Source organism: Bufo bufo, chromosome 3 (genome assembly GCF_905171765.1).
Source record: "Bufo bufo chromosome 3, aBufBuf1.1, whole genome shotgun sequence".
Taxonomy (NCBI): Eukaryota; Metazoa; Chordata; class Amphibia; order Anura; family Bufonidae; genus Bufo; species Bufo bufo.
The window spans coordinates 636,816,469-636,887,518 of NC_053391.1; the positions used below are offsets into that span (position 1 = coordinate 636,816,469).

Here is a 71,050-nt window from a genome sequence, read left to right on the forward strand (position 1 = left end):
ATCTGCCTAGGGAAGTAAGGAGCGGGGCCTCACTACACTGTACTCTCTGGCAAAGACTACACATTGGTGACCGTTCCTGTCAGGCTGCTCAGCCATGATGGCATATCATAGGCAAGATCACATCATTACTATCTATTGTACAGCAGTGCAGTGAGGCCCGCACCCTCACTCCCCTAGACAGCTCTGCGAGCAGAGGCAACCAGTCCTACCCACATTCTAGGACAGGCTGCTGGCAGCCATTTTATATAATTCCCAGAGAATCCCTTTAAAAAAGACCTAAACCTTTGCTGAATCCACAAAGGGGCAGCAACATTTCCTAGAGCACTCTGCACCCTGAGGTTTTATCGGCTCTGTTCTTCCAGTGCATAGAGCAGGGGTCAGCAACCTCCGGCACTCCAGCTCTTGTGAAACTACAACTCCCAGCATGCTCTATTCACCTCTATGGGAGTTCTGAGAACAGGCAAGCAAGTGTGCATGCTGGGAGTCGTAGTTTCACCACACTTGGGGTGCCGAAGGTTGCTGATCCCTGGCAGAGTATGGATTCCATATATACTTTTCTTCGGATCCATTCTCCACACCCTGTATAGCGATGAAGCCAGAAGGTGCAGAGCACTGCCTGGGTACCTCTGTGTATTTTATTATTCCAGGCTGTGATAGGATATGAGAAAAAAAAAATTCTGCATTCTGTATACAATCAGCATATGACAGACGGAAGCTGACAGGGCATTACCGGGCCAAGCGGACATCAAGCTGCAGGGCCGTCCTGGTACTAATACAGAACAGAAGAGGAATGCTCTTTTGCGTGCAGAGACCAGCATTGAAAACATATGCCGACAGGACTGCGCTTACTGAATATAAGGCCCCTTGCAGACGAGCGTGTCCAGATTAGGTCCGGATGCGTCCCGATGCATTGCGGCAAACCTGCCCGAGTAGGTACGCAATTGCAGTCAGTTTTGACTGTGATTGCGTTCCGATGTTCAGTTTTTATCGCGCGGGTGCAATGCATTTTGCACACGCGTGATAAAAAACTGAATGTGGTACCCAGACCCGAACTTCTTCACAGAAGTTCAGGTTTGGGTTCAAGGTTGTGTAGATTGTATTATTTTCCCTAGACCACGTGGCATCACAGGCCTGCGAAGAGACTACTGCTACGGCCTAATCATGCCAGGGGTCAGCCCCCCACCAATCTGGTACTGATGACCGATCCTGAGGATGGGGCATCAGTATAAAGCACTCAGAAAACCCCTTTAAGCAATAAGGGGAAGGTGTGTGTGTGTGTGTGTGTGTTTATTCTCATAACTCCCCTACCCTTTAACGTGCTATTTGCAATACGTTGCATATGTATACCACTTGATGTAGGATTTCACTGTGATAGTTATGCTATATTTTTAACCCCTTGTGCTAAGATGTTCCCTTCACATGCATCCAGATACCAGACAGACACGTCACGATTAAATAAATACGGATTTATGATGTATGCATGCCGACATACACGCTGCAAAGTCCATACAAAAATAAATTACTCTGTAAAATGTAGAAAATAAGTCTTTAGTCCACAGGTTCCAGGCTATGCCATGGCAGAGGGGGTCTTGACTTTCGGCGACAACGCCTGTTTGAAGCGTCGCTTTAGGTCTTGCATGTTTGGGGACTTTGGTCGGGGGATAATGGAGCCTCGTCTTTTCTCTCCGTTGCTGCTGGACTGATGCTTGCTGATCTCTTTGCAGAGATGCTGGAACACATCACAAACGTCCTGACAGTTTTCGCTGGTGGAAATTTCCACAAAAGAGCAGCCCAGTTCACTGGCGAGCTGGATCCCGGCCTCCGAGCGCACTTGCCTCATGTGGAGGAGGTCCCCTTTATTGGCCACTAGGATGATGGGAGTCTTAGTGTCGGAATGGACTTTTCGGATGTGCTGATGAAGGTGACGTATGTACTCGAAGCTCCTGTACTCTGTGATGGAGTAGACTAATAGGAAGCCTTCTGATGACTGCACGCACCGCAACATATCTGCCACCTGCGACACGTCATCGTCCACCTGCGCAAAAACACAAAAGCGAAACGCTTAGACCTTATATAACTATATATTACACGACACCCGAATAAAGAAAAATGTGTGAAACCGGAGGGTAATATTGCAAGTTGTTCTATTATTCCTTGTAGAAGTTATGAATAAATTACTAGTAGTGTACAATAAAGGTCCAGATGAGTGTTACCACTTAGAGGTGTGTCCCTGCACAGCCTGACATTATTCCATCAGTGATGCCTGGTCAGGGACAAGCCCCCAAGTGGCAACTCCCATCTGAACCTTCATTGCAAACAGCTGGCAATTCATTCATTACTTCTAGCAGGAATAATAAAAGGAATGGCACATCATAGAGCCATAAGAATAGAGGCTCCAGTGATTACATGTAGGATGCAAGTAACTACTAAAACAGACATGTCAGTAGAGGTCACAGCTTGTCTTCAAGGGGGGAGGGGGGTCCACGTTATTCACAAAGCACCCCAGAGTCTGGAGTTGTGCTAAATAAATGCACTCACCCACTTCACCCCCTCAGCTTCCAGTACCGCTGCTCTGCTACTCCATGCTGGACTTTGTTTACTTGGCTGCAGCGGTGACATGCCAGTATACCCCATGGGACTACTGCAGCCAATCACCAGCCTGAGAGATGTAGAGCACAAGACTCGATTGAAGTGAATGGTTCTGCATATGGTCCACAAAAAAAAAAAAAACACATGTAACGGACACGGAAAGAAAATACATTCGTGTGCAAGAGGCCTTAGGCTGAGTTCACACTTCAGTTACTTGGTCAGTTATTTCCATCAGTTACTGTGAGACTGTACCAGTAGTGAAGCCTACTCAGAGATAAGGTATAATAGAAAGATCTAACTGATGGAAATAACTGACCAAATATATAAAGTGTGAACTCAGCCTTAGGGCTCGTTTACACAACCGTATGGCTTTTTCAGTGTTTTGCGGGCCGTTTTTTGTTTCAGTAGTTCTTTCGGTTCCGTTTCGTTTTTCCATATGGCATATACAGTAATTACATCGAAAAAAATTGGACTGGGCATAAAATTTTCAATAGATGGTTCCGCAAAAACGGAACGGATACGTGAGACATACGGAGTATATGTGTTCAGTTTTTTTTGCGGACCCATTGACTTCAATGGAGCCACGGAACATGATTTGCGGGCAATAATAGGACATGTTCTATTTTTGAACGGAAAAACAGAAATATGTAAATGGTATGCATACGGGGTACATTCCGTATTTTTAAATGAATGGTTCTGTATACGGAACGCAAAAAACATCCCGTATACGGAACGCAAAAAACGTTTGTGTGAATGAGCCCTTAGATTCAGTAGGAACATGCCCCCTATCACCAAGGAAAATGCTAACACCCGAATGGCAAGTCGTTCATACATTTCCAGGAGGAATAACAGAGGAATGGCACAATGCAGAGTCGTAAAAAAAAAAAAAAAGAAAAAGATGCTCCAAAGTTGTTATTTCATGAGGAAAGTATCTATAAGGTTCTAGTCCTGATTATAGCCTGAAATAACTGATAGAGCACATACTGCTTTGTAGCCAGACCCACGTCAAATCTGAATGGATTATAAAATAATATATGAATGCTATAAAATGCAATTACCAATATAATATGCACATATAATGTGACAGATCTATAATTACAGGAGAAGGTTGCCATCACGAGTCACTTCTCCTGATACTCCTCGAGTCAGAAGGATCAGTGACTCACTTTGGTGGAACCGATGTCATTTTCCAGCACAATACAGACATTAGGGGGGCAGGAGATGAAAGGAATAAAATTATTGCATGTGAAGGTGTCAACACAACATAGGAAAGGAGCTTCTGAAGACTAGGGGACGGAGGATTAGACTCCTGGGTCTGTCCAGCGGGTGGAAGACTACAACTCCCATCCGGCCCAGACAGCCAAACAGACACAGAGTGGAGGCTGCTGTTTTAGAGGATATTATGGGGTCTTTACCGTGACATAACCCGGAGTGTCCTGGATCTGCACAGACATGTGCTCTCCTTCTACGCTCACGAGCCTGGAGTACAGGTTTCCTGATTGAGAAAACAGAAATACTGAGTATTAATGTATTAATGATCAAGTCACATCTGAGCTGAACTGATGGTAAAGAAGATCTGTCATGGGAGCAAACCTTAAGGCTACATTCACACGTCCGTGGTGTGTTGCGGACCCGCAAATTGCGGGTCCGCAACACACCAGCCCGGCGCCCCCATAGAAATGCCTATTCTTGTCCGCAAGCTGCGGACAAGAATAGGACATGCTCTATCTTTTTGCGGAGCTGCGGACCCAAAATCGGGGCAGCGCTCCGCAATTGCGGCTGCAGACAGCACACTGCGTGCTGTCCGCATCCATTCCGTCCCCATAGAGAATGAATGGGTCCGCACCCATTCCGCAAAATTGCGGAAAGGATGCGGACCCATTTTGCGGACGTGTGAATGGAGGCTAAAGGGGCTGTGCCAAGTTTAGACGTTTAAACTAACTGATCGCTGGGGGGTAGGGGGGCTAGGCCCCCCGCTAATCCGGATCTGATGGAGCGGCAGGTCAGGCATGCACCCTGCCGCTTCAGTCATTCTCCATGCGAGTGTCGGAGATAGCCGAGCACTGTACTCCGACGCTCCCATAGAGAATGAATGGAGGGGCGAGGCGTATGTCTGATCTGTCACTCCATCAGATCGGGAGAATAGATCCCTGTTCTCAAGATCGGTGAGGGTCCCAGTGGTCGGATCCACAACAATTAGTTAGTTTGTGGATAACTTCTAAACTTGGCACAACCCCTTTCATTTTTTTCTAAGGGGTTGTACGACTTGGGCAGAAACTTGCAGAATGGGGGAATTGTGACAAGACATCAAAAGGAGCATAATTCACTAGTTTTTGGCCCTGGATATTAAACAGCCCTAGCATACAGTGTGGGATATCAGGGACCAAAGTGCAAAGGTTCCTTTACACAAGGAGATTATCGTGTAAATTATCGTTAAATCGAGCGAAACTGCTCGACTGTAAAAGCAATGAACCATAGAGCGACAACCGACAAATCGGTAGATTTCTCGCTGGCGCGATCATTTGTGTGGGCACAGAAATCATTGGACGTTAACGATCTCTTACGTGTAATCACTGCACGGCACTCATATTTCGATTTGTGGAAATGCAACAGTCTGATTTACAAACAATGGAATATGCGATCGAAATTACGATTTTGTGAACGATAATCAGCGCATCTAAAGGGTCATTGTTAAATACAACAAGAAACGACTTGTTCGTCGCTCAATCGTACTGATCACCGCCTCGTGTAAAGGAACCTTAAAGTATCAGGAACCAAAAATATTCATTGGGAAAGTTTGTTTTGACTCCCAAAAAAATTGCTTTAGCATGTACCTACCCCCCTGGGGCAGTGATGGCTAACCTCTGGCACTCCAGCCTGTGGTGAAACGACGACTCCCAGCATGCTCCATTCATTTCTATGGAGTTCTGAGAACAGCCAAGCAAGTGTGCATCTTGGGAGTTGTAGTTCTACCATAGCTGGAGTGCCGGAGGTTAGCCATCACAGCCCGGGGTCACATTATCACTAGACTCAGCATGTACCTAACCCCCTGGGGTACATTATGGATAGGGTTAACTCACCAGTATTAGATTCATAGTCTCCAATAAATCGTTTTGTGAGGAATCGGACAATCATTGCTGGAAGAAAAAAATAAAATAAAAAACGGTTAGGAAAGTGCTTCAGGAATGAACAGACCCAAGCCAGAAATTTAAGTGACTAAAACAAAAAGGGATCAGAGCGGGGTGCTAATCCGATAGATCAGACAGTGCCAAAATCAAGTAGTGAAAATAAAGCATATATCCCTTAGGCCTCTTGCACACAAACGTTTTTTTTACACCGTTTCTGTTCCATTTTTTGCGTTCCGTATACGGAACCATTCATTTCAATGGATCCGCAAAAAAACGGAAGGTGCTCCATATGCCTTCCGTTTAAAGATAGAACATAGTACTGTTCTATCAGGGGCCAGCTGTTCCGGTCCGCAAAAAACGGAATGCACACAGACGTTATCCGTATTTTTTGCGGACCGCAAAATACTGAAAAATCCATACGGTCGTGTGCAAGAGGCCCTACACTTCAAGTGCCCATAGATGTGCCTATAACTGAGGATCCGGGAGAGACCAGCAATAGGAAGAGTACGATAAAATTCATACTAAAGCAAGTCGTTTTTAGCGGTTTGACTATAAGTAGTATCATGAGCATCAAACAAGCCAAATAGTAGCACCCCTAGGAGCACTGGCTACCTGGCACTGAAAGGGTGTCCTGCCCTGATTTGTGGCATCTATGGGGACACTGTATTTGACTCATTAAAAACCTATTCCAGAACTGTTTCAAAATTAAAAGAAGTCACTAAAGTTGAGATTTTCCCAGACGGGAGACAATACATGTTTATTTTTTATTAGGTTTGATACAATGTATTGCAAGGCAATCATATGTATCTTATCATGTATGTGGTTCAAGGCCCCCAAAAGAGTAAAAACAGCCAAAATCAGCTGATTTCGGTAAGATTTGTGTGTATGGGGGGGTTGCTCACTCTTCCCTAACAGGCGTGAGTGTCAGGGGAAATGAGTTGTCGGGCAGCCTTGTCCCCGCGCATCCTCAGCCAAGTCTCTGTTTAAGGCCCCCATAAGAATAAAAACTGTTAAAACCAGACGATTTCGACATGTGTAGGGGAGAAGAAGGGGGGCTCTTCACTCTTCCCTGACATGATGTTGGGATAAGAAGGATTGGAAATGTTTCAGTCTCTGATCACGGGGGATATACAACTTGTCTGGCAGCCTTTCCCCCCTCTACTCCCCTGAGAACACATGCATCCTCAGCCAAGCCGTAGTTTACGTCCTTCATAAGAGTGAAAACAACGGATATTGCCAAGACTTATGTGTATGAGGAGGGGGTCTATTTACTCTTCCCTGACTCGATGTGGGTGGTAGGAAGAATTTGGGAAGGTTTCAACCTCTGATCACAGAGGAAATAAGAATTATATGGCAGCCTCCCCCCCCCCCCCCCCCTTCTTCCCTATTGAGAACACATGCAGTTTAAGACACCCATAAGAGTAAAAACAACTTGTGTATGGGGGCTCCTCGCTGTTCTCTGACAGGATGTAACATAGTTTATAAGGCCGAAAAAAGACATTTGTCCATCCAGTTCGGCCTGTCATCCTGCAAGTTGATCCAGAGGAAGGCAAAAAAAAAAACTGAGGTAGAAGCCAATTTCCCCCACTTTAGGGGAATAAAAAATTCCTTCCGCAACTCCAATCAGGAATGTGTGTGAAGAAGAAGGATTTGGGAAGATTTCAACTAGAGATGAACAAATTTCTTTTGGTGGTAAAAGAATTGCGTTATGGATTCTGTTACCACGGACCATAACGCCATTCTATGACGGAATGCATAACGGAATGCCTTTAGAGAAGTCTATGGGCTGCAAAACGGATCCAACCCCTTTCCGTTATGCATTCCATCATAGAATTGCGTTATGGTCCGTGGTAACAGAATCCATAACGCAATTCTGCTTTTACCACCAAACGAAGCGTGAACAAAATATGAAATTCGCTCATCTCTAGTTTCAACCTCTGGTCCCAGGGGATATAAAAGTCGTCCGGCAGCCTTTCCCCCTCTACTCCAGAGAACACATGCATCCTCAGCCATGTAAGGGGCAGTTAGGAAGAATAGTGTTGGGTTAACAGCTATTGGAGCTTGATTTTTATTCCCCCCCCCCATCCCTCCTACCGCATACAGTACTCCAAAAAGTAATAATTAGCATTTTCTATATTATCTACAGATGTATCCAGGATTTATTCCCTTCTCAATCAGACGCCCTGAGACGTTGTAACAATGTGACCCGTAAGTGAAATTCTAGCAGAAAACTATAAAAAAAAATATATAAATAAATTGGAAGTGAAGAATGCCCATGTGTGAGGAGGGCACTTACCGGTCTTGCCCACACTGCTTGCCCCCATCACAGCCATTTTTATATCCCGGACAGTGAAATAATCCGCAGACTCCGGGATTGGCGCAAGTAAGAAGTTGCTGGACATGGTCGGTAGCCGCATGAGAGAGGCGGACGGTGAGGAGTGCAGTCACACGGAGCGGCTCAGCACAATGCGCCTCCTCAGCGCCGCTCGGCCACTTATATACCCGGCCCCGGTCACCGGCGGCGCGGCCAGGAAAGGCAATGAGGGCGGCTCCGAGGGGAATGGCGCTGGTTACGCAGAATGACGCTCCCGCTGTCATCCGCCGCCATCACTCAGCCCGGGGGACCCTCTGTCTGAGGGACAATGGAGCCGCCTGACCCTGCTCCAGCAGGGGGTGCACTGTGACAGGGGGAGGCTGCATCATGGAGAGGGGGAGCGGGCGAAGGGTGGGGGCACCCACATTCTGTGCAGGAACAGAGCGGGCTAAGGGTGGGGGCACCCATATTCTGCTGAGGAACAGAGCGGGCGAAGGGTGGGGGCACCCATATTCTGCTGAGGAACAGAGCGGGCGAAGGGTGGGGGCACCCATATTCTGCTGAGGAACAGAGCGGGCGAAGGGTGGGGGCACCCATATTCTGTGGAAGAACAGAGCGGACAAAGGGTGCCCCATATTCTGCTGAGGAACAGAGCGGGCGAAGGGTGGGGGCACCCATATTCGCCGGCCATGACGCCTGCCGCACTTGCAAGCGGGTGCCATGTACAGCGCTTGTAGCAATGGGGTTAATATATACAAAACGTATACCTTAAACTGATGCCATACAGTGGCATCCATTCACCATTGAAAAAAAAAAGAAAGTATATGTTTTATTTTTTATTTTATTTTTACCAGACTCTGCAGGATACAAGAACATGGTTTGCTGCGTTTTTGTATATATATTTTTTTCTAATGTATATGTCAGAGGTAAAAAAAAACGTGATGTGAACCTACTCTAAAGCGTATTTCTTGTGCAAACCTGCAACTTAAACCCCAAAAAAAAAAAAAACAGGTTTGGCATGGGTGGGGAAAGAGAATGGGCTCTAGGCGTAGAAAATAGTCTAAATCTAAAGCTAGGGAGCTGGCGTAGATTTAGAAGCCGCGGTGGATCCGCTGAAGTTACGTAGAGGCAGACAAAGGGTGAAAGCGAAAAGTGTATCTCGGTGTGCAGCCTTGAAAATTTACTGGGGTGCATTAATGGCTGTAGATCCTGAGACTTCAAACAGCATGAGAAAACATTCCACCAAACTTCAGCTCATACTTTTCTTTTTCTGTAATGTCCAAAAGCCTTTATAACCAAATAGTGATCCCTCAAGATACAATATTAATTGGTTCCAGGACGATCATTGTATGTTGAAATCATTGTAACTTGAGTAATCGGTTCCAAAGTCCCAAAATGTCATCCAAGATAAGAGAAAATAATGATTTAAGAAAAATAAGCAGATAACTAAGACAGATAAGACAGGTCCTTACATATAACAGTCAGGAATAGCTGATAACTAGCAGCTAATAAGCTATTTTACCAGAGAAGTGGTCTTGATTGGTTGGATCCGAGTCTGAGACATTGTATGCTGAGTCTGGTTTCAACTTATGATGGATCAGAAAAGACCATTGTATGTTAAGAATATTGTATCCTGATTCCTGAGGCCATTGTATCCTGAGCGATCACTGTATAGCTCTCATGGCAAGACATTTACCACTTGGGGGCAGCAGAGAGTACAAAGATGCAGGTTTTTTGAATGAGAGAATTTGCTAAATTTCCCATTATCCATTCAAGCGCTACACTGTAACAGATGAATGAATAGATTAGAATAAGGCCTTTTTCAGACGAACGTGTGATGGCTTTCCCTATGCTGCGGTCCGCAATGCACGGGCCCTAACCAGCCGCATGCGGATCGCGGACCCATTCACTTGAAGGGGGTCTGCGATCCATCCGTTCCGTAAAAAGATAGAACTTGTCCTATCTTTTTGCAGAACGAAAACCCACGAAAGCACTCCGTAGTGCTTCTGTTCCCACCGGATTTGTGGACCCATTCTAGTGAATGGGTCCACATCCGTGATGCGGAATGCTCACGGCCGGTGTCCCATGTATTGCGGACCCGCCGTATGTTCATGTGCAAGATGCCTTAGGATGAGGGCGACATCACACCAAGTAATTTTCACAGGTTTACATCATGCACTGAAACCAGTTTGTGCGGATTTTATTCATTGCAATAAATTAAATCCACAGAACTTTTTAAGCATTTCTGCCTTGAAGCCACAGCAATTATTATTTTTTTATTTGAGTGAAAGGGTTTGTTAAATCCTATTCACTAAAGCCTTATTCACACGTCCGTGTCCGTGCTTAAGGCCTCATGCACACGACTGTTTTTTTTCGCGGACCCATTGACTTTCAATGGGTCCGTGGAAAAATCGGAAAATGCACCGTTTTGCAGCCGCATCCGTGTTTCCTGGCCGTGAAAAAAATATGACCTGTCCTATTTTTTTCACGGCCAACGGTTCACGGACCCATTCAAGTCAATGGGTCCGTGAAAGAACACGGATGCACACAAGATTGGCATCCGTGTCCGTGGCCGTAAGTTAGTTTTTATACAGACGGATCCGAAGATCCGTCTGCATAAAAGCTTTTTCATAGCTGAGTTTTCACTTCGTGAAAACTCAGAACCGACAGTATATTCTAACACAGAGGCGTTCCCATGGTGATGGGGACGCTTCAGGTTAGAATATACTAACAGAACTGTGTACATGACTGCCCCCTGCTGCCTGGAAGGTGCTGCCAGGCAGCAGGGGGCAGCCCCCCCACCCTGTAGTTAACACATTGGTGGCCGGCCCCCCCCCCCCCTCCCTCCCCTGTAGTTAACTCATTGGTGGCCAGTGCGGCCGGCCCCCCCCTCCCCTGTAGTTAACTCATTGGTGGCCAGTGGGCCCCCCCTCCCCTGTAGTTAACTCATTGGTGGCGAGTGGGCCCCCCCTCCACTGTAGTTAACTCATTGGTTGCCAGTGCGGCCGGCCCCCCTCCCTCCCTCCCCTGTAGTTAACTCGTTGGTGGCCAGTGGGCCTTCTCCCCTCCCTCCCCCTCCTAATTAAAATCTTCCCCCTATCATTGGTGGCAGCGGAGTGTACCGATCGGAGTCCCAGTTTAATCGCTGGGGCTCCGATCGGTAACCATGGCAACCAGGACGCTACTGCAGTCCCGGTTGCCATGGTTACTTAGCAATTTGTAGAACCATTATACTTACCTGCGAGCTGCGATGTCTGCGTCCGGTCGGGAGCTCCTCCTACTGGTAAGTGACAGGTCCGGCCGGGAGCTCCTCCTACTGGTAAGTGACAGGTCCGGCCGGGAGCTCCTCCTACTGGTAAGTGACATGACCTGGCCACCAATGAGTTAGCTACAGGGGAGGGGGGGGGGGCGGCCGCACTGGCCACCAATGAGTTAACTACAGGGGAGGGAGGGCGGCCACACTGGCCACCAATGTGTTAACTACAGGGGGGGGGGCTGCCCCCTGCTGCCTGGCAGCACCTGCCAGGCAGCAGGGGACAGTCATGTATACAGTTCTTTTAGTATATTCTAACCTGAAGCGTCCCCATCACCATGGGAACGCCTCTGTGTTAGAATATACTGTCGGATTTGAGTTTCTGAATCCGACAGTATATTCTAACATAGAGGCGTTCCCATGGTGATGGGGACGCTTCAAGTTAAAATATACCATCGGATTGGAGAAAACTCCGATCCGATGGTATATTAACTCCTGACTTTACATTGAAAGTCAATGGGGGACGGATCCGTTTGAAAGTGCACCATATTGTGTCAACGTCAAACGGATCCGTCCCCATTGACTTGCATTGTAATTCAGGACGGATCCGTTTGGCTCCGCACGGCCAGGCGGACACCAAAACGACTTTTTTTTCATGTCCGTGGATCCTCCAAAAATCAAGGAAGACCCACGGACGAAAAAACGGTCACGGATCACGGAAAAACAGAACCCCGTTTTGCGGACCGCAAAAAAATACGGTCGTGTGCATGAGGCCTAAATCTGTGAGAAGGTGGTCAGAGATGCATCCGTGAAGCTGTCCATGAAGGATCCGTGTGTCTGTTTTTTGCTGTCCGTGTGCCATCCGTGTTTTACCGACACTGAACAGCTGAAAAATAATTTTCAAAGCATCTCTTCTAGGGATGAGCGAATAGACTTCGGACGAAACATCCAAAGTCGATTCGCATAAAACTTCATTCTAATACTGTACAGAGCAGGAGCTCCATACAGTATTAGAATGTATTGGCTCCGATGAGCCGAAGTGATTGCTTGGTACCTTGGAACCGAACCAGAGTTCGGGAAATGGTTTTTTACAGTACAAATTAATTTATGAAGTTATTGCGCAAAGTTTCACGAAGCAATAACTTCGGCTCATCGGAGCCAATACATTCTAATACTGTAAGGAGCTCCTGCTCTGTACTGTATTAGAATGAAGTTTTATGCAAATCGACTTTGGATGTTTCATCCGAAGTCGATTTGCTCATCCCTAATCTCTTCCTAATGATCCGTTAAACACAGATACAATCCGTGGCTTTCACGGACCCATAGACTATAATGGGCGTGATGGATCCGTGAACACGGACAAAATAGAGCATGCATCCGTGCTAAAAACACTGATCCACGGACCGTGCTAACACTGATGCCTGAATACACACATTAAAATGAATGGCTATGTGCGCTGTCCGTGGAGAACACATACAGCACACGTCTATGAAACACTGACGTGTGAATGAATGAGGCTTAACACTGTACTACTGTCCGTGCAAACTCCACACCTGAAATTCCAGAACATAATGTCTGACTCAGTATTGGTTCAGTATTTTTCATTAGTATTTGTAAAGCCTCATTCACACAACACTGTTGCACATACGTGTGCTGTAGGCGTTCTCCACGGATGCGTGCTCTATTTTGTCCGTGTTCATGGATCCATCACGCGCCCATTATAGTCCATGGGTTCTTGCACACAAACCTATTTTCTTTCCATGTCCATTGTGTTTTTTTGTTTTTTTTTGCAGAACCCTTCATTTCAATGGGTCCGCAAAAAAAAAAAAATAATAATAATGAAGTTACTCCCGATGCATTCCATTTACGTATGTCTGTTCCGCAAAAGGATAGAATATGTCCTATTATTGTCCACATTACGGACAAGGATAGGACTGTTCTATTAGGGGCCAGCAGTTCCTTTCAGCAAAATACATACAGTTGTGCGCATGAGCCCTTAGGAATAGATGCTTTGAAAACTATTTTTCAGCTGTGCAGCGTCAGCGAAAAACGGACGACACACCGATCGCACACGGAGGCATCACTGAACACCTTTTCATGGATTTAGGCCTCCTGCACACGACCGTTTTCTCAGAGTTTTCTCCAATCCGATGGTATATTTTACCTTGAAGCATCCCCATCACCATGGGAACGCCTCTATGTTAGAATATACTGTCGGATATGAGTTAGATCGTGAAACTCAAATCCGACAGTATATTCTAACACAGAGGCGTTCCCATGGTGATGGGGACGCTTCAGGTTAGAATATACTAAAAGAACTGTGTACATGACTGCCCCCTGCTGCCTGGCAGGTGCTGCCAGGCAGCAGGGGGCAGACCACCCCCCCCCTGTTTTTAACTCATTGGTGGCCAGTGTGGCCGGCCCCCCTCCCTCCCCTGTAGTTAACTCATTGGTGGCCAGTTGGCCCCCCTCCCTCCCCTGTAGTTAACTCTTTGTTGTCCAGTGCGGCCGCCCCCCCCTCCCTCCCCTGTAGTTAACTCGTTGGTGGCCAGTGGCCCCCCGCCTCCCTCCCCTGTAGTTAACTCGTTGGTGGCCAGTGGGCCCTCCCCCCTCCCTCCCCCTCCTAATTAAAATCTCCCCCCCCTATCATTGGTGGCAGCGGAGAGTACCGATCGGAGTCCCAGTTTAATCGCTGGGGCTCCGATCGGTAACCATGGCAACCAGGACGCTACTGCAGTCCCGGTTGCCATGGTTACTTAGCAATTTGTAGAAGCATCATACTTACCTGCGAGCTGCGATGTCTGTGTCCGGCCGGGAGCTCCTCCTACTGGTAAGTGACAGGTCTGTGCGGTGCATTGCTTAATAATCTGTCACTTACCAGTAGGAGGAGCTCCCGGCCGGACACAGACATCGCAGCTCGCAGGTAAGTATAATGCTTCTACAAATTGCTAAGTAACCATGGCAACCGGGACTGCAGTAGCGTCCTGGTTGCCATGGTTACCGATCGGAGCCCCATCGATTAAACTGGGACTCCGATCGGTACTCTCCGCTGCCACCAATGATAGGGGGGAGATTTTAATTGGGAGGGAGGGGGGAGGGCCCACTGGCCACCAACGAGTTAACTACAGGGGAGGGAGGGGGGGGCGGCCGCACTGGACAACAAAGAGTTAACTACAGGGGAGGGAGGGGGGCCCACTGGCCACCAACGAGTTAACTACAGGGGAGGGAGGGGGGGCCGGCCGCACTGGACAACAAAGAGTTAACTACAGGGGAGGGAGGGGGGCCCACTGGCCACCAACGAGTTAACTACAGGGGAGGGAGGGGGGCCGGCCGCACTGGACAACAAAGAGTTAACTACAGGGGAGGGAGGGGGGCCCACTGGCCACCAATATGTTAACTACAGGGGGGGGGCCTGCCCCCTGCTGCCTGACAGCACCTGCCAGGCAGCAGGGGGCAGTCATGTACACAGTTCTTTTAGTATATTCTAACCTGAAGCGTCCCCATCACCATGGGAATGCCTCTGTGTTAGAATATACTGTCGGATCTGAGTTTTCACGAAGTGAAAACTCAGCTCTGAAAATGCTTTTATGCAGACGGATCCCTCTGTATGAAAGTAACCTACAGTCACGGACACGGATGCCAATCTTGTGTGCATCCGTGTTCTTTCACGGACCCATAGACTTGAATGGGTCCGTGAACCGTTGGCCGTGAAAAAAATAGGACAGGTCATATTTTTTTCACGGCCAGGAAACACGGATCACGGATGCGGCTGCAAAACGGTGCATTTTCCGACTTTTCCATGGACCCATTGAAAGTCAATGGGTCCGCGAAAAAAAAAACGGAAAACGGCACAACGGCCACACACAACGGTCGTGTGCAGGAGGCCTTAGGCATGGATGTGTGAATGAGACTAAAGTAGTGTTGAGTGATCCGAAGTAGATTCATTCTAAGGCTACTTTCACACTCGTGTTTTGGGTGGATCAGTCATAGATCTGCAAAAACTGATCCGTTACAATAATACAACCGCATGCATCCGTCATGAACGGACCTGTTTGTATTATCTTTAACATAGCCAAGACTGATCCGTCATGAACTCCAATGAAAGTCAATGGGAGACGGATCCTTTTTCTATTGTGCCAGATTGCGTTTGAGAAAACAGATCTGTCTCCATTGACTTACATTGTGTGCCAGGACGGATCAGTTTGGCTCAGTTTCATCAAGTGGACAGCAAAACGATGCAAGCAAGCAGAGACTGAACGGAGGCAAACTGATGCATTCTGAGCGGATCCTTTTCCATTCAGAATGCATTAGGGCAAAACTGATCTGTTTTGGACCGCTTGTGAGAGCCCTGAACGGATCTCACAAACGGAAAGCCAAAACGTGAGTGTGAAAGTAGCCTAACACTTCATTAGGGCCCAGACGGACACAAAAGATGCGGACAGCACACTATGTGCTGTCCGCATCCGTGGTTCCGTTTTCTATTCATTTTCTATTATGGTTGAGGTCTTGTGCTCTCTTAAAATATTTAAAAAAAAACACTGAATTCATTCACCGAAGTCTCACGTAACTTCGGGTGAAATGAATTTTGCCTCCACAGAGAAGGTACATTTTAATGCTGTAAGGAGACAGGTCTTTATACAGCATTAAAATGAAGTGTTAGAACAAATTGACTTCGGATCTATGATCCAAAGCTCTATTCACTCAACACTATGTGTAAGCCAAAAACACAATCTGGTCCAAAAACATACTTACTCTTACCAGTAATTTCCTTTTCTTGAGTCCTCCACAACCTTCCTCCAACCAGACAGGGACAGGAAGAAGAAAAAAAATGTGACTCTTCTGTGTCCTATTGAATTGACAGCCTGTGAGAAGGACATACGTGCGCGCACATCCATCACCTAAAGTGCCCACCTGAGCAAACTTCTTTTTTTTATGAGAGCCGTCTTTCACTCTATCACCGCATTAAACCAGAGGAAAACACAATAGTAGGAGTTAGGTTAGACTAAGTACATACAGTCGGGTCCATAAATATCAGGACACCGACAATTCTAACATTTTTGGCTCTATGCACCACCACAATGGATTTGAGAGTTGACAGCAACAGATTCCAAATGCAAATAGCACACTTGAAATGAACTCTGGACCTTTTATCTGCTCCTTGCAATTGGGATAATGAGGGAATAACACACACCTGGCCATGGAACAGCTGAGAAGCCAATTGTCCCATTACTTTTGGTCCCATAACAAGTGGGAGGCACATATGCAAACTGTTGTAATTCCTACACCATTCACCTGATTTGGATGTAAATACCCTCAAATTAAAGCTGACAGTCTGCAGGTAAAGCACATCTTGTTCGTTTCATTTCAAATCCATTGTGGTGGTGTATAGAGCCAAAAATGTTAGAATTGTGTCCATGTCCCAATATTTATGGACCTGACTGTATATCCTGGCTGATAATACCCTTTGTCCATCTTTACTTATTTTACTGTGGAGCACTGAGAGGCTCTCATTTCTTCCCCCCAGTTCAAAACATGATTACTGGCAAGCACCAATTTATTAGAGGCCCCCCCCCCCCCCCCCCACTTTTTTTTTTTTTTTTAAATAGTCTCCTACCTTCAGACCTCACATCAGAGGGCAACATCTGCCTTGAACTACTCGCCCAGTCTGCCTCATCCCATGCACAGAGCGTCGCACTACATCAGAGGAGGCCTGCTGGTAGTATTCTAGCCACCTCTGCAAGGCTCCCTCCGAAGAGAGCGGAGGCTTCCATACCCCGGATTAACTCCATGAATGTTCGGTTTTACACATGGTCTTCTTACTGAGGCGCAACAGCTGAAGTTTTCCCTGAGTGTTTTACCAAACACTAATGTGTTAAATTAGGGAGTCTTCCCCCGCTGATCTGATATTGATGACCTATCCTGACAATAGGTCACAGATAGAGAGATAGATAGATAGATATATATATATATATATATACACACACACTATTAAAAAAAAAGATAAAAGGGGGGGGGGGGGGCCACAACCCCTTTATGCACATGACTGCAATACCACACTGCCCTCCCACCTGAGCCCAGGCATCAAGCCCTATAGTAGGTGACAGATTAGCTGGATTTGGGCAAAAGGAGGGAATAACCACATCCCGACTTCTGTGAAAAATCTGAGACCACCTTCGGCTGGAAAAAATGGAATTGGTCTGATGATAACTTTATCCTCCAAAAAAGTGGTATAAAGAGGGAAAGCAGAAAACGCTTGAATCTCAGAAACCCGTCTAGCAGATATTATTGCTAGAAGGAAGGCCATTTTAAAGGAGAGCATTTTAATAGAAATCTCATTTAATGGTTCAAACAGCTTCTGAGAGAAGGCCGAAAGAACAGTATTCAAATCCCAGGGAGGAGACAATGGTCTTAAGGAAGGATGTAACCTAGAGGCTGCTGACGACAAGAATCTTTTAATCCACAGATGATCAGCTAAAAAAAAATAACTTAGGGCAGCTACCTGAACCTTTCGTGTGGAAGCTTTAAGATTCCTATGCAGAATATAAAATCAGTGATACAGTCCTAACCTCAGTATCTGAGGAAAGGGATTTAGGGGTCATTATTTCAGAAGACTTAAAGGTAGGCAGACAATGTCATAGAGCAGCAGGAAATGCTAGCAGAATGCTTGGGTGTATAGGGAGAGGAATTACTAGTAGAAAGAGGGAGGTGCTCATGCCGCTCTACAGAGCACTAGTGAGACCTCATTTGGAGTATTGTGTGCAGTACTGGAGACCATATCTCCAGAAGGATATTAATACTTTGGAGAGAGTTCAGAGAAGAGCTACTAAACTGGTACAAGGATTGCAGGATAAAACTTACCAGGAAAGATTAAAGGACCTTAACGCAGGGCCGTCTTTAACAAGGGGCAAAAGGGGCAGCTGCCCCGGGCCCAGTTGCTCCTGGGGGACCCAAGGCAGCTGCCTCTTGAGCCCTGCTAGCCACTGCCCCGGGTGTCAGGCTGTCAGCTACACAGGGGGTGCTGCCATGCCATGCCTGCCGGTGTTCCGTGAAAAGTTGGTACCTGTAAGAAGTTGGTACCCTCGTCATTTCCGGTAGTGACGTAGAGGCATCGGAAGGCTCAGAAGGAGGTGTGTCGCCGAGCTCGCCACCTCAGTGGCTGAAAAGAAGGTGTGTTAGCGCCTGCGCAGAACTAACTATGGTACCAACATTTCACGGCAAGTGAATGTGAACGCGCCAACGGGGGGGCGGTAGGTTAGATTTATGGCCCACGCGCATGCGCTGGGAGCCTTAGCAGAGAGGGTAGGCAAAAATTATGGGCCAGTGCGCACGCGCGAGTTGGGTACCAAAATTTCACGGCCAGTGCAGGTTAGATTTATGGCCCATCGCGCATGCGCCGGGAGCCTCAGCAGAGTTGGGGTAGGCAAAAATTATGGGCCAGTGTGCACGCGCGGCGGACAGTGAGATCTATCATAACGAAAATGTTCTATTAAATCTCACTACCGCGGCGCTCAGGTCAGTCTCTCCCTGCTCCCAACACTCTCAGACATGTTTGCAGTATATGGGGGTGCCTGCGCACATTATATTGGGGGGGTCTGCGCAGTATATGGAGTGCTGTCTGCGCAGTATATGGGTGGCTGTCTGCGCAGTATATGGGGTACTGTCTGTGCATCATATTGGGGGTGTCTGCGCAGTATATTGGGGGGCTGTCTGCGCAGTATATGGGGTGCTGTCTCCACAGTATATTGGTGGTGTCTGCGCAGTATATTGGTGGTGTCTGCGCAGTATATTGGGGGGCTATCTGCGCAGTATATTGGGGGGCTGTCTGCATAGTATATTGGGGGTCTGTCTGCGTAGTATATTGGGGGGCTGTCTGCGTAGTATATTGGGGGGCTGTCTGCGCAGTATATTGGGGGGCTGTCTGCGCAGTATATGGGGTGCTGTCTGCGCAGTATATTGGTGTCTGCGCAGTATATGGGGTGCTGTCTCCGCAGTATATTGGGGGCTGTCTGCGCATTATATGGGGTGCTGTCTGCGCATTATATTGGTGGTGTCTGCGCAGTATATTGGTGGTGTCTGCGCAGTATATTGGGGGGCTGTCTGCACAGTATATGGGTGGCTGTCTGCGCAGTATATGGGTGTCTGCGCAGTACATTGGGGGGCTGTCTGCGCAGTATATGGGGTGCTGTCTGCGCAGTATATTGGTGGTGTCTGCGCAGTATATTGGGCCAGAGAGAGCAGCCAGCGAGAGGACAGCCAGAGAGAGAGAGAGGACAGCCAGAGAGAGAGGACAGCCAGAGAGAGAGAGATAGCCAGAGAGAGAGAGAGGATAGCCAGAGAGAGAGAGGACAGAGAGAGAGAGAGAGGACAGTCAGAGAGAAAGAGAGAGGACAGCCAGAGAGAGAGAGAGGACAGCCAGAGAGAGAGAGAGGACAGCCAGAGACAGAGGACAGCCAAAGAGAGAGACAGAGAGAGAGGACAGCCAGAGAGAGAGAGAGAGGACAGCCAGAGAGAGAGAGAGAGGACAGCCAGAGAGAGAGAGACAGCCAGAGAGAGAGAGAGACAGCCAGAGAGAGAGAGAGAGGACAGCCAGAGAGAGAGAGAGAGGACAGCCAGAGAGAGAGAGAGAGGACAGCCAGAGAGAGAGAGAGGACAGCCAGAGAGAGAGAGAGGACAGCCAGAGAGAGAGAGGACAGCCAGAGAGAGAGAGAGGACAGCCAGAGAGAGAGAGAGAGAGGACAGCCAGAGAGAGAGAGAGAGAGGACAGCCAGAGAGAGAGAGAGGACAGAGAGAGAGAGAGAGAGAGAGAGAGAGAGAGAGAGAGGACAGCCAGAGAGAGAGAGAGAGGACAGCCAGAGAGAGAGAGAGAGAGAACAGCCAAAGAGAGAGAGAGAGGACAGCCAAAGAGAGAGAGAGAGAGGACGGCCAAAGAGAGAGAGAGAAGACAGCCAGAGAGAGAGAGAGAAGACAGCCAGAGAGAGAGAGAGGACAGCCAGAGAGAGAGGACAGAGAGAGAGAGAGAGAGGACAGCGAGAGAGAGAGAGAGACAGAAACGGAGAGAGAGAGAGAGAGGACAGCCAGAAACGGAGAGAGAGAGGACAGCCAGAAACGGAGAGAGAGAGAGGACAGCCAGAAACTGAGAGAGAGAGAGAGAGGACAGCCAGAAATGGAGAGAGAGAGAGAGAGGACAGCCAGAAATAGAGAGAGAGAGAGAGAGAGAGAGAGAGAGAGAGGACAGCCAGAAACGGAGAGAGAGAGGACAACCAGAAATAAAGCCATGAAATGTGTGGTCCTAATGTTTTGCTCCCCCCTGATGTCCTCCTCTATCCACCCATTTTCCACCTCTGATCCCCCTTTACAAACCTTCTGTTTCTTTCCTCCTTACGCCCCCCCTCCCCCCTCTCACACTCTGTAGAAGATTTGTACCTTTTAGATAATAAAACTGTTACTCAAGAAAAGATTTTTTTAAGTGTTTTATAATTTTTTTGGTAACAATCCAGCAAGATCTTATAGCACAAGCTAAAGGTGATTTGATAGTGATCCTCTTTATCCTGAATGTCTCGATGTCTTTTCAGGGTGCACCACATTGACCAGTGATGAAAATCACATCCAGGGTTGAGGGGTTCTCTCTGTGCCTCTGCAGGATTGCTTTTTTTTTTTTTTTTCGGGGGGGGGGGGGGGGGGGGGGGGAGGGATAGGTTTTGGGTAAGGGATAGTTTTTTATTCTTTTTTTGGGGGGGGGGGGGGGGGAGGGGGGGTAAGGGATAGGTTTTGGGTAAGGGATAGTTTTTTTATTCTTTTTTTTGGGGGAGGGGGGTAAGGGATAGGTTTTTTTCTGCAGAGATGGTTGGCTGCAGATGAGGGGTAGTTGGTGATACCCCTTGGGAGTCTGTTGTTGTTGACTCCAGATGGCTGATTTGTTCTATGGCAGGTAGTGTTCTGGTGGGAAGCTGGTTCTTGGTCCTGATGTTTTTTTAGACCAGTCTACGCTCAGGGCATGACGCCAAAGGAACCCGACCAATACGGTGACAATAAGACAGCAGACAGCAGCGTAGATGGCATAGCTGACATGGCTCTGGAGGAAGGTGAGGATGATGTCTTTAGTGGAGGGACCATGTTCGATCCTCTCCTCCTCTTCCTCCTGGGTAGGTAGTTTTTGTGCCAGAGCTCGATTGAATTCAGCTTCTATTTCCTCGACTGCCTTGGATTTAGTCTGCGTCACTGAAAAACAGAAGAGAATACAATAAATAAGGTGATGAGGAGAACGTTGTCTTCTGCAGTGCTGAATGAAAGACTGAGAAGTTATCAGAAATAGTTCTTTACTGTAAGAGCAGAGGCAGGAGGGGCTTCTTATCGTATATATATATATTTATCCGAATGGTCTAGAAAAGAGAACATTCGAGAGAGAAAACTTAGTCTTACCATCGAGATAAAAGAATCTTCGGAGTATGATGTCATCATCCTCATCAATTATCTCACAGGCATAAGTTCCTTTATGGCTGACTCTGGTTGGCTTGATGTGTACATCCAGGTCATCCCCAATGTAGAAGTCTTTAAAGTTACTCAAATCCGTTTTTTTGATCTGAAAGTGAAAACATTGATGACATCGTATGAGACATGTGTCCTATGTGGAGTATAAATGGCAGTATAAATTTGCACTGTAATAGAATGGTATATGCGACTTACGTTTTTGGCGTACTTCCAAACAACCTTCGGATGATCAGGAAGGATAAAGGACGCCGTGCACCAGATTCTGGTCTCTTCCAGCTCTTCCACCTTGATGTCCTTAACTGAAATGGGAAACCACGGTCAATGACATGCAGCAATGAGCTAACAGGTTCATAAGAGGTTCCCAAACTAATGTTAGAAATTATCTTACGGGGACAGGTCACCGGGATATTGCAGTCCTCCTCAGCACAACGGCTGCATGAAAAGGTTCGGGCAGCTTTTTGAAGCCCTAGGGAAAGAAATAGAGAGAGGGGTCTAATGTCTGAGGTAAATGATGACCCCACCCATGTATGTAATAGAGGCCACTCCTCAAATTGTCTAATCTAATGACATTACTCACCGCATGGAGGTCTGCAATCCAACGGTGGATTACCTAATGGAAGAAATCAAATATGGTTAAGGATGGATGATGATATACCGTATTTTTCGCCCCATAAGACACACTTCCCCCCCCCCAAAAATGGGGGGGAAATGCCCCTGCGTCTTATGGGGCGAATGCTGACAGTTTAACATCGCTGGATGCGATGTGCGAGCGGGGGCCGGGGGAGGGACTGGGAGGAGGAGCTGGGGGCCGGGAATAGCGGCGGGGCAGTGCAGTCAGTGTACTATAGCCCCGCCCCTCCGGTATAGTAATATAAAATGTCTTATTCAATTAAAATTTATTACATATGCCCCCTCACTCCTAAATTCCTAATAGTACCTTACATCCTATTCCTAATAGGTTCTGTACAATGCCGGCAGGCAGGCCGGGCGGCAGCGTAACTTCCTGATGTCACGTGCCTGCGCCGCCTACTTTATGAATGAAGCAGGCGGCGCAGGCATGTGACGTCAGTGAGTGACGCGCCGGCCGGCCGCCCGGCCTGCCTGCTGGCATTGTACAGAACCTAATAGGAATAGGATGTAAGGTACTATTAGGAATTTAGGAGTGAGGGGGCATATGTAATAAATTTTAATTGAATAAGACATTTTATATTTGTATACTGGGGGGGCGGCGGCGGGGGGGGCTGATTCGTGGATGGCACAGTTAAGGGGTGGGGGGGGTCTGTGGATGGCACTGTTATGGGCTGGGGGGGTCTGTGGAAGGCACTGTTATGGGGTGGGGGGTCTGTGGATGGCACATATATAAAAGTGCCAGCCACAGATCCCCCCTGTAACAGTGCCATCCACAGATCCCCCCTGTAACAGTGCCAGCCACAGATCCCCCCTGTAACAGTGCCAGCCACAGATCCCCCCTGTAACAGTGCCAGCCACAGATCCCCCCTGTAACAGTGCCAGCCACAGATCCCCCCTGTAAAAGTGCCAGCCACAGATCCCCCCCTGTAACAGTGCCAGCCACAGATCCCCCCCTGTAACAGTGCCAGCCACAGATCCCCCCCTGTAACAGTGTCCGTCATCCACAGATCTCCCCCAGTAACAGTGTCCGTCATCCACAGATCCGCCCTGTAACAGTGTCCGTCATCCACAGATCCGCCCTGTAACAGTGTCCGTCATCCACAGATCCCCCCTGTAACAGTGTCCGTCATCTACAGATCCCCCCATAACAGTGTCCGTCATCCACAGATCCCCCCATAACAGTGTCCGTCATCCACAGATCCCCCCATAACAGTGTCCGTCATCAACAGATCCCCCCCATAACAGTGTCCGTCATCCACAGATCCCCCCATAACAGTGTCTGTCATCCACAGATCCCCCATAACAGTGTCCGTCATCCACAGATCCCCCCCATAACAGTGTCCTTCACAGATCCCCAGTAATAGTGCCATCCACAGACCACCATTAGTTCCAAACCCACCAAAAGCACACCTTTTGGTTAAAAATATATTTTTTTCTTATTTTCCTCCCCAAAAACCTAGGTGCGTCTTATGGGCCGGTGCATCTTATAGGGCGAAAAATACGGTATATAGAATATGTCTCCTGGCTCTTTATGAGGATCTTTAGCCACTTACTTGCGACACGATCTTTCACGCCTTTGACAAATTCAGCCATCTTTTTGTCAAACTGTTCTACCCAAGCTGGTGGAAAAAAAAATTGGGAAAACTTATATTTACTATTTATGACTCAAAAGAAATTGGGGAAATTCTTGAGATTTCAGGAACTTACATAGTTTTTCAATTTTCTTGACCTCTTTTTCAAAGGTCTTGAGATACTTTCTGATGTTCTGTATCTGGTTGAAGGCTGTAAGGAGAAGACACATGAGATTTAGGACATTGCCTACAGCGCTCTATGATGGAGATGGGGCTATCTGGATGGATAGAATGTAGAAGAGATTTCTTGCTCGGACAACTGTTAACCGCCTCCAGACCGCCTAACGCAGGATCGCGTTCCGGAGGCGGCAGCTGCAGGCAGAGTCACGCATATATGCGTCATATCGCGAGACGCGAGATTTCCTGTGAACGCGCGCACACAGGCGCGCGCGTTCACAGGATCGGAAGGTGAGCGAGTGGATCTACAGCCTGCCAGCGGCGATCGTTCGCTGGCAGGCTGTAGATGCGATTTTTTTAACCCCTAACAGGTATATTAGACGCTGTTTTGATAACAGCGTCTAATATACCTGCTACCTGGTCCTCTGGTGGTCCCTTTTGCTTGGATCGACCACCAGAGGACACAGGCAGCTCAGTAATAAGTAGCACCAAACACCACTACACTACACCCCCCCTGTCACTTATTAACCCCTGATCACCCCATATAGACTCCCTGATCACCCCCCTGTAAGGCTTCATTCAGACGTCCGTATGTTTTTTACGGATCCACGGATACATGGATCGGATCCGCAAAACACATACGGACGTCTGAATGGAGCCTTACAGGGGGGTGATCAATGACAGGGGGGTGATCACCCCATATAGACTCCCTGATCACCCCCCTGTCATTGATCACCCCCTTGTAAGGCTGGCTCCATTCAGAGGTCCGTATGTGTTTTGCGGATCCACGGATCGGATCCGCAAAACACATACGGACGTCTGAATGGAGCCTTACAAAGGGGTGATCAATGACAGGGGGGTGATCACCCCATATAGACTCCCTGATCACCCCCCTGTCATTGATCACTTCCCTGTAAGGCTCCATTCAGACGGCCATATGTTTTTTACGTATCCACGGATACATGGATCGGATCCGCAAAACACATACGGACGTCTGAATGGAGCCTTAAAGGGAGTTGATCACCCCATATAGACTCCCTGATCACCCCCCTGTCATTGATCACCCCCCTGTAAGGCTCCATTCAGACATCCATATGTTTTTTTTACGTATCCACGGATACATGGATCGGATCCGCAAAACACATACGGATGTCTGAATGGAGCCTTACAGGGGGGTGATCACCCCATATAGACTCCCTGATCACCCCCCTGTCATTGATCACCCCCTTGTAAGGCTGGCTCCATTCAGAGGTCCGTATGTGTTTTGCGGATCCATGGATCGGATCCGCAAAACACATACGGACGTCTGAATGGAGCCTTACAGGGGGGTGATCAATGACAGGGGGGTGATCACCCCATATAGACTACCTGATCACCCCCCTGTCATTGATCACTTCCCTGTAAGGCTCCATTCAGACGGCCATATGTTTTTTACGGATCCACGGATACATGGATCAGATCCGCAAAACACATACGGACGTCTGAATGGAGCTTTACAAGGGGGTGATCAATGACAGGGGGGTGATCAGGGAGTGTATATGGGGTGATCACCCCCCTGTCATTGATCACCCCCCTGAAAGGCTCCATTCAGATGTCCATATGTTTTTTACGGATACATGGATCGGATCCGCAAAACACATACGGACGTCTGAATGGAGCCTTACAGGGGGGTGATCAATGACAGGGGGGTGATCACCCCATATAGACTCCCTGATCACCCCCCTGTCATTGATCACCCCCCTGTAAGGCTCCATTCAGACGGCCATATGTTTTTTTACGTATCCACGGATCCATGGATCGGATCCGCAAAACACATACGGATGTCTGAATGGAGCCTTACAGGGGGGTGATCAATGACAGGGGGTTGATCACCCCATATAGACTCCCTGATCACCCCCCTGTCATTGATCACTTCCCTGTAAGGCTCCATTCAGACGGCCATTTGTTTTTTACGTATCCACGGATACATGGATCGGATCCGCAAAACACATACGGACGTCTGAATGGAGCTTTACAGGGGGGTGATCACCCCATATAGACTCCCTGATCACCCCCCCTGTCATTGATCACCCCCTTGTAAGGCTGGCTCCATTCAGAGGTCCGTATGTGTTTTGCGGATCCATGGATCGGATCCGCAAAACACATACGGACGTCTGAATGGAGCCTTACAGGGGGGTGATCAATGACAGGGGGGTGATCAGGGAGTGTATATGGGGTGATCACCCCCCTTTCATTGATCACCCCCCTGAAAGGCTCCATTCAGATGTCCATATGTTTTTTACGGATCCACGGATCGAATCCGCAAAACACATACGGACGTCTGAATGGAGCCTTACAGGGGGGGTGATCAATGACAGGGGGGTGATCAACCCATATAGACTCCCTGATCACCCCCCTGTCATTGATCACCCCCCTGTAAGGCTCCATTCAGACGTCCATATGTTTTTTACGGATCCACGGATACATGAATCGGATCCGCAAAACACATACGGACGTCTGAATGGAGCCTTACAGGGGGGTGATCAATGACAGGGGGATGATCACCCCATATAGACTCCCTGATCACCCCCCTGTCATTGATCACCCCCCTGTAAGGCTCCATTCAGACGTCCATATGTTTTTTAAGGATCCACGGATACATGGATCGGATTTGCAAAACATATACGGACGTCTGAATGGAGCCTTACAGGGGGGTGATCAATGACAGGGGGGTGATCAGGGAGTGTATATGGGGTGATCACCCCCCTGTCATTGATCACCCCCCTGAAAGGCTCCATTCAGACGTCCATATGTTTTTTACGGATCCACGGATACATGGATCGGATCCACAAAACACATACGGACGTCTAAATGGAGCCTTACAGGGGTGTGATCACCCCATATAGACTCCCTGATCACCCCCCTGTCATTAATCACCCCCTTGTAAGGCTGGCTCCATTCAGAGGTCCGTATGTGTTTTGCGGATCCACGGATCCATGGATCGGATACGCAAAACACATACAGACGTCTGAATGGAGCCTTACAGGGGGGTGATCAATGACAGGGGGTGATCAGGGAGTCTATATGGGGTGATCACCCCCCTGTCATTGATCACCCCCCTGTAAGGCTCCATTCAGACGTCCGTATGTGTTTTGCGGATCCGATCCATGTATCCGTGGATCCTTAAAAAACATATGGACGTCTGAATGGAGCCTTTCAGGGAGGTGATCAATGACAGGGGGATGATAAATGACAGGGGGGTGATCACCCCATATACACTCCCTGATCACCCCCCTGTCATTGATCACCCCCCTGTAAGGCTCCATTCAGACATTTTTTTGGCCCAAGTTAGCGGAAATTGTTTTTTTTTTTTTTTTCTTACAAAGTCTCATATTCCACTAACTTGTGTCAAAAAATAAAATCTCACATGAACTCACCATACCCCTCACGGAATCCAAATGCGTAAAATTTTTTAGACATTTATATTCCAGACTTCTTCTCACGCTTTAGGGCCCCTAAAATGCCAGGGCAGTATAAATACCCCACATGTGACCCCATTTCGGAAAGAAGACACCCCAAGGTATTCCGTGAGGGGCATATTGAGTCCATGAAAGATTGAAATTTTTGTCCTAAGTTAGCGGAAAGGGAGACTTGTGGCAAAAAAAAAAATTTCTATGAACTCGCCATGCCCCTCATTGAATACTTTGGGGTGTCTTCTTTACAAAATGGGGTCACATGTGGGGTATTTATACTGCCTTGGCATTTTAGGGGCCCTAAAGCGTGAGAAGAAGTGTGGGATCCAAATGTCTAAAAATGCCCTCCTAAAAGGAATTTGGGCCCCTTTGCGCATCTAGGCTGCAAAAAAGTGTCACACATCTGGTATTGCCGTACTCAGGAGAAGTTGGGCAATGTGTTTTGGGGTGTCATTTTACATATACCCATGCTGGGTGAGATAAATATCTTGGTCAAATGCTAACTTTGTATAAAAAAAATGGGAAAAGTTGTCTTTTGCCGAGATATTTCTCTCACCCAGCACGGGTATATGTAAAATGACACCCCAAAACACATTGCCCAACTTCTCCTGAGTACGGCTATACCAGATGTGTGACACTTTTTTGCAGCCTAGGTGGGCAAAGGGGCCCACATTCCAAAGAGCACCTTTAGGATTTCACAGGTCATTTTTTACACATTTTGATTTCAAACTACTTCCCACACATTAGGGCCCCTAAATTGCCAGGGCAGTATAAATACCCCACAAGTGACCCCATTTTGGAAAGAAGACACCCCAAGGTATTTCGTGATGGGCATAGTGAGTTCATGGAAGTTTTTATTTTTTGTCACAAGTTAGTGGAATATGAGACTTTGTAAGAAAAAAAAAAATCATAATTTTCCGCTAACTTGTGACAAAAAATAAAAAATTCTAGGAACTCGCCATGCCCCTCACGGAATACCTTGGGGTGTCTTCTTTCCAAAATGGGGTCACTTGTGGGGTAGTTATACTGCCCTGGCATTCTAGGGGCCCTAATGTGTGGTAAGTAGTTTGAAATCAAAATCTGTAAAAAATGGCCAGTGAAATCCGAAAGGTGCTCTTTGGAATGTGGGCCCCTTTGCCCACCTAGGCTGCAAAAAAGTGTCACACATGTGGTATCTCCGTACTCAGGAGAAGTTGGGCAATGTGTTTTGAGTTGTCATTTTACATATACCCATGCTGGGTGAGAGAAATATCTTGGCAAAAGACAACTTTTCCCATTTTTTTTATACAAAGTTGGCATTTGACCAAGATATTTATCTCACCCAGCATGGGTATATGTAAAATGACACCCCAAAACACATTGCCCAACTTCTCCTGAGTACGGAGATACCACATGTGTGACACTTTTTTGCAGCCTAGGTGGGCAAAGGGGCCCACATTCCAAAGAGCACCTTTCGGATTTCACCGGCCTTTTTTTACAGATTTTGATTTCAAACTACTTACCACACATTAGGGCCCCTAGAATGCCAGGGCAGTATAAGTACCCCACAAGTGACCCCATTTTGGAAAGAAGACACCCCAAGGTATTCGCTGATGGGCATAGTGAGTTCATAGAAGTTTTTATTTTTTGTCACAAGTTAGTGGAATATGAGACTTTGTAAGAAAAAAATAAATAAATAAATAAATAAAATAATCATTTTCCGCTAACTTGGGACAAAAAATAAAAAGTTCTATGAACTCACTATGCCCATCAGCGAATACCTTAGGGTGTCTACTTTCCGAAATGGGGTCATTTGTGGTTTTTTTCTACTGTCTGGGCATTGTAGAACCTCAGGAAACATGACAGGTGCTCAGAAAGTCAGAGCTGCTTCAAAAAGCGGAAATTCACTTTTTTGTACCATAGTTTGCAAACCAGGCATCCTCAAACTGCGGCCCTCCAGCTGTTGCAAGACTACAACTCCCAGCATGGCCGTACGGCCTACAGGTATCAGCCTACAGTAGGGCATTGTGGGAGTTGTAGTTTTACAACAGCTGGAGGGCCACAGTTTGAGGATGCCTGTTGTAAACGCTATAGCTTTTACCCAAACATATTTTTTTATCAAAGACATGTAGAACAATAAATTTAGAGAAAAATGTTTATATAGATGTCGTTTTAAAAAAAAAAAATTACAACTGAAAGTAAAAAATTTCATTTTTTTGCAAAAAAAAAATCGGTAAATTTCGATTAATAACAAAAAAAAGTAAAAATGTCAGCAGCAATGAAATACCACCAAATGAAAGCTCTATTAGTGAGAAGAAAAGGAGGTAAAATTCATCTGGGTGGTAAGTTGTATGACCGAGCAATAAACGGTGAAAGTAGAGTAGTGCAGAAGTGTAAAAAGTGGCCTGGTCATTAAGGGGGTTTAAGCACTGGGGGCTGAGGTGGTTAATGAGCTACAAGTAAAGCTTTAGTCGGCAGAGAAATAGCTCAATCCTGAGAGGACACATGTACTATATAGAAAATGAAGCCGTTACCTATCGAGATGTTATTCAGGGGGTCAAAGCCCCAGTGTAGCCTCTGGAGACATTCTTCGGCCCCCATTTTGTCCAGCGAGACCGCATGGTAACAAATGCTGGCTCTGTCCGCTGGGGTGGTGAAGCATTTCAGGCAAGATGTCGCTACCTGAGCTCCACATAGAAATACTATTATCTGCAGCAGCAGATAATAGGAAGTAAAAAATCGCATGACGTATCGTCACTATATCCCTTCAGCCTGCGAACCTGAGAAAACGGAGAGAAGTGAGTATAAGTGGGGTCATTTATCAAACTGGTGTCAAGTAGAACTGGCTTAGTTTCCCATAGCAACCAATCAGATTCCACCTTTCAGCTTCTTTGGAAAATTGAAGGAGGAATCTGATTGGTTGCTATGGGTAACTAAGCCAGTTCTACTTTAAACCAGTTTGACAAATGACCCCCTAAGGCTCCCACAACAGCTTGTACTAGAAAGATAATGAGGGATGGGTTTTGCACCATAAATATAATGGGAGAGATTTATCAAACTGGTGTAAAGAAGAGATGGCTTAGTTACCCATAGCAACCAATCAGATTCCGCCTGTGAAAAATGAAAGGTGGAATCTGATTGGTTGCTATGGACATTTAAGCCAGTTCTACTTTACACCAGTTTGATAAATCTCCCCCAATGGGTCTAGCTGAATTAGTCTAGAGGCTTTGCTGTAGAGATGGAGATTTGAGATCTGTATTGCGTCCGGAATCTCCAAAGCCTGAAGAAAGGATGGTATGGATTTGGGAAGGGGGCACTAATTTCTCAGCTACAGGACATGGTAATGATGGAGTACTCACGTGTCACATCCAACTGACGAGTGACCGCTCTGTGCCCAGCGCCTCCTTATATACCCCGATGACATCACAATAGAGATTGCTGCTGGGTGACATCACAATGCACAAGCATGATGCTGGGGGACATGCAGAGCGGCCATCTTTCCCTACAAAAATACCATCCATCAAATAATAGTTGTTTTAGGATTCGTACAAAATAGTGACATGAATGAACTTAAAGCCTGAGGCGCCTTCACTGCGACTGAGAATCAGTTCATTCATCTGAATGAGGCTTGGAGAAATCCATGTGCTTCGAGCCAAAACAACCCCATTCACAAAAATGCGATTCGTTACCGCGAAGCGTGAGGAAATTCGGATTTGATGCGAATCGAATTTTTCATGTAATTCGGATCGAATTCCTCATTGTCAACTTTGAGTCACTCATCTCTACACAGGACATTTTAAAGCTAACATTTTGTTTTTTAAATTCCCTTTAAGGCCTCATGCACACAACAGTATTTTTTTGCGGTCCGCAAAACGGGGTTCCGTTGTTCCGTTTTCCGTTTTTGTTTACGTGTGTCTTGCTTGATTTTTGGAGGATCACCAGACATGAAGGAAAGTGAAAAAAAATCTAGGTCAAGTTTGCCATGCAAATGATAGGAAAAAAACGGACGCGGATGACAATCTTGTGTGCCTCCGTGTTTTTTCACGGACCCATTGACTTGAATGAGTCCGCAAACCTTTGTCCGTGAAGAAAATAGGACAGGTCATATTTTTTTGACGGACTGGAAACACAGATCACAGACGCGGATGACAAACGGTGAATTATCCGAGTTTTCCACTGACCCATTGAAAGTCAATGGGTCCGCAAGAAATCACGGAAAACGTAACAACGGACACGGAACCCAACAACGGTCGTGTGCATGAGGCCTTAAATCTACTAAATGAGCGCCGATTGATATGCTGTACTGCAGATTATCTGCCTGTGTAAGTAGCGTACAAGACCAAACCAAGCAACTGCAACGGGGTCTTTCGTACATTTCCATTTAGTCATTTTATATGCAGTGTGTAGGAGATACGGTCACGGTGTAACCAGTGTGTAGGAGATACAGTCACGGTGTAACCAGTGTGTAGGAGATACGGTCACGGTGTAACCAGTGTGTAGGAGATACGGTCACGGTGTAACCAGTGTGTAGGAGATACGGTCACGGTGTAACCAGTGTGTAGGAGATACAGTCACGGTGTAACCAGTGTGTAGGAGATACGGTCACGGTGTAACCAGTGTGTAGGAGATACAGTCACGGTGTAACCAGTGTGTAGGAGATACGGTCACGGTGTAACCAGTGTGTAGGAGATACGGTCACGGTGTAACCAGTGTGTAGGAGATACGGTCACGGTGTAACCAGTGTGTAGGAGATACAGTCACGGTGTAACCAGTGTGTAGGAGATACGGTCACGGTGTAACCAGTGTGTAGGAGATACGGTCACGGTGTAACCAGTGTGTAGGAGATACAGTCACGGTGTAACCAGTGTGTAGGAGATACGGTCACGGTGTAACCAGTGTGTAGGAGATACGGTCACGGTGTAACCAATGTGTAGGAGATACGGTCACGGTGTAACCAGTGTGTAGGAAATACGGTCACGGTGTAACCAGTGTGTAGGAAATACGGTCACGGTGTAAGCAGTGTGTAGGAGATACGGTCACGGGGTAACCAGTGTGTAGGAGATACGGTCACGGGGTAACCAGTGTGTAGGAGATACGGTCACGGGGTAACCAGTGTGTAGGAGATACGGTCACGGGGTAAGCAGTGTGTAGGAGATACGGTCACGGTGTAACCAGTGTGTAGGAGATACGGTCACGGGGTAACCAGTGTGTAGGAGATACGGTCACGGTGTAACCAGTGTGTAGGAGATACGGTCACGGTGTAACCAGTGTGTAGGAGATACGGTCACGGGGTAACCAGTGTGTAGGAGATACGGTCACGGGATAACCAGTGTGTAGGAGATACGGTCACGGTGTAACCAGTGTGTAGGAGATACGGTCACGGTGTAACCAGTGTGTGGGAGATACGGTCACGGTGTAACCAGTGTGTAGGAGATACGGTCACGGTGTAACCAGTGTGTAGGAGATACGGTCACGGTGTAACCAGTGTGTAGGAGATACGGTCACGGTGTAACCAGTGTGTAGGAGATACGGTCACGGTATAACCAGTGTGTAGGAGATACGGTCACGGTGTAACCAGTGTGTAGGAGATACGGTCACGGTGTAACCAGTGTGTAGGAGATACGGTCACGGTGTAACCAGTGTGTAGGAGATATGGTCACGGTGTAACCAGTGTGTAGGAGATATGGTCACGGTGTAACCAGTGTGTAGGAGATACGGTCACGGGGTAACCAGTGTGTAGGAGATACGTTAGTTTAATTCTCCATCGTCACAGTATTTATAGTCACCTCATCAGTATTACAGTCACTCACATTGGTTGAATTGGCACATGGATACACATGTGAGCAGTAACGCCACGTCAAGGCTCCAACCCTTGTTACTGACCAGTCACACACACCATACTTTTCATTCATACGCATTTGGTATTCCAGATGTTTTGGACTACACCTCCCATAATGCTTTGCCAGCATGATGGGAGATGTAATTCACAGCATGTGGACGGCCTATGGTTGCCGACCTGTGACCTCGCGGTGATCACCGTACACAATTCTGAAGTAGCGGTGCAAACAGGAGCAGCTTGTCACGAGTCAGATGCCCCTTCACTGCTCCAGACGGGGGCGCAGGCCTCAAACATGGGCTTCTTCATTCCACTTCAGGTACTTCGTGTTCCATAGGAGAACATGCTGGTCAGAGTTGTGACACTAAAAAAAAATTAAAATGGTTAGAGTAAATGGCAGAACAGATGCAGTGCAGCAGACGGACGGTGCACATATACACAGCAGACAGACACACAGATTGTGGGAGACACAGACGGAGATTACTGAATCCAGTGAGCGACGGATTTGGTGGCAGATGTGGGGCAGTCCCTCTGGCTGGGGGGCAGCTTCTCATCACGAGATGGCTGCAGTTTCCTAGCAAAAAACATGCCATGGCATCTGAGATCTAGGGAATTATTTTTTGTTAAACTAGGGTTGTACACATCTAACACAGGCCACACGTGCTGCACAGCTCCACATCTAACACAGGCCACACGTGCTGCACAGCTCCACATCTAACGCACAGGCCACACGTGCTGCACAGCTCCACATCTAACGCACAGGCCACACGTGCTGCACAGCTCCACATCTAACACAGGCCACACGTGCTGCACAGCTCCACATCTAACGCACAGGCCACACGTGCTGCACAGCTCCACATCTAACGCACAGGCCACACGTGCTGCACAGCTCCACATCTAACACAGGCCACACGTGCTGCACAGCTCCACATCTAACGCACAGGCCACACGTGCTGCACAGCTCCACATCTAACACAGGCCACACGTGCTGCACAGCTCCACATCTAACGCACAGGCCACACGTGCTGCACAGCTCCACATCTAACGCACAGGCCACACGTGCTGCACAGCTCCACATCTAACACAGGCCACACGTGCTGCACAGCTCCACATCTAACACAGGCCACACGTGCTGCACAGCTCCACATCTAACACAGGCCACACGTGCTGCACAGCTCCACATCTAACGCACAGGCCACACGTGCTGCACAGCTCCACATCTAACGCACAGGCCACACGTGCTGCACAGCTCCACATCTAACACAGGCCACACGTGCTGCACAGCTCCACATCTAACGCACAGGCCACACGTGCTGCACAGCTCCACATCTAACGCACAGGCCACAAATATAATACACTGCCCCCCCCAAAAAATATGCTGCACAGACACACCCCAATATATTGCGCAGACAACTTCAATATACTGCGTAGATAGCCACCCATATACTGCACAGAAAGCACATCCATATATACAAACATACTGCGCAGACACACACAATATACTGTGTAGATAACCCCCCATATACTGCGTAGATAGCCCCCAATAAACTGCGCAGACACCAAAAATATACTGCGTAGACCCCACAACTTCAATATACTGCGCAGACAGACCCCCATATACGGCGCAGACAGGCCCCTGTATACTGCGCAGACAGACCCCCCATATACTGCGCAGACAGACCCCCCATATACTGCGCAGACAGACCCCCCCCCCGTATACTGCGCAGACAGACCCCCCGTATACTGCGCAGACAGACCCCCCCCGTATACTGCGCAGACAGACCCCCCATATACTGCGCAGACAGACCCCCCCATATACTGCGCAGACAGACCCCCCCATATACTGCGCAGACAGACCCCCCATATACTGCGCAGACAGACCCCCCATATACTGCGCAGACAGACCCCCCCATATACTGCGCAGACAGACCCCCATATACTGCGCAGACAAACCCCCGTATACTGCGCAGACAGACCCCCGTATACTGCGCAGACAGACCCCCGTATACTGCGCAGACAGACCCCCGTATACTGCGCAGACAGACCCCCCTTATACTGCGCAGACAGACCCCCCATATACTGCGCAGACAGGCCCCCCATATACTGCGCAGACAGACCCCCCATATACTGCGCAGACAGACCCACCCGTATACTGCGCAGACAAACCCCCCCGTATACTGCGCAGACAGACCCCCCGTATACTGCGCAGACAGACCCCCCGTATACTGCGCAGACAGACCCCCCCTATACTGCGCAGACAGACCCCCCGTATAAATAAAATATATATGAAATATATAAAATAGCCTTAGGTACGTTGCCTTTCTTTCGGTGCGTCGCGAATTCCAGTAGTGAAGTGGGCAATGTTCACATCTATAGACACGTTTTCTTAAAAGGACCGCGCTGCACCAGGACAGAGCTGAAAAACCCTTCTTTCCAGATCTCACAGGAATTTCTTGAATATGGGTAAGCGATCAGCTCACTTGAGTTCACCTCTCCTCCAGGTAACCTTATGAGAAATCAAGGTGCCACCAATAGTGAAGTACATTCACACGAGCTGCAAAGAAAAAGGGGGTCAGTGAGCACATCCCAAAGCGCAGGGGCACGTTGCTATGGCTGAGAACAAGACTGTTAAACAAAACATGCAATGCAACAGCTCTCTGCAAACCAAATAAAGTACAAAATTGCATCATAATTGCAAATGCTATACTAATAAGTTAGAGATACTTGGCAAATCCTTTTGTACAAAATTATTTGAGCCCGTCTGCCGCACGTCAAGGCGATCTCTAGTTAGACGGGTTCCTAACATTAAATTTTACCTGTTATGTGCCATGACGGCTATCATATAATTCAGAAAGTGTAGGTTCCACTTACATGCTGGATCCGCCTGAATTTCTGTCATTTTTGGTGCCAAAATGGCCTCCATTATATCCACGGAAAGCAGTTACCAGCATGCACGCCGGGCCCACTCCACACCACCCCTGGCGCCAAAAGGTCACCAAGGACTGCAATGAGAGTCCACACACTATCTCTCTCCTGGTGCCAGATGGCTTCAGTGAGTGAGGGGGAGCAGGCCAAGCTATGTACTAACACTAATTAAAGTCAGCCAATGGGGCAGACGAGCTGGTCAGGAGTGCACGACTAAGGAGGCAGCCACATTCGCCCAATGGATGAATTGATTTGTATACACCGAATGTGATTTTATCCATCTTGTAAGTATAATAAAAACCTTGCAGTTGGAACCTCGTGTGAATGTACATCACTATTGGTGGCACCTTGATTTCTCATAAGGTTACCTGGAGGAGAGGTGAAGGTTGAATATTTCGTTGTTTAAGGACCATTCTCCCTGATCTATGGTGGTCCTGCTCAGAAAATCTGCTATTAAGTTTTGTTCTCCTTTTAGGTGAATGGCCGAGATGGATTTTACTGTTCCCTCTGCCCAGGAGAATATTTTTGCGGATAGATTCTGAAGTTTTACTGATCTTGTACCCCCTTGATGTTTCAGGTAGGATACTGTTGTCACATTGTCTGAGAAGATCTTGATGTGGTTGTTTTCTATTTTTGTCAAGGCCGCTTTTAAGGTTTCTCAAACTGCTCCGAGCTCCCGATAGTTTGAGGATCGCATTGCTATCTCCATAGACCAGGTTCCCTGATAGAGGTCTGTGTTGACCTTTGCTCCCCATCCCGTTTGCGTCGGTCTGGATATTTATTGCTGGGGTTTTCTGCCATTCTACGCCCTTCCTTAGTTTTTTTTTAATCCAATCACCAGAGTGTGGAACTTTTTACGTGCCCTGGGATCCGAATCCCTAGATCTAGTGATGACTGGCGCTTGTCCCACTTTAAGAGCCAAGCTTGGAGGGTTCTGTATTGGGCCTGACACCATGGAACTGCAACGATACAAGCTGTCATCTGCCCTAAGAGACTCATTGTCTCCCTAATGGAATAAAACCTCCTTTTAAAAAAAAACTCTGTCTGCGCAGTATAGGGGGGGTCCTGTCAGAGGTTGGGTGCCGGGAATGTTCTTCAGTCTATGCATTGGTGGCAGTGGGCAGTTCTGATCGGAGTCTCAGCAGTGTAATGCTGGGGCTCCGATCGGTTACCATGGCAGCCAGGAGTCACGCTACTGAAGTCCTGGCTGCCATGGTATGTTAGTGAGCAGCATTATACTCACGTGCGCCGTGGGCGCCGGTCGCTCCTTCTTCTGTCTGTGCGGCACAGACCTATGAGAAGGAGCACCCGGCGGCCACGGCGCACGTAAGTATAATGCTGCTCACTAACATACCATGGCAGCCAGGACTTCAGTAGCGCCCTGGCTGCCATGGTAACCGATTGGAGCCCCAGCATTACACTGCTGGGACTCCGATCGGAACTGCCCACTGCCACCAATGATGGGGGGAACCCTGTGGCCACTGCCACCAATGATTAATACTGGGGAGGGAGGGGGGGTGGGGTGGGTTTGAGTTACCAGAGGGAGCTGATAAGAGGGAGAGGCTGGGGGGCACATGAGAACCTGGGGGGCACATGAGAGGCTGGGGGGCTGATCAGAGGCTGGGGGGCACATGAGGCTGGCTGCCATGGTCAGCTCCCTGCTGCTGTGTGCACAAAGCACAGGGCAGCAGGGAGAGTGTAAAGTCCTATTCACCCTAATAGAGCTCTATTACGGCGAATATGACAAGGGTTCTAGCCCTTAAGGAGGCTAATAGTTATTAAATAAAAAGTAAAAAAGAAAGTTTAACCCCCCCCCAAATATAGAAAACAATATATCGCATATTGCACATGCTTAAAATTATATTGCAATATAGATTTTAGGGCATATCGTCCACCCCTAGTTGTGGTGATATTTGTTTTGAGGGAATACATTGCCGCTTCCCAAGATTTCCTCAAGAGGCTATCCGCTTTTCTTTCCATGGTATCTTTTAATTGGGAAGAATCTTCGAAAAGGTTGAGAGTTTTTTTTAAATTAACCTTTGCAACCTGGATGTCGATTCTAGGTATTTCGTCAAACACCTTAGATTCATTGGGATCAAATAGTAACCCGTTTTTAATCCCTGGAAATGCCTAATTTTTTCTCAGGGGATGCCCACTCGTCCATAATCATTTCTTTTATATTTTCGTTTATGGGGAATACACTAAACCGTTTCGATTTTAAACCCCCAAACATCTCCTCCTGGACTGAGACAGAAACACCCCATATGTGGTCATAAACTACTGTACGGGCACACAGCAGGGCGCAGAAGGAAAGGAATGCCATATGGTTTTTGGAAGGCAGATTTTGCTTGATTGTTTTTTTTTTTTTTGACACCATGTCCCATTTGAAGCCCCCCTTATGCAACCCTAGAGTAGAAACTCCATAAAAGTGACCCTATCTAAGAAACTACACCCCTCAAGGTATTCAAAACTGATTTTACAAATGTCGTTAACCCTTTAGGCGTTCCACAAGTTATTGGCAAATAGAGATGAAATCTCCGAATTAAAATTTTTGGGCAAATTTTCCATTTTAATCAATTTTTCCCAGTAACAAAGCAAGGAGTTAACAGCCAAACAACTCAATATTTATGGCCCTGATTCTGTAGTTTACAGAAACACCCCATATGTGGTCGTAAACTGCTGTACCGGCACACGGCAGGGAGCAGAAGGAAAGGAATGCCATACGGTTTTTGGAAGGCAGATTTTGCTGGACTGTTTTTTTTTTTGCCCACATGCCCCCCTGATGCACCCCTAGAGTAGACACTCCAAAAAATTGGCCCCATTTTAGAAACTACGGGATAGGGTGGCAGTATTGTTGGTACTAGTTTAGGGTACATATGCTTTTTGGTTGCTCTATATTACACTTTCTGTGAGGGAAGATAATAACAAGAAATAGCTGTTTAGGCACTGTTTATTTTTGTTATTTACAACATTCATCTGACAGGTTAGATCATGTGGTATTTTTATAGACCAGGTTGTCACGGATGCGGCGATACCCAATATATATTTTTTTATTTATGTAAGTTTCACACAATGATTTCTTCTTTGAAGCCAAAAAAAAAAATCATGTTTTAGTGTTTCCATAGTCTGAGAGCCATAATTTTTCAGTTTTTGGGTGATTACCTTGGGTAGGGTATGATTTTTGCAGGATGAGATGGTTTTATTGCCACTATTTTGGGGTGCGTGTGACTTTTTGATCTCTTGCTATTACACTTTGTGATGTAAGGTGACAAAATGGTTTATTTAGCAGTTACATTTTTTTTTTTTTTTTACAGTGTTCATCTGAGGGGTTAGGTCATGTGATATTTTTATAGAGCCGGTCGATACGGACACAGCGATACCTAATATGCATACTTTTTTTATTTATGCAAGTTTTACACAATATAATTTTTGAAACAAAAAAATATATCATGTTTTAGTGTCTCCATATTCTGAGTGTCAGTTTTTGGGCAATTATCTTAGGTAGGGTCTCATTTTTTGCGGGATGAGACGGTTTGAATGGTACTATTAGGGCGTACATACGACTTTTTTGATCACTTTTATTACCTTTTTTCGGAAGTAAGGTGAGCAAAATTTCAATTTCATCATAGTTTTTATTTTTAACATGTGTAGGGAATTTTATTTTTTTAATTTTTAATCAGGGATAAGTGTTTTTTTTTATTTTTACTTTTCTTCACTGACATTTTTTACCCAGTCCCACTTGGTTCTTGAAGATCCAGTGGGTCTAATGTCTGTATAATACAGTACACTATATAGTGTACTGCACTGTATTTCACTCACACTTTGTCTGAACAGATCTCTGCCTTTAGCACATCTGTTCAGCACCATGGACAGCAGGATGCCCGAGAAAGCTTCCTGTTGCCATGGGCTCCCTCCGTCACCCCATCCTGTCCGGGGGCTGTAAAGGCACAGCAGCTTCCCGATGGGAGAGGGAGGGAGCTCCCTCCCTCTTCCATACAGCAGTCCCTACAGACCGCGGCATGGAAGGGGTTAAGACGTTTGAATCGGAGTGTCAGCAATGAGCCGACACCGATTCAACCGCTCGGCCATCCTAAAAATAACCAGGGGGCGGGCGGAAGATCGCAGGAATCAGAAACTTCCATAAGCGCTAAAAACCACAGGTCTGAATTGACCTGCGGTTTGTAGCGATCGGCAATGATTTCAACAGGCACCCTGTTCCGATCACTGCCAGCCGTGCGGCAGTGATCAAAACTACAACGAATGTACCGGTACGCCCTGGGTCCTTAAGGGGCTAAAAGAGGGTCGCCGGCTGCCATACTTTGGGAGGAGGACAGGCTTAGGTGACAGCTTCCACCGGAGACTTACGCCACCAGGGGGTAGTACCCGTTACAGTGTTGTAGACCCAAGCCCTCCGAGGTGAGAACCTAAAAAGAAAACAGGAACTCCTCAGGTACCTCCTATCCAGAGGACAGGAAACCTGAACTGAGGTGTGGTGGGGGTGTGAACCCTTTTATCTCTTCAGGTTTTTTGTCCCGGATGGGAGGTCCTATAGTCGATGGGAAAACAAATTGCCTGTGTGCAAAAATTGCCAACACTTTGGGGGTGACATGTAGTCCATTGGATTGTGATGCAACACGCAATAAATCTCCAGTATGTATAGGTTTGAAACCTCGGATAACATAACATTAGGTCTATGGTAAAACAAGACCAACTTCTGTTACATATGGAGGGTCCCATTTCCAGTGTTGACAAGCTAATATTAGCTAGAACCAATAAAAAAAAAAACTAAAGAAGAATTTTCTTTATTAAGCTGCTGGCATTAACTGGAATTCAAGTTACTGTCATACAAGAAAGAATCAGACACGCTTTGGCTTCCAAAACGAAGAATATTTTAATTGTGACACATTATGCCATAAACTCATAGGGAATTGGCTCAAGGAGCTCAGGTTCCTTTCCATAATTTCGGACAAAGTGAGCTGCTTTTGGTTGGGCTGGCTGTAAAAAAAACAAAAAACAAAATGTATTACCATAATCTGCATCAGAAGTCACCAGGCGCTGGAAATGGCGTAAATGCCCTCAGAACCGGTGAAATAATTGACTCATATTTACCACTAAAGTAAATAGTTTGGAGAAAGGTCATCACTGAGCGTCTCTAAGTGCAGTCACTGATGACCACGGCGAGCCGCTACATACCTGACGCTTCAGTTCCACCCAGACGCCCTTCTCCTTGGCTTCCTTTTTCTTCCTCTCGTTCTCCTTGACGCGCTGCAGGAAGCTGTCTCTGCTCTTGGAGTGGCGGATGTGCTCCACACGGACATTGATTCTTTTGGCAAGGATCTTACCCCTTTAAAACAAAAGTGAAGCATTGCTAAAACTGGCTTTGTAAACTAAAACAAAGAACGAACATGAGGCACTAACATTAAAGGGGTTTTCCTACCTCACAAGTATCAGATGTGGGATCCACCTCTATGACCTGTTCTTAGCAATCTCAAGAACAGCCCCCCCAATGCATGTGCGGCATCCTCTATTACTGGGGTCAGCAACCTTCGGCACTCCAGCTGCTGTGAAACTGCAACTCCCAGCATTCACAGGTACTAGGCTGTTCTTGTAACTCCAATGGAAGTGAAATGAGGATTCTGGGAGTTGTAGTTTCAGAACAGCTGGAGTGCCAGAGGTTGCTGATCCCTGCTCTATTCACTGCTATGGGACTTTCAAATAGCCAAGCAGCACAAACTCCGCTTTTATGGCAACTTCCATAGCAGTAAATGGAGGGTGGCCATGCATGCACAGTTGCTCTCCTTTCAATTCGAGGGCCCCATTGCAGAGATAGAAGAGGGTCCTCAGAGTTGGAACATCTGATATTTGTTGCATATGCTAGTGATATTCCACAAACAGATTGGAAAAATCCTTCTTAACCATCCCTGCAATTAGGCCAATACTTTCCAAATGGTACCTTTGATAAACTCCCTTAAAATGGGTATTCCGGTTACATTAAAGGAAACATGTCAACAAAATTTTTATCTGCCAGTTAAAACCAGATGGTGACATCTTTTTTCTAATCTGTTTTTATTTTCCGATTGCTTTACAGCAGCCACTTGAGCCATAGACACAATGGTCGGGAGGAGACCTCACTGACTTCTATGGGAGAGTGTTCAAGGTATGCTCTGACTTGTGCAGTACAAGGAAAGAGATAAGATTTGACAATCGCCTATTGTGAATGGTGGATCCTGTCTTATCTATACACAAAGGTGATTTCTTTACAGGCAGGATTAGAATGACAGATTAGCAGATAACTGCAGAAAAGTGATCTGTACAGAGCAAGTAGTGGCGGCAATTATTAGGCTTAGTGGCCAGTGTGAAAACTGCAGGATTGTGTTTAACTATACAGAGACATGGAAAATTAAAAACGACATTAAAAATGTTAAACATAAAAACGTGATTTAAATGCAATTTTCTGATGACACATTCCCTTTAAAGGGCTTCTGTCACCCCCAAAACACTTTTTTTTGGGCTTGTTAAAATCCTTATATAGGGATCTTACCTTTGTCTGTGGCTTCTTTTCCTTAAAAAACGATCTTTTAAAATAAGCAAATCACTTCACCGCTGCAAAAAAAGCCCCCTCCTCCAGCTGGCCCTGTCAGCATTTCAAATTGCGCGCCTGTCTTCATTCGGCGCAGGCGCTCTGAGAGAAGGACGCTCGCTTCCTCAGCACTCCCTCAGTGCGCCGATGACGTCTTCTCTTTCGGGTTTAGAGGTGACGTCATCGGGGCAGGCGCACTGAGGGAGTGCTGAGGAAGTGAGCGTCCTCTCAAAGTGCCTGCGCCAAAGAAACGTAAGGCGCCGGATTTGAAATGCTGACAGGGCCAGCCGGAGGAGGAGAGCGCTCGCTGGCCCTGTCAATCAACAGGAGGAGGGGCGGTTTTTTTAAAAGGAGGATGCGGCGGCTACCAGCAAGTAGACGCCCTACTTGCTGGTAGTGAAGTCATTTGCATATTTTAAAAGCTCGATTTTCAAGGAAACGAAGCCACAGAACAAGGTAAGAGCCCTATATAGGGAATAGTCGTCCAATAAGGATTTTAATATGACCAAAAATGAAAAATGAGTTTTGGGGGGGTGACAGAAGCCCTTTAAGTGCTGAAGTGGATCCAGCAGGAAGTAAAAGTGCATCAAAACGGAAAGTCTATTTCCAGTTTAACACTTTCTTCACACAATTCCGCCTTTCTTGGTGGTAAAAACTGTGCAAGCCAGAACCGAGGGTTGGGGAGCAGGCATTCATGATCCCCTTGACAGGTCCTTTGTTCAAAACACTTGGAAGTCAAACAACCCCTTGAGGATAACATCTGGTGCAACCCCATGAAATAGCCCCATTCCATAAAGCTACTTAGTGGTTGGCCAGATTTCTGCGTAACTCAAACGTCATGAAGCCATGTCCATACACCCAGTGTATAGCCGGTGCACTATATATCAGTCACACTACATGCGGTTTCGGCAGCTGTCTCTTCTGACAGGACACAAGCAACACACAGGTCAGTTTGCTTGGGTTTTTAAGAGGATGTTTTCTGTAGCCCTTTTGAATGACCAATCCAGATATGTACCAATCCAACTGGTAAAGTGAAAGGGCTCTGAACGGACGTCACAGTCTCCTCACTTACTTGATCTGCTTGTTCACAATTATACCCACGGCGTGCTGTGTAACGTTATAGATCCGGCCAGTCTTGCCATGGTAGCATTTATGTGGCATGCCTTTTTGTACGGCGCCCATACCCTGCAAAGAACAAATTCGTACAGAGGGATAAGCGAGAAGTTCAGTCCTCGCAATAAGTGTTCATTTCTAGCATGTTATTAGTATGTCTGCTCTAAAGTAGGACAGTCCCAATATTGGGCTTGTTGTGCACGGGCCACTGTACGGCCATACAGTGGAGCAACCGCTCAGAAACCCGTAATGGAGAAGGGTTCACTGTGGAGTGGCCCAATACTTAAGGATTCAAGGGTAAAAAAAAAAGTATTATGAATAAAAATGAATCACAGCAAGGTTCCCCATTCACTTGCACCCGATGAGAAATGTTGGCAGATTTGATCATTTTGGTGCCCAGATCCCTTGTAACTAAAAATCTGAATTCTGATGCGATTTCAAGTACTCGTATCACATAAAATGTAGTTTGTGCCCTCAGCACCGAGGAAAATGATAGACTCGTGTTTACTTAGAATAGATTTGCTGATCTCCATTTACTTTCTAACAAATCAAATTAGTTCAAAGTTATCCTCCTGAAGTACGAGGGGCTGGTCCACACCTATGCCCACATCCATGATGATCAGGGCCAGACGTCTTACACCTGCACTCCGCGTACCAGCAGTTGCAGACTGTGCAAGTGCCGCTGACATCGGAGTACACCTGGAGGAGGAGGCAGCACTCCTCCATCTGAAGCACTTCAAGGCAGACCAAGATCCTTCTGCTCTTCCACCTATACTCTGAGCAACAGCACAGGCATGAAGTTGGCAAGACATCAGGCTCTGGTAATCAAGGGGAAGGAGGGAGAAGTCTCCTGAGCAGCAGGTCTGGCACCTTGGTGATCCAGGAGGCTGACTTAACCAATTTGATGAATTAGAATTGAGTTGCCTATTTCTAGTTAGGAGAAAGGACGGAGCATGAGTAGTGCAGGAACAATGTGGACTATATAAAAGGACAAGGAAGTGGCACCGGAGTAGAAATGAGCCAATTAGAGAATCTACTCCACTATGTTCTTATGCCCTGCCAAATTTCACATCTTATGTGAAAACCTTAAAAGGAACCCGTCTTCAGCTTTATGCTGACATCACTGAGGGCAGCATAAATTAGTAACAGAAATGCTGATGTCAGCGGTGTGTCACTCGAGCTAAAAGTGGTTGCTGAGAACCAGCTTTATAATCCTTGCAGCCCAGGCCTGGAGAAGAGTCCAATCTACCTGAGAAGAGTCCTGGTTATTCCTAATCTCCTGCTCTCTCCCCCATCTGCTGATGATTGGCAGTTCTCTCCTAGAGAGAAAGGGAGAACACTAGGTAGAAGACTGTCAGTCACCAGCAGGTGGGCAGGACTTCATGTATAACCAGGACTCTTCTCAGGTGGCCGGGACTCTTCCAGGCCCAGTCTGCAATGATCGTGATGTTTGTTATCAGCAAAAGTTGATGATAGGTTCCCTTTAAAATGTAATGGTTGATCAGTCATATTGCAGCTGTAATAAATCCTTACCTTGATGTCCACAATATCGCCCTTCTTGTAGATACGCATGTACGTTGATAGGGGAACCACTCCTAGAGAGAAGACGGGAAAAGTTATCCACACCCAGAAAAGCTACACAAAATGAGTAAGTAATTTGTTAGCTAAAGAACCTGCAGCATAAGCCGGTCATGCATTGAGTCTGCTACAATGTATCAGCACAGATACAGACAGCCTGGAGTCCATGCTGGAGCGCCCCAAGTAGCAAATTCTGAGCTGTGAGAAGTGATAGGCCTCTAAGGCTACACAACTCTTAAAGTTTTACTAACTCAAGACAAAAAAGGATAAAAAAAAAACCTCAGCGGTGGCCTTCATCTCACTATAGGTCGTTTGTGCTCTCAGAACCGGTGAAATGATTGACTCACATTTACTTAGAAAGTAAATAGTATGGAGAAAGGTCATCACAGAGCAGGAGATTTTTACATAAAGCAATGAAGGTATAACGACCGAGGACAGTGGAGCAGAGCAAATCACTCTGCCCCATGGCACCATTCACCCTACAGCCTGGGATGCTCATAGCTGCCAAGAAAGCGAGGCCCTTAGTCCCTGGAGAAAAGGGTGACTGTGGGCAGCACCCACAGACCCCCATCTGACTTGCTTGTATAACCTGCCCAATTGGTAATACATATAAGTGGGCTGTTGTGGTACAACCCCCTTAAATATAAAAAGTGTGCCCTCAATAACGGTAGGGTTGCTTTTTCCAGTGTACGCTCATGTCACCTGATGGTGGACGGGTCTCTTACCATGTTTACGGAAGGGTCTGGCGAACATATAACGCGTTCCACGCCTTTTGCCTCTTGTGTTGGTCATGGTTGCACCTTACTGCAGAAAGAAAAAAATTATATATTTTAACCACTGTGCACATAGAGACCAGTGAACAGATCCATGAGATTGTGCCGGGGGATAAGGACACAATCCCTCCGCAGGCTCCAAATACAGGACAACAGCCACAGCACAGGCTACGGGAACATCGACACTAGAGATGAGCGAATTTCATATTTTGAAATTGCGATTCGGTTAGGCTACTTTCACACCTGCGTTCGGGGCTCCGCTTGTGAGCTCCGTTTGAAGGGGCTCACAAGCGGCTCCGAACGCATCCGTCCGGCCCTAATGCATTCTGAGTGGATGCGGATCCGCTCAGAATGCATCAGTCTGGCAGCGTTCAGCCTCCGCTCCGCAGGCGGACACCTGAACACTGCTTGCAGCGCTCGGGTGTCCACCTGGCCGTGCGGAGGCAAGCGGATCAGTCCAGACTTACAATGTAAGTCAATGGGGACGGATCCGTTTGAAGATGACACAATATGGCTCAATCTTCAAACGGATCCGTCCCCCATTGACTTTCAATGTAAAGTCTGGACGGATCCGTTCAGGCTACTTTCACACTTAGAATTTTTTTTAAACTATAATGCAGACGGATCCGTTCTGAACGGATCCAAACGTCTGCATTATAGGAGCGGATCCGTCTGTGCAGACACCAGACGGACCCGCCCTGAACGCTAGTGTGAAAGTAGCCTTACTGGTAAAAGCAGAATTGCGTCATGGATTCCGTTACCACGGACCATAGCGCAATTCTATGACTGAATGCCTTTAGAGGCAGTTATTCATTCCGTCATAATAGAAGTCTATGGGCTGCAAAACTGATCCGTTCATTAAGGATGGAGAGGACTCCCCTGCATAACAGAAACGGGACGGATCCGTTTTGCAGCCCATAGACTTCTATTATGATGTAATGAATAACGGAATGCCTCTAAAGGAATTCCGTCACAGAATTGCGTTATGGTCCGTGGTAACGGAATCCACAAGGCAATTCTGCTTTTACCCGTAAACGAGTAGGAAATGAATTTCAAAATATGAAAGTGGCTCATTTCTAATAGTCACATGGCAGCCGCTGCCCACACTCCTAATTACAGCCTGTGTCGTGTACAAGGGGTTCCCTTTCTGACTTATCTGGTAGTTGACAAAAAATAAACTGGATTGGAAATTCTAATGTCTTATCTTCACTAAAGCCGGCTTCTATGGGTGTGACCCCGGAGCAGATAGGATGGCATCGCACGCAACCATCCCTCAGCAGGAGCCCCACAAGGCCCAGTGTCAGGACTGAGGGGGACAGATGTCCCCAGATGCACCAATTATCCTATCCCCATGGGCAACACAGCACAAAAAATGCATGTTTTTTCCTATGGCAATTAGAAAAAAAATGCACCAAAATACACCGTACGTAAACTCAGCCTGAGGCGGTATTCAAGCTTACGGATGACATCCGCAGGACAAGTCAAGGAGGTACAACTCCCAGCAGCCCCACTGATGACGGGTATCCAGCGCTGTGCACAAGACCAGTTAGAGTGCACTTTATAAAGACGTCACGTGAACATTTTAAAGCTTAAGGGTCGTGCACACGGTCAGGATTCATGTGCGGAGAAACCGCACTGAAATCCGCAGGTGTTCGCAGGCAAATCTGTGCAGTCAATCCGCATCAATTGATTTTCCGCATGCAGATTTTACTAAGTGAATGAACAAAATCCGGTCTGGAAAAAAATAAAATAAATTGACATGCTGCGCAGATTTTAAAATCCACATCGTGTGCATTGAGAATTTCACATTCTTATAGAATACAATGTACATGACCTACGGTCCGGATTTTCCACACGCAATCCTGATCGTGCGCATTTAGCCTAAGGGTCTGTGTGAGGAGACCACCGATTATGACTAAAATGAGACAGAATTGCACGCCTGCACCGCGGCCCAGCTTCCACTATTAAAGCAGTGACTGCGCCCCTACACTTCCAGGAAGTGGCGTATGAACAGTCGGAAGTGGAGCAGGCATGAGATTGTCAGGGCAAGGAGTGATGGCTGTGTCAAACAGAAGGGGGGAGATTCTTCACCAGCAGGAACAACCCCACAGAGGAGAAACACTCTGGATGAGACAAATAGTCACTCATCCCATACACTGTATTGCGGCTGTGCTTAGTATGGCCGCTCAGCCCCATTCACTAGGCCACGTGACATTACACGGCCTAGGAAAAGATGAGAAAAGGCGGCAGCGCTAAGACAAGCACAGCGGCGGACCTGAGGGTCAGACCCCCACTGATCAAGAAAACCCCTTTAACTACACTTTTCTATGGAGACTCAATCTGACACAATTAGAGGTGATGTGAACAGAGCCTTACCAGTACAAGGTATTATACAGGGGAGATCTATACTGGTGCAAAAATTATATAAAATAGCTGTTGCCAAGAGCAACTAAACGCCATCTCAGGTTTATGATAATTTTGGAAAACAGCCATTCCTGCTCCACACTGCCCACCAATCCCCCCTGTGCACATGTGTAGGGGAGCAGAAGAGCGATCTTAAAGGGGTGATCAACTTTAAGGTGTCTCGTGCCATACGGCCGACAACTAATACACACTCGGCTCTGCTACCTCAGCAGATGAGCCTCTGGGTTTGTGTAGTGTGACACGATCACCCCCAGCCGGCCGGGAGCAACAGCAGCCGGGACTCGTAAACAGCAGCCCCTCTCACCCCGGAAACGTCCCCCGCCAACTCCCCGTGTACTCCCCCGAAGACAACGGCCGATCATATAACGAAAACCCCGAGGGCTATGATGAACCCCCCTCACATCCCGGGAGCACGAGCTCTCATGCGGCTACCTGCAAGATGGCGGGTCCAGCGGAAAGAGAGAGCGCTAAGCTCCGCCTCGCCGTACATCAACCCCTCTAGGGCTATCTAAGTCAGTGCCTGACCGGAAATACTGGACCGCCGGGCATTGGAAGAGCTCGCATGAAATATGACAGGGGTAGGCGAGTAATACAAAAATAAACCTATAGACGACAGCTGCAGTTATAGAAAATTCTACACAGGCAATGGCACAGACAACTATTTTAGGGCGGACGGCAAGAGGATGGGCAGCTTGTCAGTGAAGCGGTAGGCCCCGCCTCTGTGTCATGACGTCACTGGCCACGGTGTGTAATGCTGTGATGGCTCACCTCCGGCACTCCATCTATGGTAAAACTACAATTCCCAAGATGCACACTTGCTTAACTGTTCTCAAAGCTCCATAGAAATGAATGGAGCATGCTGGGAGTCGTAGTTTCACCACAGCTGGAGTCCCCGAGGTTAGTCATCACTGGTAATGCTTTGAGTGGTTGGTCTGGCTGTTGTGAAGCTGTTGTGTCCAAATCTCTATACCTTGCGAAAAGTCTATACCGGAAGTGACGCGGCTGCACAGGAATCAGCTGGAGGAGGGTGTGTGCCGCGCTGCGCAAGCGTACATCCACTGGATTCTTTCCTAAGCCAGTGGATGTGCGCTTGCGCAGTGCCGCGCACACCCTCCTCCAGCTGATTCTGGCAGAACACCCCTGGTCCTGCAGTGCTGCCCCTCTGGCACCCTCGCCAGTCTCCATTTACTTTCCTGCAGTAAATAAATTCACAATTAGGGCTCATGTGGATCCGCAAAACACGGATACCGGCTGTGTGCATTCCGTATTTTTTTGCGGTGCGGAAGGATCACGTACCCATTCAAGTTGAATGGGTCTGGATCCGTCGCAGCAGCCGCATGGATGGTGCAAATTGCAGTCCCCAATGCATGGAACAGCCAAACAACGGCCGTGTGCAAGAGCACTTATGGGGATGTCCGGCCTAGGAGCCTGCCAACCCTTATGGTCCTAACCTGTGTCCATTTAAAAAAAGAAAAAAGCCCTGTACCCACAATGCCACCCTGTTGCTGGCTATTCTGGGCTCCACAAGACCAGGTGGCTTAGTCCCGTGACCGCTGCAGCCAATAACTGGCCTCAGAGGTCATGTACTTGAACAGCAAATCACTGCTAGTGGTGTGCTATTCAAGCAGATGAGACTGCTCCAGCTTTTTTGGGGTAGCCCCAAGTGCCAGAAGTACACAGCTCCATCCATTGTGTAGCGTATGGAGCTGGCATGGGCGGATGGCCATAGACCTTACAGGTAAATTTCCTGGTGGGCCGATACCCAGGGGGCCGCCTGGGCTCTCCTCGCGGCCGGCCAGTGGAAGTTTTTGGGGATGTATTTTGTTCTGCTGGCAGTATTTTGTGATGGACTGTGGTATTTGACTCTGTTGGGGTGGTATAATGTGCCTCAATATGGTATTGCTGGTCCTGCCTTCCATCAATTTGGATCCAACTACAAAATGGGGCCACTTTTAGTATTTTCCAGGGCCACTTTAACCACCTCCGGACCGCTGTACGCAGATTCGCGTTCCGGAGGTGGCAGCCCTGCGCTCAGCGACGCATATACGCGTCATCTCGCGTGAGCCGGGATTTCCTGTGAACGCGCGCTCACAGGAACGGAAGGTAAGAGAGTTGATCTCCAGCCTGCCAGCGGCGATCGTTCGCTGGCAGGCTGGAGATGTGTTTTTTAACCCCTAACAGGTATATTAGACGCTGTTTTGATAACAGCGTCTAATATACCTGCTACCTGGTCCTCTGGTGGTCCCCTTTGTTTGGATCGACCACCAGAGGACACAGGTAGCTCAGTAAAGTCCCACCAAGCACCACTACACTACACTCCCCCCCCCCCCCCCCCGTCACTTATTAACCCCTTATTAGCCCCTGATCACCCCATATAGACTCCCTGATCACCCCCCTGTCATTGATTACACCCCTGTCATTGATCAACCCCCTGTAAAGCTCCATTCAGATGTCCGCATGATTTTTACGGATGCACTGATAGATGGATCGGATCCGCAAAACGCATCCGGACGTCTGAATGAAGCCTTACAGGGGCATGATCAATGACTGTGGTTATCACCCCATATAGACTCCCTGATCACCCCCCTGTCATTGATTACCCCCCTGTCATTGATCAACCCCCTGTAAAGCTCCATTCAGATGTCCGCATGATTTTTACGGATCCACTGATAGATGGATCGGATCCGCAAAACGCATCCGGACGTCTGAATGAAGCCTTACAGGGGCATGATCAATGACTGTGGTTATCACCCCATATAGACTCCCTGATCACCCCCCTGTCATTGATTACACCCCTGTCATTGATCAACCCCCTGTAAAGCTCCATTCAGATGTCCGCATGATTTTTACGGATGCACTGATAGATGGATCGGATCCGCAAAACGCATCCGGACGTCTGAATGAAGCCTTACAGGGGGTGATCAATGACTGTGGTTATCACCCCATATAGACTCCCTGATCACCCCCCTGTCATTGATCAACCCCCTGTAAAGCTCCATTCAGATGTCCGCATGATTTTTACGGATCCACTGATAGATGGATCGGATCCGCAAAACGCATCCGGACGTCTGAATGAAGCCTTACAGGGGCGTGATCAATGACTGTGGTTATCACCCCATATAGACTCCCTGATCACACCCCTGTCATTGATCAACCCCCTGTAAAGCTCCATTCAGATGTCCGCATGATTTTTACGGATGCACTGATAGATGGATCGGATCTGCAAAACGCATCCGGACGTCTGAATGAAGCCTTACAGGGGCATGATCAATGACTGTGGTGATCACCCCGTATAGACTCCCTGATCACCCCCCTGTCATTGATTACACCCCTGTCATTGATCACCCCCCTGTCATTGATCACCCCTCTGTAAGGCTCCATTCAGACATTTTTTTGGCCCAAGTTAGCGGAATTTTTTTTTTTTTTTCTTACAAAGTCTCATATTCCACTAACTTGTGTCAAAAAATAAAATCTCACATGAACTCACCATACCCCTCACGGAATCCAAATGCGTAAAATTTTTTAGACATTTATATTCCAGACTTCTTCTCACGCTTTAGGGCCCCTAGAATGCCAGGGCAGTATAAATACCCCACATGTGACCCCATTTCGGAAAGAAGACACCCCCAGGTATTCCGTGAGGGGCATATTGAGTCCATGAAAGATTGAAATTTTTGTCCCAAGTTAGCGGAACGGGAGACTTTGTGAGAAAAAAAATAAAAAATATCAATTTCCGCTAACTTGTGCCAAAAAAAATAAATTTCTATGAACTCGCCATGCCCCTCATTGAATACCTTGGGGTGTCTTCTTTCCAAAATGGGGTCACATGTGGGGTATTTATACTGCCCTGGCATTCTAGGGGCCCCAAAGCGTGAGAAGAAGTCTGGTATCCAAATGTCTAAAAATGCCCTCCTAAAATGAATTTGGGCCCCTTTGCGCATCTAGGCTGCAAAAAAGTGTCACACATCTGGTATCGCCGTACTCAGGAGAAGTTGGGGAATGTGTTTTGGGGTGTCATTTTACATATACCCATGCTGGGTGAGAGAAATATCTTGGTCAAATGCCAACTTTGTATAAAAAAATGGGAAAAGTTGTCTTTTGCCAAGATATTTCTCTCACCCAGCATGGGTATATGTAAAAAGACACCCCAAAACACATTCCCCAACGTCTCCTGAATACGGCGATACCACATGTGTGACACTTTTTTGCAGCCTAGGTGGGCAAAGGGGCGCACATTCCAAAGAGCACCTTTCGGATTTCACTGGTCATTTACCTACTTACCACACATTAGGGCCCCTGGAAAATGCCAGGGCAGTATAACTACCCCACAAGTGACCCCATTTTGGAAAGAAGACACCCCAAGGTATTCCGTGAGGGGCATGGCGAGTTCCTAGAATTTTTTATTTTTTGTCACAAGTTAGTGGAAAATGATGATTTTTTTTTTTTTTTTTTTTTCATACAAAGTCTCATATTCCACTAACTTGTGACAAAAAATAAAAACTTCCATGAACTCACTATGCCCATCAGCGAATACCTTGGGGTCTCTTCTTTCCAAAATGGGGTCACTTGTGGGGTAGTTATACTGCCCTGGCATTCTAGGGGCCCAAATGTGTGGTAAGGAGTTTGAAATCAAATTCTGTAAAAAATGACGAGTGAAATCCGAAAGGTGCTCTTTGGAATATGGGCCCCTTTGCCCACCTAGGCTGCAAAAAAGTGTCACACATCTGGTATCTCCGTATTCAGTAGAAGTTGGGGAATGTGTTTTGGGGTGTCATTTTACATATACCCATGCTGGGTGAGAGAAATATCTTGGCAAAAGACAACTTTTCCCATTTTTTTATACAAAGTTGGCATTTGACCAAGATATTTATCTCACCCAGCATGGGTATATGTAAAATGACACCTCAAAACACATTCCCCAACTTCTCCTGAGTACGGAGATACCAGATGTGTGACACTTTTTTGCAGCCTAGGTGGGCAAAGGGGCCCATATTCCAAAGAGCACCTTTCGGATTTCACTCGTCATTTTTTACAGAATTTGATTTCAAACTCCTTACCACACATTTGGGCCCCTAGAATGCCAGGGCAGTATAACTACCCCACAAGTGACCCCATTTTGGAAAGAAGAGACCCCAAGGTATTCGCTGATGGGCATAGTGAGTTCATGGAAGTTTTTATTTTTTGTCACAAGTTAGTGGAATATGAGACTTTGTATGAAAAAAAAAAAAAAAAAAAAAATCATCATTTTCCACTAACTTGTGACAAAAAATAAAAAATTCTAGGAACTCGCCATGCCCCTCACGGAATATCTTGGGGTGTCTTCTTTCCAAAATGGGGTCACTTGTGGGGTAGTTATACTGCCCTGGCATTCTAGGGGCCCAAATGTGTGGTAAGGAGTTTGAAATCAAATTCTGTAAAAAATGACCTGTGAAATCCGAAAGGTGCTCTTTGGAATATGGGCCCCTTTGCCCACCTAGGCTGCAGAAAAGTGTCACACATCTGGTATCTCCGTACTCAGGAGAAGGTGGGGAATGTGTTTTGGGGTGTCTTCTTACATATACCCATGCTGGGTGAGATAAATATCTTGGTCAAATGCCAACTTTGTATAAAAAAATGGGAAAAGTTGTCTTTTGCCAAGATATTTCTCTCACCCAGCATGGGTATATGTAAAATGACACCCCAAAACACATTCCCCACCTTCTCCTGAGTACGGAGATACCAGATGTGTGACACTTTTTTGCAGCCTAGGTGGGCAAAGGGGCCCATATTCCAAAGAGCACCTTTCGGATTTCACAGGTCATTTTTTTACAGAATTTGATTTCAAACTCCTTACCACACATTTGGGCCCCTAGAATGCCAGGGCAGTATAACTACCCCACAAGTGACCCCATTTTGGAAAGAAGAGACCCCAAGGTATTCGCTGATGGGCATAGTGAGTTCATAGAACTTTTTATTTTTTGTCACAAGTTAGTGGAATATGAGACTTTGTAAGAAAAAAAATAAAATAAAAAAAATCATCATTTTCCGCTAACTTGTGACAAAAAATAAAAAGTTCTATGAACTCACTATGCCCATTAGCGAATACCTTAGGGTGTGTACTTTCCGAAATGGGGTCATTTGTGGGGTGTTTGTACTGTCTGGGCATTGTAGAACCTCAGGAAACTTGACAGGTGCTCAGAAAGTCAGAGCTGCTTCAAAAAGCGGAAATTCACATTTTTGTACCATAGTTTGTAAACGCTATAACTTTTACCCAAACCATTTTTTTTTTACCCAAACATTTTTTTTTTATCAAAGACATGTAGAACAATAAATTTAGAGCAAAATTTATATATGGATGTCGTTTTTTTTTGCAAAATTTTACAACTGAAAGTGAAAAATGTCATTTTTTTGCAAAAAAATCGTTAAATTTCGATTAATAACAAAAAAAGTAAAAATGTCAGCAGCAATGAAATACCACCAAATGAAAGCTCTATTAGTGAGAAGAAAAGGAGGTAAAATTCATTTGGGTGGTAAGTTGCATGACCGAGCAATAAACGGTGAAAGTAGTGTAGGTCAGAAGTGTAAAAAGTGGCCTGGTCTTTCAGGGTGTTTAAGCTATGGGGGCTGAGGTGGTTAAAATGGTATTCCCATCACAGACAATGGAGGCATATCACTAGGATATGCCCCCATTGTCTGATAGGTGCGGGTCCCACCTCTGGGACCCACACCTACAACTTGAACAGAGCAGGGAGAGTTGTGGCCACCACCAAGCGCTGCTCCCGTACAAGTGAATGGGAGCGCACCGAGCATGTGCGGCCCATGCTCCCATTCATTTTTATGGGGCAGACGGAAAGAGCCGAGCCAGCGCTCAGCTATTTTCGGTGGCCCCATAGAAATGAATGGAGGGCGGCTGCGCGGGTCCCAGAGGTGGGACTCGCACCTATCAGACAATGGGGGCATATCCTAGCGATATGCCCCCATTGTCTGTGATGGCAAAACCCCTTTAAGTTCCCAGTCCGCCCCTGGGAGCTGATGACTGCAGCTCTGCTCCAGTTGAAGTGAATGAGAGCAGCTGTGCAGTAACCAGTAACCCTGTCCACTCCACAATGGAGGGTGCCATGTAGTTCCAGCACTGGAGCCATGGGCGTAGGAAGCGGGGGGGACGGATCCCCCCCAGGAAATAATGCGGGGGGGACAGGTTTGGTTAAATCCCTCCCAGGCTCCAGCCAGGCCAGCGGCAGTGTCTGTGTGCGGCGGGCCGGCGGCGGCAGGCAGTGTGCGGCGGCGGCGGGGCAGGCACTGAGATGAGCGCTTCCATTGGGGAAGCGAAGCTCTCATCTCCATGGTGATCCGTTTCTGTTTATATCGCTGTCCTCAGGACAGCGATACAAACAGAAGGCTGCGGAGGAGCAGGGCAGGGAGGTGTGTCCCTTTCCTGTTCCTCTGATAGGCTGCCGGCACTACTAGGCCGGCAGCCTATCAGAGGCCGGCGTAGGCGGCGCGATGACGTCATCGCGCCGGCCTGAGCCGTACAGAGCTCCAAAGAGCCGAGGTTCATTTTTTTTTTTTTTTTTTTTACTATATACAATAATTAGTTGGGGGGCACTGGTATTATACTGGCACATGATTGGGGAATTTGGGGGGCCCCTGGTATTATACTGGGCTGGCACATGATTGGGGAATTTGGGGGGGCTCTGGAATTACTGGCACAGATTGGGGGGGGTGTCTGGTATTACTGGTGCCACATGATTGGGGGGTCTGTCTGGTATTACTGGCACATGATTGGGGGGGGGTCTGGTATAGTGGCACATGATTGGGGGTCTGGTCTGGTATTACAATACTGCCACATAATTGGGTGGGTCTGGTATTACTGGCACATGGGGGGGGGTCTGGACCGTCTGGTATTACTGGCACATGATTGGGGGGTCTGGTATTACTGGCACATGATTGGGGGGGGGGTCTGGTATAGTGGCACATGATTGGGGGATCTGGTCTGGTATTACAATACTGCCACATGATTGGGGGGGTCTGGTATTACTGGCACATGATTGGGGGGGGGGGTCTGGTATAGTGGCACATGATTGGGGGATCTGGTCTGGTATTACAATACTGCCACATGATTGGGGGGGTCTGGTATTACTGGCACATGATTGGGGGGGTCTGGTATTACTGGCACATGATTGGGGGCACTGGTATTATACTGCCACATCATTGGGGAATTTGGGGGGGCCCTGGTATTATACTGGGCTGGCACATGATTGGGGAATTTGGGGGGGGCCCTGGAATTACTGGCACAGGTTGGGGGGGGGGGGGGTGTCTGGTATTACTGCCACATGATTGGGCGGTCTGTCTGGTATTACTGGCACATGATTGGGCGGTCTGTCTGGTATTACTGGCACATGATTGGGGGGGTCTGTTATTACTGGCACATGATTGGGGGGGTCTGTTATTACTGGCACATGATTGGGGGGGGGTTCTGTTATTACTGGCTGATGAGAGGCACTGGGGGCTGCTATGAGGCATGGGGCTCTTATTTGAGTCTGATTGGGGGTCATTCATATTGGGGTCTGAGCTGAGGTGTGATCTGAGGTCTTATTAACATGGGGGATCTTACTGGGGCTGTTTGCTGAGGTCTGATTAACATTGGGGGTCTGATTGGTGGTCTGAACTGAGGTGTAATGAAAAATATATTTTTCTTATTGTGCCCACTTCCAGCCCGGAGCCCAGCTGCCCAGAGCACTGATCCGGAGCAGCTTGGAGAAAAAGGCCTCAGTCTCCCACACTCCTTCTGCCCGGCCAAGCCAGCCAGCACCCCTGAGTCTTCAGAACTGTAAGTTTATACCCGGCGAGCAAAAATGCTGTCCCCCCCAGATTTTTGGGGGTTCCTACACCCATGACTGGAGCTACTATGAAACAGCTGATCATAGGGGCGTCATCGAGACCTATTCTGAGGATAAGCCACCCTGAACAACCCCTTCCTTGTGGACTGCCAGGTAACACGTTGCTGTGGTGGGACAACCCCCGGAGGTATATTCTGTGGACCACCACCGATCACAAGAACAATCAAACTGTTTTTTTTTAATACACAGAGCCATTCTACGCACAAGGCCTGGTTCACATCACCGCTACATTTTCCGTTCTGATCCGTCAGAAAAAGAGAACAAAAAAAACACAGGATCCTATGTTTTGTGCATCCGTTATGCGCATTTATGCTTCCGTATTAGCCATTTCTGCCCAAGATCCATAATTTTAGGCTACTTTCCCACTAGTGTTTTTGCTGGATCCGGCAGGGTTCAGCAAAAAACACCTCCGTTACTGATAATACAACCGTCTGCACCCGTTATGAACGGATCCGTTTGTATTATCTTTAATATAGCCAAGATGGATCCGTCATGAACTCCATTGAAAGTCAATGGGGGACGGGTCAGTTTCCTATTGGGTCAGAGATTTGCTCCGCATCCAAGGACGGAAAGCACACCACAGCATGCTGCGGTTTGCTCCGGTATGAGAACGGAACGGAATGTATTTTGGAGCGTTCCGTTCTGTTCAGTTACATTTTGTCCCCATTGACAATGAATGGGGACAAAACAGAAGCGTTTTTTTCCGGTATTGAGACCCTATGACGGATCTCATTACCAGAAAATGGTAACGCTAGTGTGAAAGTAACGCTAGTGTGGGGAAAAAAAGTCCCACATAAACGATCTCAGACGGAAATTGCTAAAACGGGTGCAAAATGTGCATAACGGATGCTCCGGATCAGTTTTTTTACAGGATCCATTTTTTCTATCTGCTCTTCTGACGGATCAGAAGTAGGGAAAATGATACGGTGATGTGAACCTTAGTGCCCAAGGCGGCAGTTTCAGACGTCCCACCACCCTGGATCCCTGAAGTCCAGCCTGATAGGTGTTAGGCCTCATGCACACGGCCATTGTTTTGGTCCGCATCCGAGCTGCAGTTTTGGCGGCTCGGATGCGGACCCATTCACTTCAATGGGGCTGCAAAAGATGTGGACAGCACATGTCCTAGGCAGTTTCAATAAAGGCTTTCCGTGCCGTTCCACAAATTGTGGAACGCACACGGACGCCAGCCGTGTTTTGCGGATCCGCGATTTGTGGACCGCAAAACACACAATGGTCGTGTGCATGTGGCCTTAGATGGACAATCATTCATTTCCTCTGTTGCTGATGAGGCAGACCAGGGATACCATACGTGTATGAGAAATCCTCCACCAGCATCTCATAGAGCAGCAGAGAACTGGGCTTCCTATGCTCCAGATGTGTGTAGACTGAAATCTCCAGGGTGAGTCAAAAGTCTCAGGACACCCTTTTATTTCAGAAATGAAAGGGAAAATGAAATAGCTGGATATGCCAGCAAGTAATGGGTGAGGGGTCCTATCTTTTAGGCTATATGCGGAACATGGCCGCCATCTTGAAAGCCACCATATTGGATCAAGGTCAATGGGAGGGGGTTCATGTAGCGTATCAAAGAAGACCAGAATTTTCTCAAAAATCGATTTCAGCAATCAGATTTGCAGTATCTCTTGTGGTTCAAAAGTCATCAACACAAAAAGCTGCAACAACAACTGGGAACGTTCCCTGTGATGCACAGCTATTTAGGCCTCTTTCACACAGGCATCCCGGATTTGCTCCGAATGGGTCCCGGGTGCATTGCGGGAAATCCGCGCGAATGCGCATGCAATTTCATTCAGTTTTAACTGCGATTGCGTTGCGTTGTTCAGTTTTTTCCGCTCGAGTGCAATGCATTTTGCACGCGCGTGATAAAAAACTGAATGCGGTTCCCAGACCCGAACCCGGACTTCTTCACTGAAGTTCGGGTTTGGGTTCGGTGTTGTGTAGATTTTATTATTTTCACTTATAACATGGTTATATGTGAAAATAATAGCATTCTTAATACAGAATGCTACGTAAAATGTGCCTTGAGGGGTTAAAAAAAATTATAATAATTAACTCACCTCATCCACTTGTTCGCGCTGCTGGCATCGTCTTCTTTCTTCTTCTTTCAGGACCTGCAAAAGGATCTTCTATCTTCATTCAGAAGGACCTGCGCTGACGTCATCAAAGGTCCTTTTGCAGGTCCTGAAAGAAGAAGAAAGAAGACGATGCCAGCATCGCGAACAAGTGGATGAGGTGAGTTAGGCCTCTTTCACACTTGCGTTGTCCGGATCCGGCGTGTACTCCACTTGCCGGAATTACACGCCGGATCCGGAAAAACGCAAGTGTACTGAAAGCATTTGAAGACGGAACCGTCTTCCAAATGCGTTCAGTGTTACTATGGCAGCCAGGACGCTATTAAAGTCCTGTTTGCCATAGTAGTAGTGGGGAGCGGGGGAGCAGTATACTTACAGTCCGTGCGGCTCCCCGGGCGCTCCAGAATGACGTCAGAGCGCCCCATGCGCATGGATGACGTGATCCATGCGATCACATGATCCATGCGCTTGGGGCGCCCTGACGTCACTCTGAAGCGCCCCGGGAGCCGCACGGAAGGTAAGTATACTGCTCCCCCGCTCCCCGTTACACTTTACCATGGCTGCCAGGACTTTAGCGTCCCGGCAGCCATGGTAACCATTCAGAAAAAGCTAAATGTCGGGTCCGGCAATGCGCCGAAACGACGTTTAGCTTAAGGCCGGATCCGGATCAATGCCTTTCAATGGGCATTAATTCCGGATCCGGCCTTGCGGCAAGTGTTCCGGATTTTTGGCCGGAGCAAAAACCGCAGCATGCTGCAGTATTTTCTCCGGCCAAAAAACGGAATGCATGGGGATAATCCTGATCAGGATTCTTCCGGCATAGAGCCCCGACGACGGAAAAGAACAACGCAAGTGTGAAAGAGCCCTTAATTATATATTTTTTTTTTAACCCCTCAAGGCACATTGTACTATGCAATCTGTATTAAGAATGCTATTATTTTCACTTATAACAATGTGATAAGGGAAAATAATAAAATCTACACAATCTACGCAGGCCCTTATCAGCCAATAGAAGCTCGCTCCACACACACAGTTTTACTCCAGGTTTCCATAGCAACCCAGCCATTTTTCTTCACTGCTGTAGGTCAGCTGTAGGCTAGGGCTACACAACAACAATAAGTCGCACGACACATAGGGCACAACTACACTGCTACCTGCATCCATCTTGGATGGATTTTTTGCGACTGTCGTGTTGCAGTCGCAGCATGTCGCATGTCGCAGTGCCACACCATAGCCTATCATTACAAAAATTGTTGAGACAAAATATTGCGCAACACATGTCGTCGTGTAGCCCTAGCATTAAAGGAGCAGGGTGCTGTGGAGGTCACTGTTAAAGAGGCGGGCACTGTGGAGGTCACGGTTAAAGGGGCAGGGGTGGCTTTATGCGCAACCAAATGACTGGACCGATCTGCACCAAATGTGGCACACAGGTACATCAGGTGTCCGGGAAGGTTTTAGACCGGGTCTTAGCTCTCTAGGACGTACCGTTCCTGAGATATTCCACATACAAAAATGCAAATATGGCAGCATCACATGACCTGCATTAGCCAATAGAAGCCTGCAGGTCTTTCTCCTCATAACCCGACTGCTATACACATGGTCACATGACCCTTATCAGCCAATAGAAGCTCGCAGGTCCTTCAGTTTCGACATGCACACAGTTTTACACCAGTTTAACAACCCAGCCACTTTTCTTCACTACTGTAGGTCACCTTTAACCTGTTACGGACACAGGGCGTACAGGTACGCCCTGATTTCCTGGTACTTAAGGACACAGGGCGTACCTATACGCCCTGTGTATTTCCGATCACTGCCTCTCGGGGGGCAGTGATCGGAACCCGGTGCCTGCTCAAATCATTGAGCAGGCACCTTGGCTAAATGCGAGGGGGGTCCCGTGACCCCCCCCCCCCGTGTTGGCGATCGCCGCAAACCGCAGATCAATTCAGACCTGCGGTTTGCGGCTTTTCAATGGTGCGGCGGGCGCAGGTGCCATCAGGTCCCCAGACGGCTGTAGGGCAGACCCGATGGCATGGCAGCGCGATGCCTTCCTGAGGCATCGCTGCTGCCTTCCTGTGACGTGCCTGTGAGATCCAGCCCCCTGGATCTCACAGGCTGGAAGCTGTATGTGTAATACACACAGTATTACTCATACAGCCAATGCATTCCAATACAGAAGTATTGGAATGCATTGTAAAAGGATTTAAACCCCCAAATGTTGAAGTCCCAAAGTGGGACAAAAAATAAAGTAAAAATAAAGTTTTCCCCCCAAAAAATTAAGAGTTTCAAGTAAAAATAAACAAAAACTTCATTTTCCCCAAATAAAGTTAAAAAAATAGACATATTAGGTATCGCCGCGTCCGTATCGAACGGCTCTATAAACATATCACATGACCTAACCCCTCAGATGAACACCGTAAAAAAATAAAAATAAAACGGTGTAAAAGAAGCAATTTTTTTTCATCTTACGTCACAAAAATTGTAATAGCAAGCGATCAAAAAGTCATATGCACCCCAAAATAGTGCCAAGCAAACCGTCATCTCATCCCGCAAAAAATGAGACCCTACCTAAGATAATCACCCAAAAACTGAAAAAACTATGGCTCTCAGACTATGGAGACACTAAAACATGTTTTTTTTTTTGTTTCAAAAATGTTATTATTGTGTAAAACTTACATAAATAAAAAAAAGTATACATATTAGGAATTGCCACGTCCGTATCGACCGGCTCTATAAAAATATCACATGACCTAACCCCTCAGATGAACACCGTAAAAAAAAAAAAAAAAAACGGTTTAAAAAAAGCTATTTTTTGTCACCTTACATCACAAAAAGTGTAATAGCAAGCGATCAAAAAGTCATATGCACCCAAAAATAGTGCCAAGCAAACCGTCATCTCATCCCGCAAAAAATGAGATCCTACCTAAGATAATCGCCCAAAAACTGAAAAAAACTATGGCTCTCAGACTATGGAGACACTAAAACATGATTTTTTTTGTTTAAAAAATGAAATCATTGTGTAAAACTTACATAAATAAAAAAAAGTATACATATTGGGTATCGCCGCGTCCGTGACAACCTGCTCTATAAAAATACCACATGATCTAACCTGTCAAATGAATGTTGTAAATAAAAAAAAAAACGGTGCCAAAACAGCTATTTCTTGTTACCTTGCCGCAGAAAAAGTGTAATATACACTCACCTAAAGAATTATTAGGAACACCATACTAATACGGTGTTGGACCCCCTTTTGTCTTCAGAACTGCCTTAATTCTACGTGGCATTGATTCAACAAGGTGCTGATAGCATTCTTTAGAAATGTTGGCCCATATTGATAGGATAGCATCTTGCAGTTGATGGAGATTTGAGGGATGCACATCCAGGGCACGAAGCTCCCGTTCCACCACATCCCAAAGATGCTCTATTGGGTTGAGATCTGGTGACTGTGGGGGCCATTTTAGTACAGTGAACTTATTGTCATGTTCAAGAAACCAATTTGAAATGATTTGAGCTTTGTGACATGGTGCATTATCCTGCTGGAAGTAGCCATCAGAGGATGGATACATGTTCTCATTCTGTTTACGCCAAATTCGGACTCTACCATTTGAATGTCTCAACAGAAATCGAGACTCATCAGACCAGGCAACATTTTTCCAGTCTTCAACAGTCCAATTTTGGTGAGCTCGTGCAAATTGTAGCCTCTTTTTCCTATTTGTAGTGGAGATAAGTGGTACCCGGTGGGGTCTTCTGCTGTTGTAGTCCATCCGCCTCAAGGTTGTGCATGTTGTGGCTTCACAAATGCTTTGCTGCATACCTCGGTTGTAACGAGTGGTTATTTCAGTCAACGTTGCTCTTCTATCAGCTTGAATCAGTCGGCCCATTCTCCTCTGACCTCTAGCATCCACAAGGCATTTTTGCCCACAGGACTGCCGCATACTGGATGTTTTTCCCTTTTCACACCATTCTTTGTAAACCCTAGAAATGGTTGTACGGGAAAATCCCAGTAACTGAGCAGATTGTGAAATACTCAGACCGACCCGTCTGGCACCAACAACCATGCCACGCTCAAAATTGCTTAAATCACCTTTCTTTCCCATTCTGACATTCTGTTTGGAGTTCAGGAGATTGTATTGACCAGGACCACCCCCCTAAATGCATTGAAGCAACTGCCATGTGATTGGTTAACTAGATAATTGCATTAATGAGAAATAGAACAGGTGTTCCTAATAATTCTTTAGGTGAGTATAGAGCAACCAAAAATCATATGTACTCTAAACTAGTACCAACAAAACTTCCACCCTATCCCGTAGTTTCTAAAATAAGGTTTTTTGGAGTTTCTACTCTAGGGGTGCATGGTGTAAAAAAAACAGTCCAGCAAAATCTGCCTTCCAAAAACCGTATGGCATTCCTTTCCTTCTTTCCTTGTGAAATTCGTTTTGAATACCTTGAGGGGTGTAGTTTCTTAGATGGGGTCACTTTTATGGAGTTTCTACTCTAGGGGTGCATCAGGGGGGCTTCAAATGGGACATGGTGTCAAAAAAAACTGTCCAGCAAAATCTGCCTTCCAAAAACCGTATGGCATTCCTTTCCTTCTGCGCCCTGACATGTACCCGTACAACAGTTTACGACCACATATGGGGTGTTTCTGTAAACTACAGAATCAGGGCCATAAATATTGAGTTTTGTTTGGCTGTTAACCCTTGCTTTGTAACTGGAAAAAATTTATTAAAATTGAAAATTTGCCCCAAAAAATTAAATTCTGAAATTTCATCTCCATTTGCCAATAACTCTTGTGGAACACCTAAAGGGTAAACGACGTTTGTAAAATTAGTTTTGAATACCTTGAGGGGTGTTGTTTCTTAGATGGGGTCACTTTTATGGAGTTTCTACTCTAGGGGTGCATCAGGGGGGCTTCAAATGGGACATGATGTAAAAAAAAAACAGTCCAGCAAAATCTGTCTTCCAAAAACCGTATGGCATTCCTTTCCTTCTGCGCCCTGCCGTGTGCCTGTACAGCAGTTTGCGACCACATATGGGGTGTTTCTGTAAACTACAGAATCAGGGCCATAAATATTGAGTTTTGTTTGGCTGTTAACCCTTGCTTTGTAACTGGAAATAGCCTGGCTATGAGCTGTGTGCTGCGATTGGCCAGCGCTACAGCATAGGAGAAAGAGACGCCGGCAGGTTCCCCTGGGTGGAGCCTAACTACGAACATACCGGAGGCTATAACCGGAGAACGGAGCGGCGCCCGGGGATAACAGTAAGTGCAGGGGGATCCCTGGGCGCCGCTCTACACGTCTGTATAGTTAGTTTAGATACTTTCTTCTGGTGAAAGGTCCTCTTTAAGGTGAAATAAGGCTACTTTCACACTACCGTTCAGAGCGGGTCCGTCTGATGTCTGCTCAGACGGATCCGCTCATATAATGCAGACTTGGGATCCGTTCAGGGGGCTACAAGGCCACCAGAAAACTACAGGGGGTTCTTTTGGGAGGAGGCCCGTAAAACCCCGGAAATCTCCACACCAGACCCGGCAACTGGTGCCAGTAAAACCCGCCCGGGACGTACCCCCTGCAGACCCAGCCCCTGTGGTCTGCTGGCGGTGTCAGGAGCCTGGACACATAAGGGCCGACTGTTCCCATCAGGGTGAACCCATGGATACCAACTATGGCTACCGCCACTCATTGTATGCCAGGAAGCTGTGTGCCACAGGTACCTCCGAGACTATAGACAATAGCCACCTGTGCCAGGTGGAAGTGGGGGACATTCTGGCGGTGGCACTGCTGGATTCAGGGAGCCTGGTGTCCCTGGTAAGAGCTGCCTTGGGGCGTCCCGGCGAGTATACTGGCTGAAAAGTCGGCGTGGTGTGCATTCATGGAGACTTAAAGGACTATCCCACCGCCCTGGTCTCTCTGTCAACGGTGGACTCATGAGGTGGCCGTAGCCACTAAATTACAGTATGAACTAATAATTGGGAGAGACTTCCCCGGTTTCCCGTCACTGTGGCCTGAGGTGAGAATCACCAATACACATGAGACAGGGATAACCCTAGCAGAGTGGCCCGGCTCAGGGGGGAGACCAGAACTCTGGGAACCTGAGACCGAAGGGCCAGCGGTAGGGGTGACCGCTACTTCGGTGGAAGAGGAGGAGACCACCCGCTAAGTGTGATGGTGGGAGACAAGGAGGACCTGCCGCCAGGTCCGGAGTTGGCAGACCTCAACGTCTCCAGAGACAATTTTGGTACAGCACAGCACCAGGACCCGACTCTATCTCGAGCCTGGGAAAATGTGGTAGTAGTTGAGGGTGAGCCGCAACAACCGGGTGCCGAGTCTATGTCCCCCCGTTTTGTGGTTCAACAGGCTGCATTGGGTAAATCAACTACGGGGTGAGCATATTGAACAGTTGGTGGTGCCCAAGGCATATCGCAAGCTTGTGTTGGAGTTAGCCCACCAACATGTTCTTGGGGGACACCTGGGCCAGCAGAAAACGCAGGACCGTATTCTACAGCGGTTCTACTGGCGCAGTGTGTTCAGAGAGGTGGAAGAGTATTGCAAGTCCTGCCAGATAACCAGTCCCCAGCCACATTTCCGTAGTCCCCTGGTCCCTCTCCCGATTATTGAGGTTCCATTCGAGCGGATCGCTATGGATCTCATAGGCCCAGTACTGAAGTCCGCTAGAGGGCACCAACACATCTTGGTAGTCCTGGACTATGCCACTCGATACCCGGAGGCGGTGCCGCTGCGACATACCTCTGCCAAACTCATAGCCAAAGAGTTAGTGGAGATGTTTTCCCGAGTGGGCCTACCTAAAGAAATTCTGACCGACCAGGGGACCCCTTTTATGTAAAAAGTCATGAGGGAACTCAGTAAACTACTACAGATCAAACAGTTGCGGACTTCCGTATATCACCCGCAAACGGACGGCCTGGTAGAAAGGTTTAATCAAACTTTGAAAAACATGTTAACGCGGGTGGTGTCTAAAGATGGAAGAGATTGGGATCTGCTACTGCCCTATCTCATGTTCACAGTGCGAGAGGTGCCCCAGGCCTCTATGGGGTTCTCGCCCTTCGAACTGCTATATGGCCGACATCCGCGTGGGTTGTTGGACATAGCCAAAGAGGCGTGGGAATAACAACCCACACCGCATAAAAGTGTGATTGAGTATGTCACTCAAATGCAATAGCGGATGGAGACAGTATTGCCGCTGGTTAGGGAACATATGGAGGCAGCCCAGAGTAGGGTCTATAATCGCCAGGCGCGGGTTCGGAGTTTTAACCCTGGAGATTGGGTTTTGGTTCTGGTGCCAACGGTGGACAGTAATTTCCTGGCTAGGTGGCAGGGTCCCTACAAAGTGCTTGAAAAAGTTGGGGAGGTAACCTACAAGGTACACCAGCCCGGGTGGAGAAAGCCGGAGCAGGTGTACCATGTAAACTTGTTGAAACCGTGGAAAGATAGGGAGACCAGTACGGACAACAACCCCCTGCCGGGTTTTCTGGGGGTAGAGTTTCCAGTCCCGCGGTCTGATACGAGGGAAGCAGTTGCCAAAGTAAAGATTGCTGACAACCTTTCCTCTAAACAGACTCAGAAGGCCAGGGAATTCGTCAGCAAAAACACGGATGTGTTTTCGGACCTCCCTGGACGCACTTCTATCATCCGACATGACATTGTCACTGAGCCTCAGGCCAGAATCCAGTTGAAACCATACCGGCTACCTGAATCACGGATACAGGCCATCTCGGAAGATGTTAGGCTACTTTCACACTTGCGGCAGGACGGATCCGACATGCTGTTCACCATGTCGGATCCGTCCTGCGGCTGTTTCGCCGTGCCCCCGGGCCGCCGCTCCGTCCCCATTGACTATAATGGGGACGGGGGCGGAGCTCCGGCGCAGCACGGCGGTGCACGGAGAAAGCCGCCGGACTAAAAAACCTGACATGCAGTAATTTTAGTCCGGCGGCCTTAAGCCGTGCACCGCCGTGCTGCGCCGGAGCTCCGCCCCCGTCCCCATTATAGTCAATGGGGACGGAGCGGCGGCCCGGGGGCACGGCGAAACAGCCGCAGGACGGATCCGACATGGTGAACAGCATGTCGGATCCGTCCTGCCGCAAGTGTGAAAGTACCCTTACAGCTAGGTGTCATTGAGGAGTCAAAAAGTTAATGGGCCAGTCTGATAGTCTTAATACCCAAGCCAGACGGGACATTACGATTCTGTAACAACTTCCGCAAACTTAATGAGATTTCCAAGTTTGACGCATATCCCATGCCCCGAGTGGATGAGTTTATTGAGAAGTTGGGCCAAGCCTGGTATTTTTCTGTGTTGGACCTCACCAAAGGGTACTGGCAGGTAATGGACTCCCTTAGGAAGGCTGGCTTAACCGCTAACCGAAAAAAGTGTGAAATAAGGTTAGAAGAGACCAGGTACCTGGGGTATGTAATTGGACGAGGAGTTATCAAACCTCAGGTGAACAAAATTGAGGCAATTCGGAATTGGCCCCGACCTGTCACTACTCGGCAAGTAAAGTCGTTCCTTGGAATGGTGGGATACTATATGAGGTTTGTCCCCCACTTTGCTACAGTGGCCGCACCATTGACAGGCCTTTTGAAGGGATGCAAGTCAGTGACGGTCCACTGGAATGAGCAGGCGGAAAAGGCTTTCTCCGCTTTGAAGTCGGACCTGTGTGGGTCCCCGGTTTTGGTGACGCCCGACTTCAGAAGGGAGTTTATAGTACAGACTGATGCCTCCGAGGTGGGTCTCGGTGCTGTACTGTCTCAGGAGGTCAACGGGGAGAAGCATCCCGAGACCAGGTACAGTATAGTGGAGAGAGAGTGCCTGGCTATCAAGTGGGCACTCGAGTCTCTCCGCTATTATCTTTTGGGGAGAAAGTTTCGTCTGGTGACCAACCACTCCCATCTAAAATGGATGAGTCAGGCCAAGGACAGAAATGCCCGAGTCACCAGGTGGTTTCTGTCTTTGCAAAATTTCTAATTTTCGGTGGAACACCGGACAGGCCGGTTACTAGGAAAGGCGGATGCCTTGTCCAGGGTACACTGTTTAATGTGTGTCCACCCCCTCAGGGTTGAACAAAGGTGGGAGGTATGTAGGAAGGAACAAGGGGCCATCATTGATGGTCGGTACGTGTCACCGAGGTTCCTAGCCTTTGCAGTCTGACATTTAAGCTGTTTAGTATGGCTGTAAAGCTGATTCGGGACAGCTCTTACTGGGAGTAGCCAAAGTGCTGGGTGGGTGGCTACTCCTCACGTTCCAGGCCGGGTCTTGGGAGGCTTAAAAAAGCAGTCACCATTAATCAGGTGGGGTGGATTATCCTCCATCTCACAGTGAACCTGTGGAGTCTCTGTGGTTTGGGATCTGAAGATGTGTGCCGTGCAAAAGGGCTGAGAGTCGCATGCTGGAAATCAGGCCCCTAAATCCTGCTGGGGACCGCTGATGAAAAACTGCTAACAAGGTGAATGTTTGTGTTCTGTGGACTTTCCATGGTGTGAACATACACCAATACTGCGAACTGTTATTTTGTTTTGCCTTCTGTGTGAATGAACACTGAACTATTTAAGTTAAAGACTTGGTGGTTGCCTCTGTACTGCGTCCACTAACCTGCCTACCAGAGCGAATCCCTACAGTACATAGGATTTTTTGATCATTCATTATTACACTTTATGGGGAAGGTGATCAAAAAATAGGTTGTTTTAGCACAGTTTTTATTTATTTATTTATTTTTACAGTGTTCAGCTGAGGGGTTGAGTCATGTGATATTTTTATAGAGCAGATGGTTACAGATGTGGTAATACCTAATATGTGCACTTTTTCTTATTTATTTAAGTTTTACACAATAATAGCATTTTTTAAACAAACAAAAAAATGTTTTAGTGTCTCCATAGTCTGAGAGCCATAGCTTTTTAATTTTTTGACCGATTGTCTTAGTTAGGGTCTAATTTTTTGTGGGATGAGGTGATGGTTTGATTGGTACTATTTTGGGAGGCATACGCATTTTTGATTGCTTGGTGTTGCACTTTATGTGATGTTAGGTGACAAAAAATGGCTTTTTTAGCACAGTTTTTTATTTTATTTTTATTACGGTGTTCAAGTGAGGGGTTAGTTCATGTAATATTTTTAGAGAGCTGGTTGTTACGGACGCAGCGATACCTAATATGTATACTTTTTTTTTTATTTCACTTTAGCACAATAATAGCATTTTTGAAAAAAATATGATGTTTTAATGTCTCCATGTTGTGAGGGCTATTGTTTTTTTTTTTTTTTTGACCGATTTTCTTATGCAGGAGCTCATTTTTTTGCAGGATGAGGTGACGGTTTTATTGCTAGCATTTTGTGGGACATACGCCTTTTTGATCACTTGGTGTTGCACTTTTTGTGATGTAAGGTGACAAAAATAGCTTTTTTGACAGTTTTTATAAAAGAAATAATTTGTTGGTGTTTATCTGACGGGGTGGATCATGTGATATATTTATATAGCCGGCCGTCACGGAGGTGGCAATACTGTCTCTGCCTTCTCCCTGGGGTGCCCCCCGCTCGGCAGCTGCCATCTCTGAATGGATGTTTTAGAACGTCCATTTAGAGAGAAACAACCGCCCATAGGACGTTTATGTCCTATGGGCGGTCAGGAAGTGGTTAATTGACAAGGCCAGGCGGTATGATGTTTTCACTGCCTGGCCCTATTAATCAAAGTCAGAGGGGGTGGCAGCTGCAGAGAGAGCAGAGCCTCTAGGTGTAATGACAACGCCCCCGTTGCTCCCAGAGGCTCATTTGCATATATAAATCATTTTTCTCAGCAATGCGGGCAGATATGAACATGGGACCAACACAGATGTCTTCAGCTGCCAAGTGCACATGTAACAGGTCAGCCAGATTCATAGGTGCAGATCTGCTGCTACACAGTGATCTGTGGTGGTCTGATGGGAGTGCTGATTATATTGGTAACTGTCTCTCACTCTGTAATATTCCAGAATCATCAACATGTCCGATCTGTTGTATTGTAATTATGGGTCAGACAGGATCGTTCACAAGAGGAGCCGCACTGCAGCAATGATCGCCGGGGCTCCTCTAGATAGATGTGCTGCAGTATCAGCACGAGCCGAGGCTGGCCCCTTTAAGAGGCCGTGACCCTGACTGCGAAAGGGGGCGTGTATTAGTCATGTGACCTTGACCGGCCGTGGTTAACCCCTAGTTGGCCGTGTGACAGCGTCGCCTGCGTCCTGCTGCTGTAGCTGTGTGGTCCCTGGACGGCCGCGGGACGGGCCGGTAGGTGTG

At 47.3% G+C, this 71,050-nt stretch overlaps 4 protein-coding genes, 1 long non-coding RNA gene and 1 other non-coding gene across 8 annotated transcripts in view; 1 reads left to right on the top strand and 5 right to left on the bottom strand.

Moving 5' to 3' along the window:
* Nucleotides 1-1,437: 1,437 nt before the first annotated feature.
* RASL11A (RAS like family 11 member A) lies at nt 1,438-8,654 on the bottom strand. Its single transcript, XM_040426184.1, has 4 exons — nt 8,014-8,654; nt 5,670-5,726; nt 4,005-4,084; nt 1,438-2,035 (listed from the first exon to the last, which is right to left on the bottom strand). Exons 1-4 carry the CDS (start codon nt 8,132-8,134, stop codon nt 1,568-1,570), a joined length of 726 nt encoding a protein of 241 aa, XP_040282118.1. The 5' UTR covers nt 8,135-8,654; the 3' UTR covers nt 1,438-1,567.
* A 12,446-nt stretch (nt 8,655-21,100) lies between these two features.
* LOC120996328 (sperm acrosome membrane-associated protein 6-like) lies at nt 21,101-33,660 on the bottom strand. 2 transcript variants are annotated; one of them, XM_040426180.1, is made up of 10 exons: nt 33,624-33,660; nt 30,941-31,083; nt 30,116-30,361; nt 24,110-24,184; nt 23,956-24,021; nt 22,350-22,382; nt 22,161-22,238; nt 21,968-22,071; nt 21,704-21,863; nt 21,101-21,502 (listed from the first exon to the last, which is right to left on the bottom strand). In XM_040426180.1, the coding sequence occupies exons 3-10, from the start codon at nt 30,324-30,326 to the stop codon at nt 21,204-21,206; spliced, it is 1,026 nt and encodes a 341-aa protein (XP_040282114.1). In that variant the 5' UTR covers nt 30,327-30,361; nt 30,941-31,083; nt 33,624-33,660; the 3' UTR covers nt 21,101-21,203. The 2 variants fall into 2 exon arrangements, with proteins under 2 accessions (XP_040282114.1, XP_040282113.1); XM_040426179.1 differs by lacking the exon at nt 33,624-33,660 and having other exon boundaries at nt 30,941-31,407.
* A 7,548-nt stretch (nt 33,661-41,208) lies between these two features.
* On the bottom strand, nt 41,209-49,295 carry RPL21 (ribosomal protein L21). Its single transcript, XM_040426186.1, has 6 exons — nt 49,243-49,295; nt 46,339-46,417; nt 45,569-45,630; nt 43,995-44,107; nt 41,536-41,686; nt 41,209-41,337 (listed from the first exon to the last, which is right to left on the bottom strand). The coding sequence occupies exons 2-6, from the start codon at nt 46,403-46,405 to the stop codon at nt 41,248-41,250; spliced, it is 483 nt and encodes a 160-aa protein (XP_040282120.1). The 5' UTR covers nt 46,406-46,417; nt 49,243-49,295; the 3' UTR covers nt 41,209-41,247.
* LOC120996846 lies at nt 43,833-43,967 on the bottom strand. Its single transcript, XR_005777945.1, has one exon. It is a non-coding gene; the product is annotated as a small nucleolar RNA SNORA27 (small nucleolar RNA).
* Nucleotides 49,296-70,521: 21,226 nt separating the features above from the next.
* Nucleotides 70,522-71,050, bottom strand: part of LOC120996334 — a 16,972-nt gene continuing 16,443 nt past the window's right edge. The window contains exon 3 of the long non-coding RNA XR_005777757.1: nt 70,522-70,670. This is a non-coding gene — a long non-coding RNA (uncharacterized LOC120996334). The remainder of the gene's footprint in view (nt 70,671-71,050) is intronic.
* MTIF3 (mitochondrial translational initiation factor 3) overlaps nt 70,906-71,050 on the top strand; it is a 19,024-nt gene continuing 18,879 nt past the window's right edge. Inside the window, exon 1 of one of the 2 annotated variants that reach the window (XM_040426182.1) lies at nt 70,906-71,041. The gene's annotated coding sequence lies outside the window, so the exon portion shown is untranslated. The other variant, XM_040426183.1, reaches the window with a different exon arrangement.

Excerpts from the sequence above, each read along its gene's own strand:
- RASL11A (XM_040426184.1), bottom strand. The coding sequence starts at position 8,134 with ATGCGGCTACCGACCATGTCCAGCAACTTCTTACTTGCGCCAATCCCG. Across the intron at positions 4,085-5,669 it reads AGACTATGAATCTAATACTG|GAAACCTGTACTCCAGGCTC; the intron begins GTGAGTTAACCC and ends TTTCTCAATCAG. Across the intron at positions 2,036-4,004 it reads ACACTCCGGGTTATGTCACG|GTGGACGATGACGTGTCGCA; the intron begins GTAAAGACCCCA and ends GTTTTTGCGCAG.
- LOC120996328 (XM_040426180.1), bottom strand. The coding sequence starts at position 30,326 with ATGCGATTTTTTACTTCCTATTATCTGCTGCTGCAGATAATAGTATTT. Across the intron at positions 22,383-23,955 it reads CGTGAAAGATCGTGTCGCAA|GTAATCCACCGTTGGATTGC; the intron begins GTAAGTGGCTAA and ends TTCTTCCATTAG. Across the intron at positions 21,864-21,967 it reads TTTGGAAGTACGCCAAAAAC|ATCAAAAAAACGGATTTGAG; the intron begins GTAAGTCGCATA and ends TTTCACTTTCAG.
- RPL21 (XM_040426186.1), bottom strand. The coding sequence starts at position 46,405 with ATGACCAACACAAGAGGCAAAAGGCGTGGAACGCGTTATATGTTCGCC. Across the intron at positions 44,108-45,568 it reads GCGATATTGTGGACATCAAG|GGTATGGGCGCCGTACAAAA; the intron begins GTAAGGATTTAT and ends TGTTCTTTGCAG. Across the intron at positions 41,687-43,994 it reads ATTGTGAACAAGCAGATCAA|GGGTAAGATCCTTGCCAAAA; the intron begins GTAAGTGAGGAG and ends TTTGTTTTAAAG.